General features: G+C 36.9%; 8 protein-coding genes across 10 annotated transcripts; 1 reads left to right on the forward strand and 7 right to left on the reverse strand.

The window, feature by feature from the left end:
- Positions 1–628: 628 nt before the first annotated feature.
- On the reverse strand, positions 629–3,548 carry LOC143449057 (microfibril-associated glycoprotein 4-like). The gene is made up of 6 exons (XM_076949099.1): positions 3,214–3,548; positions 2,703–2,899; positions 1,670–1,766; positions 1,493–1,589; positions 1,221–1,352; positions 629–1,059 (listed from the first exon to the last, which is right to left on the reverse strand). The coding sequence occupies exons 1-6, from the start codon at positions 3,497–3,499 to the stop codon at positions 873–875; spliced, it is 996 nt and encodes a 331-aa protein (XP_076805214.1). The 5' UTR covers positions 3,500–3,548; the 3' UTR covers positions 629–872.
- A 1,646-nt stretch (positions 3,549–5,194) lies between these two features.
- On the forward strand, positions 5,195–10,419 carry LOC143449890 (exportin-7-like; the record flags this gene model as incomplete). The annotated part of the gene is made up of 14 exons (XM_076950218.1): positions 5,195–5,251; positions 5,683–5,756; positions 5,848–5,992; positions 6,211–6,313; positions 6,517–6,610; positions 7,265–7,375; positions 7,467–7,548; positions 7,767–7,875; positions 8,153–8,367; positions 8,555–8,693; positions 9,252–9,454; positions 9,541–9,639; positions 9,953–10,089; positions 10,156–10,419. Coding segments are annotated over 14 exons (1,692 nt in total), but the record flags the coding sequence as incomplete, so codon positions are not given.
- A 4,503-nt stretch (positions 10,420–14,922) lies between these two features.
- Positions 14,923–17,519, reverse strand: LOC143449083 (fibrinogen-like protein 1). Its single transcript, XM_076949152.1, has 5 exons — positions 17,386–17,519; positions 16,564–16,646; positions 16,386–16,482; positions 16,120–16,245; positions 14,923–15,958 (listed from the first exon to the last, which is right to left on the reverse strand). Exons 1-4 carry the CDS (start codon positions 17,394–17,396, stop codon positions 16,191–16,193), a joined length of 246 nt encoding a protein of 81 aa, XP_076805267.1. The 5' UTR covers positions 17,397–17,519; the 3' UTR covers positions 14,923–15,958; positions 16,120–16,190.
- A 13,958-nt stretch (positions 17,520–31,477) lies between these two features.
- On the reverse strand, positions 31,478–34,757 carry LOC143449056 (microfibril-associated glycoprotein 4-like). The gene is made up of 6 exons (XM_076949098.1): positions 34,419–34,757; positions 33,925–34,121; positions 32,907–33,003; positions 32,730–32,826; positions 32,458–32,589; positions 31,478–32,296 (listed from the first exon to the last, which is right to left on the reverse strand). Exons 1-6 carry the CDS (start codon positions 34,702–34,704, stop codon positions 32,110–32,112), a joined length of 996 nt encoding a protein of 331 aa, XP_076805213.1. The 5' UTR covers positions 34,705–34,757; the 3' UTR covers positions 31,478–32,109.
- Positions 34,758–37,314: 2,557 nt separating this feature from the next.
- LOC143449891 (uncharacterized) lies at positions 37,315–39,243 on the reverse strand. Its single transcript, XM_076950220.1, has 5 exons — positions 39,024–39,243; positions 38,668–38,797; positions 38,128–38,404; positions 37,765–37,945; positions 37,315–37,544 (listed from the first exon to the last, which is right to left on the reverse strand). The coding sequence occupies exons 1-5, from the start codon at positions 39,223–39,225 to the stop codon at positions 37,315–37,317; spliced, it is 1,020 nt and encodes a 339-aa protein (XP_076806335.1). The 5' UTR covers positions 39,226–39,243.
- On the reverse strand, positions 39,234–41,685 carry LOC143449045 (uncharacterized). 2 transcript variants are annotated; one of them, XM_076949080.1, is made up of 2 exons: positions 40,461–41,685; positions 39,234–40,328 (listed from the first exon to the last, which is right to left on the reverse strand). In XM_076949080.1, exons 1-2 carry the CDS (start codon positions 41,672–41,674, stop codon positions 39,371–39,373), a joined length of 2,172 nt encoding a protein of 723 aa, XP_076805195.1. In that variant the 5' UTR covers positions 41,675–41,685; the 3' UTR covers positions 39,234–39,370. The 2 variants fall into 2 exon arrangements, with proteins under 2 accessions (XP_076805195.1, XP_076805196.1); XM_076949081.1 differs by having other exon boundaries at positions 40,256–40,328; positions 40,440–41,685.
- Positions 41,686–46,284: 4,599 nt separating this feature from the next.
- LOC143449063 (uncharacterized) lies at positions 46,285–50,928 on the reverse strand. 2 transcript variants are annotated; one of them, XM_076949111.1, is made up of 4 exons: positions 48,489–50,928; positions 48,231–48,324; positions 47,687–47,798; positions 46,285–47,607 (listed from the first exon to the last, which is right to left on the reverse strand). In XM_076949111.1, the coding sequence occupies exons 1-4, from the start codon at positions 48,831–48,833 to the stop codon at positions 47,598–47,600; spliced, it is 561 nt and encodes a 186-aa protein (XP_076805226.1). In that variant the 5' UTR covers positions 48,834–50,928; the 3' UTR covers positions 46,285–47,597. The 2 variants fall into 2 exon arrangements, with proteins under 2 accessions (XP_076805226.1, XP_076805225.1); XM_076949110.1 differs by having other exon boundaries at positions 46,287–48,324; positions 48,489–48,708; positions 48,836–50,928.
- Positions 50,929–54,592: 3,664 nt separating this feature from the next.
- LOC143449071 (uncharacterized) lies at positions 54,593–55,255 on the reverse strand. The gene is made up of 2 exons (XM_076949120.1): positions 54,920–55,255; positions 54,593–54,855 (listed from the first exon to the last, which is right to left on the reverse strand). Exons 1-2 carry the CDS (start codon positions 55,164–55,166, stop codon positions 54,608–54,610), a joined length of 495 nt encoding a protein of 164 aa, XP_076805235.1. The 5' UTR covers positions 55,167–55,255; the 3' UTR covers positions 54,593–54,607.
- Between the last annotated feature and the right edge of the window lie 5,927 nt (positions 55,256–61,182).

Here is a 61,182-nt window from a genome sequence, read left to right on the forward strand (position 1 = left end):
AAGACGAATAAATGGGGCATTTTTTGTGTTGAATATACGGAAAAGAATAGACTTATGCAGCACTTCTTCATTTAGCTAATCTCATTGCGTCTTTAGCTTTTGCTCATTCTTGTGGATTTAGTGCAGGTTGACTCACAACAACATTTAATATAGGCTGTTCCTTAAGATAAAATGCAACCTACGTTCAAAATTAAAAGGTACCAAAAATATCAAAATTCGCAAATATCTTAAAAACTAGAGCCAATTTGCAAAAACTAATGGCATTTTCGAGCTCAGCGCCCCTGATATACCCTAAAATCGTTCTTACCTTCCACGCCAAAATTTTTTTGTTGGCCAGTGTAATATAGCAGTTTTGTACGCGATTGACAATGTGACATGACAATTAGCGACTATGATGGCTAACGGTAAAAGAAAATCAGCTAAAATTCCCAGCCCTAGTAAAAACATGGCGAATATATTCACGTGGAAAGTATAATTGAATGACGGTGTGGTGCCAAATTTGTACTGGGTATTGTGACGTAAAAATGTCGCATGACTCAGAGTTTGTCTTCCTGCAAACTTCTTAAGGTTTGTTTTGTTATTTGTAAGTTAAATTTGTATCTTTAAGTTTTACCTGAATACGACGGCAAACTGTAAGATTTTTAATTGAAAAAATTACTCTGAGTCATGCGACATTTTTACGTCACAATGCCCGGAACAAATTTAGCAAGACAACTTTACATTAGATTATGACGTGCAGTATAACAGAATGACAAAATGAATATATTATGACGTAATACACGTGGCAACTTATAGTTACAGTTTGCTGCGTTGCCGGTCTAAATACAGTTCAATGTTTACTTGGTTGGTTAAAATCAACTCGTGGATTTCATTCAGTCGCAACGAAGTTTCATTTTAGTTTCTTTAAGAGGTTCACGCGCTCCCTTCCAAAGAACCCAAAGAATTCCATTATAACTTCCACTTGATTGACGTATCCAGACTCCATTGAGGTATGATAAGCCGCAGCCACCAAACCACCATCCCTGAGATCCTCCACGGCTAGTTGCGCAGTTCGTATAACTAATATATTAAAACATGAAAGATTAAAATTACTTTGTTGCATGTATTTATATTCTATCTTATACGTTACTGGCAGGATATAACTGAAAATTCTACTGAGGTTGTGGCATTTAATGTATATTTATTTAAACATATTTGTTCCTGAACATAAGATGACGTACCTGGAATCGTTATCTCTATCTTCTGTCGAGAAAGAGCGACCATTATGATATGCTAAACTGTCCCCTGCATTTCCGCTGTATCCGGAAACACGAAGCCGATATAAATTTTCAGCGGATTCGATCGAAAACGAGCTGCAGAAACAACAACTTGCTTTAAAAGGTTCGAATCCAGACAACTAAGCTGTAATTTACTCAACAGAGTTTTACGTTGATTAATAAATGTAAGATTTATAAAATCTTCGTTATTTATGTCACAACGATCGTGTTATGACCTATAATCGGCGTGAGCTTGGTTTCCATCGAAATCCCACAGCTCTATCTTGAGTCTGCATCTCCCTCCACGCGTCATCTCGTGGATGTTGTCGAGTCCTGTAAGTAATGAAGCACGAATAATAAGAACAAAAAACATCAAAATAAAATGCGTTTAAGTTGAACAAACTTCCTCTTACCAAGCCAAAATTCCCCATCAATCTGGCCAAAACCGTTCGCGTAGTCGTCCCATGGTCGCCCGAAATTAACACTTCCGTCAATTCTTCTTTGAAAAATCTGTTAGTAGTTTAATTTTACATTTTAGCACAAGTGTAATACGTTTAATTTATATGTTTAAATAATCTTCAGTCTATTACGTCATAATACAAGAAGTACGGCAATATTTACAATACGCAAGATATATCTTGATAAGTTAGATCTCTTATTCCAGTGGCATGTTCATATTTTTGCTAAAATTTTAAGTTAAAAAAAGTTAAAACTCATATTATAAGTAGCTGTTTGCTGCAGGTAATTTGGGTGAAATAAATCAGGTTTACGTGGCGCTCGTTGAATTTCGCTCGTTTTCACTACAAGCGACTTATGCAGTTCAATGCAATTGTATCGCATGCTGAATAAACAAAGCGAATTAGACACAACAGTAATATTGGCATGTAACTGAGTAATTATTAGCGTACAGTGATTTTTATGCATCGTGGCACGTGATCCAATGTGGGCTTATGATCCTCTCTGCACAACCGCACACAACTAACACTCCCACAGCAATCATTGTTCCATTGTTGCGGATAGTTGCATTAAACTTACAAATACACGGTTATATTAAACAGTTTTCAATCCATTTGTTTGAGTTTGTCGATAAGCGTTTTCGAATTAACCACAAGTTGGCAAACAACCTTCATTCAACGTTTTGAAAATTAAGTTTCAGAAAAGAGGAAAAAGGCAGATTTAAAAAAGCGCGAATGCGTGTGGAACCAAATTCATTGTCGTTTGTGTTTTCTTACATTCTTGCTACAATGCAAATGAATAGCATACAACGCATTGCCACCTTGAAGTTCACACAACTTGATAACTATCGCTTCAATACTACACAGTAAGTGTGTATACTTCTATACCTTATAGCTTATACCTTATACTTTTATACCTTTCAATATTACTGTAAGTTCAATATAATTAGTAATCTATTCCACATATAGCTGTGGAAAGTCTTTCACTCACCGTCCATCCATCCTCGCAGTAAACTTCAACCCCACTCGTCAAAGTGTTCCGACCCTTGCTTGCTGACGGAGAACATGACGTAATACTAGATGGTGTTGTCGTGGTAACAGTGCTGGTTGCAGTAGATGGCGTTGTCGTGGCAACTGTGGTAGTAGCCATGGTCGTGGTACTGGGAGGTGTAAGAAGCTCCTCGATTTCTGGAAACAATTTTTTGTTGTAAACAAGATTGTACTTTTCCAGCAAGGTCCAAGGCAAAACTCGGTGGTATTAAGCAATAAACAAACAATAGACAACAAGCATAGACCATAGCATATAAGTTCTTTATAAGTGGTTGCACGTAGATTGTAAAGTTTCTGTAGTTTACATCGTTTGGTTGGTTGCCAGATGCTTTTAAAATAACAAAGTCACAATAATAATCGATTAACACATGACTTTTATTGCGGAGTTCTTATGCTCGCATGAAAATTGACGATGATTAAAATAATTAGTCTATGATCAGAAATCAACTTACTTGCCAGTCTGGTGACTATGTCGGTTCCTAGCGACCCCAGAGCGCACGATTCTCCTTGCATCCCCTTCTGTCCAACTCCTCCGGGTTCTCCTTTGGCTCCTGGATCCCCCTGAGCTCCCGGAATTCCGGAGTTTCCAGATCTACCGACATCACCTTTGTCTCCTTTCTGCATGGTGGAGTTGACCACGTCATTGTTACAGTCAGTGGTAAGGACTTGACGACGTTCTTCCGAGTAGGTCATCATGACGTAACAAGCCAATGATAACAGAAGAACCGCTCCTCTCATGGTTGACTATGAAGATCTTCTGTTGAAGTTGATGATATGAAATCCCACCAAATCACTGCTCGTTTTATAACCAATTTCGCTTCTACGTTGACGTCATATAGGCTTGGAAACTTGGTACCAAAACTTCAAAATATTTTCTACGAAATATCGAAATTCCTTTCTTGACGAAAAACATGTTTTGCACAAACACAATCAAAGCTCAAATGTTTAAAAAAAGCATAAGTATTAAGAAAGCTTGTACGTCAAGAAGCGTGAGAAAGTGACGATAAACATCTAATTTATGTGCCGGAGAACATTTTAATAAGATCATTGACGTCACAAGATGCTTATTTTTGACAGAAATATTTTCAACGCAAGCGATGACGAAGAAAGATTAAATTTTTTACTTAAGGACATGAACTGCATTTGCGTCAGTAACAGAAAACATGACGCTGAATATGAGGTATGCAGTAGTACAACCAAAATTAATATTTCCCAGAACAATTTCTAAAGTGACAATTAGCATCATTTATTATTATCGGCATTTTATTATTATTTCCTCAATGTTTGAAAAGTGTCTTTGATCAAGAAAGTTTTTACTTGCATATAGGCAACATGCATATATGCAGCATCCTACGTCGAACTCACTTTGTCAATGCACTACTTTGATACAGATTCCATCATGAATTTTGTAATCCAACTGTGGTAATGTGCATGCATGACCTGATATGTATTGATCGTCGTCGACACATATTCATCTTTTTATTGGTCCGCACAAGTTAAGCCAAATACCTACATTCTGCAAGATTGAGCCAATTCACTGAACTCAAATGCCTTTTTTTGACGCAGTTGCCCAGTGCATTGTAGTTATCGTCGTATTTCTTTTCTGTTGTCATTGTATTATTTTATTGTACTGTGGGGCCTTGGTTATAAAAAAGCTCACAAATTCCGTTCAAAATCTCAGTCAACAATTAAAGTTTTAAGCATGGAGGTACATGAGTCGTTTCACAAAAGATAAGCTGTTTGCTCATGTTGTAATATTCTGTAAAGTCGTTATAAATAACTTAAAATCATAGCAATTGATGAAATCGACAGCAAGGTAAGAAAGTTCACAGCTAGAAACAGTTATGGATCGCTTCTCGGTTTGAACCGCCCATGTAATAGCAACTTTATCGAACACGCACCTTCCGATCTGGAGTTCACATAAAGTTTACACAACAACCACCTACGCATAAGAGAAATTAATTGCTTGAGGCAACGCAATTTTTCTCTGCTGATAATTCTCAGATTACCTGATGATATCATCATAGTGGTATCACTTAGTTTCCTGGTATTGTTTTATTTTTAATGTATTTTTACTTGGAGTTCCATGTTATCATTGAACCATTTAGCCATTTAGCTTTATCTTTATGTTACCGTACTTTTGTAATTCGTCAGAGCAATGTTGAAGTATATATATTTGAAAATCACGTTGTCTCCCTTTTAGCTGGCTTCTGAAAATGGCGCTTTTTTTCTTTCAAACATTTTCAAGAATATGTCATCCCGCTTTTTTTAGATCGACTTGTTCATGTTTTTTTTGGAGATTTTATCATTTTGCACCATTATTTGGCACTTTGTTGCATCGTATCCATTGTGTTACCTCGCAAAACAATTATCAATTTTTCAAAAAAACTTTATCATTAGCAACCACATCTGAACGAAGCCTTTATATAAATTTCCTCATTTGATTTTCGAAAGATTTATGCCGGTGTCCAGGTGCAAAAAACGTCAAAGGTAAAAGTTCTCAAAATATTGCAGGAACTAAGTTTAAGGTTTCACGTTATTCCGCCTTGAATAACCAATCAGATGAAAAATTACGTATTTCATGTTGTAGAACATGTGTTTTGTGCCCAAATGTTTTCACAGCATACGACACATTTACAACAACAGCATGTTGCTTTGTATTGTTGTTTACCAAATCGACATTCTACATATCATATTGTAAAAACATTAACTCCAATTTTTTCTTCCAATTAAAAAAATTCTACTAACACAGATCTCACGTTTAAAATCAAAGAAAAATCTGATATTACCTAAGTGTATTCAAATTTTAAAAAATCAGATTCTGTCAAATCAATGTCTTCTGACAAAGCTGATATAATTTAATCAATCTGTTAGCTTATTTCAAATATATTTGATCTCTATTTTTTGTTATATCTGTAAAGGTATACAAAAGGCTAGGCGAAGTGTTGAACCTTACAGATGAATCGGCCATTTTAGGTATCTTTGTTTCAAAAATGTGAGTATAAGTCGTCCTCGTATTGCCTAGCCATGCTTGTGTAATGCGTTGTCTATGCTTTTTGTATGCATTCACCAACTATCTGTTGCAGTATAACCAACTTGAAATATTGGAGCAACAATGAGCAGATTTTGACGGGAACGCTTCGTCTTCTCGGTGATTTATCAATTGGCTTCAGTTCTGTGAGAAAACTCGTGAAATTAGGAACAATTCGCTTCCTGTTGGAAAATGACCCGGTAAATCGAATACCTTGATAAAATTTGGGTTCCTTCATTTACAGCTTTGGCTTATATTTGCTTACTCACTTACAAGCCAAAGGGTAACAAAATGAAGATTGGTGCTGTTCTAAGCATGTTAATGTACTTGGGACCACTTTACTAATGGCACATATCCACACTTGCTTTGGTGACTTGTAGTGTTTATTTCAACTGAGCACAAGATTTTTAACTTGCAGAGCTCTCATTTTCCTTTCTTGAATGTCGATTCAAAAATCTCTGATCTTCGATGTCGGACAACTTTCTACACTTCCCTTGGGAGGTTGCTTCTTGTTGATTTGGGTAGGTTATGAAAATAATCATATAATCATCCATTTTTATCCAAATTTAGTCCAAAACGTGGTTAGATACTGGAAAAAGAATGGTTTAAAATGGTAACTTATCTAACTTGCATTTGTGTGGTAGATTTTGTGTTGTTTTTTCTAATTTTACAATTTCCTTTTCATATTTGCATCTAGTTTCACTCAAACATTTTCATTTTCAAGGTGAAGATGAAGAGAAACTCACTCGATTCATGGTTCCCATGACGACGACCTTTCACTCATTGCAGCAGATGTTACAAAACGCGTCGAGTAATGCGTGAGTCATCATAATGTCTACAACACTTTTCTGAATCGCACTTTCTGCAAAGAACATTACCCCATTTGTACTATCCAACTGAAAACAATCCCAAATGTGTATAATTATATACATATGAAATAAAATGTGACAAAAGGGCGTAATAAAAATTTTTTTGACAATGACCCTGGTACTTGTGCTTTTTAGCCCAAAATTATACAGACTTCTCTTTTAAGTTGTTGCGTGCTTTTAAATTTTCACCATTTGATATAATTGGAACTTTAGTTTATTGGGATAATGTTGCACCAGAAAGGTTCGGGTCTCGTCATTATCATTGCTGTCCACTTGGTGGTGTGGTGGACATCGAGGTGGCACAGTTAATATTTAAAATTGCCGTTGTAGTGATCCCAGGCGTTGATATAATGCTTGCTCTTGTCTAGAAGTCCTGGTACAGTATATATATAATATATACTCCTCCCAATTGGTGCAAGACCATATAAAATAATTTGTCAGATTGAAGATTCTACAGATAAGCGACGACTTAAGCTGTAGCTGCGAGAAATCATTGCTGAAGTGTTGTGAAGAGTTTCTCCGTCGCGAGGATAAAAATTCCAATATCATACTAACACATTTTTGTGCAGATTATTCTAAACAACCAACATTTGTTAATTCCAGGACAATGTCGTCTCACGCTGTCCGCACACTTCTTGGGGTAACAAGGGACTGTCGGGGGCTCGCTTACGCTTTCAACACGAAAAGCTCGTACATGATGCTATTTGATATCATGTGAGTGACAGCGGTATGAGATGTCTATGTGATAAGTTAATGGGATGGAATTATATTTAGTGGTTTATTTGGTTAAATTTTTTATTTCTAGATATCCGACTTTCACCGACATTCTTCAAAAATCGATTGAACTGTGGTCACATGACCCGGATGTGACAACCCCAGTTTTAAAGGTCGGTAGAAAATCCGCTGCTTAGCGCCCTCAAGTGATCTTTGCTTCGTGCAAATTTTAAAGTAAAAAATGTTTTTGTCATTGTCAAGTGCAATGCATAGCTTTCCAGTTGTGTATCCCATCGTCCATCTTTATTTGTTTTTGTTATCCCCAACTGCATGTCCAATCCCCCATCAATATATTCGTGCCAATGTGCTTGACATCTTCATCTTTAAACAGCTTTTTGCTGAGATGGTTTTGAAGCGAGGACAACGTTTGGACTTTGACGTCGCCTCCCCGAATGGAATATTGTTGTTCAAGGAAGCCAGCAAGCTTGTCTGTGGATATGGTAGGTCAAGTGTGATCATCATCTGGGAAGTTTAAAATGATTTGATTTCAGGTGTGTAAGTTTGGTATCTCGACAATTCTAAGAATTACGGTCAGGTTTCAAATTGTTAAAAATTCCGAGGGGCGAGAGTTGGAATTGATAAGTTTCTATTGCCGGGTAACCTGGCAAATTTGTGTGCCATGTAGACTTGAAGATAAATTTGTTTGCTAATTTCCAAGAATATTTCACAGATAAGTTACAGAATTCAGAGTTAATGCGACCAACTTATATCCGGCAGGTAATCGTATTCTCGCAATGGGGGAGCCACCAAAAGATCAAGTATTTTCTGACCGTTTGAAGGGGATGTCGCTTTGTTTCCGCTTGCTCAAGAACGCGCTTTGTGCCGGCTTGGTCAACTTTGGTGTTTTTCAACTCTACAACGACCCGACGTTGGAAGATGCTCTCAATGTATTTGTGAAGCTCGCGACATCAACCGACAGCTCACATTTTCTAGTAAGCGTACAACAACTGTTTTCTATAAGGTTTAATAACTTGGGTGTGTCTGTATTTATGGGTTGGGGTTAAGTTTGAGTTAAACTCTCTGCACATTCCCTGAGCTGTAATGTACATAATCAAACAAACAGGATTAAACACCTGAAAGTTTACAATGCATTGATATATTTTTACACTTCTATACCAGGACTATCCTAAGTTAAGTTCGTCGTACTACTCCCTGCTTGAAGTTGCAATGCAGGATCACATGAACTTCGTTAGTGGGCTGCCTCCATCTGTCGTATATCACTTATTGAAGACTCTCACTGATGGACTTACTGGCCTGGGTAGGCGGCCTGGTTACTTAAATGTTGATGTGTTTGTTTATTTATATGCCAGGGTTTGAAAGAGATCATGGAAACATTGTTTGAAAGATTTTGCTGTTGGTCTTAATCTTGCCGTACTTTTTGACATCTAGCTATTTCTTTTGGGTTCAGCTGGTCATTTAGCTTCGTGATCAACTTCTCCTTCACCTTCCATTATTTGTTTTTCCTTAGTTTTGAATTATGACTGGTTCGAATTTCTTGATAAAAGTTTTCTTTTAGTTATTATGGCTAACGGGATGTGACGTATTTTTGGGCAATCTGACTGAGATATCCAAAAAAATAAGTAAATGCCAGAAAGCGGTTTTTCTAAATTATGCATTTTTCACTGTCACTACTGTAGCCGGCCATTTGAAAACTTGCCAAGTATATTCCTTGTTAAGAAACACTTCCTTTGCAATCACATAACAATCACTCCATTCGCTACATCACTATAAGATAGAACTGACCCAAACCGCAGAAAGACCCATACTATAGCAGTTGATGAAGTTCGGGCTTATAAAATATGATGCTTGCTTTCAGACACTGTGATATGCACTTGCTGTTGCAATACCTTGGACCACTTGGTCACTTATCTCTTTCGCATCGGCAGCCGGTCTCCAGCGCTCTCTAACGGCGACATCACGTCTGCCGTATCCCTCAAGCGGCGACATAATGAAGTGGACCGCCAACGCGAGCAACACTTTCTTCAAATGATGATTGACAGGCCGGACATATTACAAACGGTGACGTGGCTTCAACTTTAACAGAATATTTGTCGGTTCCACAACGTTATTGTAGTTGCTAAGATAATAACTGTCTTATTTTTCAGGCGTTGTCGACCGTGCTTCACACAATTATGTTTGAAGATTGCCGGAACCAGTGGAGCATGTCCAGGCCTTTGTTGGGTCTTATCCTGCTCAACGAAGAGGTACTGGACGCGTGGTGGCGCTCTGGTGCCCATAAACCACTTGTCGAGATTGCGACTCTCGGCCAAGTCCATGAAAGTTTTCCTAAAATGGGACAAAAAAATCTAATTCGTAGCAAATTGTTGAGTTATGTTGTTGTTAGTGCAAGAACTACTAAGCCGTAGCTACATCGAGGCATTTCCTACAGTTCTGGCGCAAAACATTTTTAAATGCTTGACTACATGTAACTACGTGGTTAACCAGGAGCGTACTTGGCATGTTTGCCTCTGGGGAAATTTCCACCTTAAACTTACGAGGATAACTTCCTTCCCACAGCACATGCCAACGCTGCAGAAGACACTCTGCGAGCCCGGGGTCGAACACGGGCGGCTGAATCTCGAGTCGGTGTCGAATTGTTTTAACCAATTGATGTTTTGCGTCGATAAGAATCTTCATTCCAAGACACGTGACAGGTGCAATTTGCGTTGCTTCTTTAAGCTTGACATGATCATGTGGTTGAATACCTTCTGCTTTTTCAGATTTACGCAAAATCTTTCTATGTTTCGACGAGAGGTGAACGATATGATGAAAGCAGCAAGTTCAGGTCAAAACACTGGAGACGGACTCGATTTAACCGCAAACAGTTCAAATATGATGACATGACAAGCGCTTCTTTGACGTAATTCGCTATGCTGTAAACTGTGACTTTCCACTGTTTTGTCGTCGTTTATCGCGCATATTAACAACGTTTTCATTCGGTTAAAATTTGAGTGTGAAATAGCACAAGTGACATCTCATCGCAATTACCTGTCATTATTGAGCAATCATTTTAGCGGCTAAAAATTGTTTGATTCGTCAGTTTTCCGCTGATTTCCTTTGCAATAATCTGTGCTGAATGGGGCTTGTTCTACAGCGAGTTAAATAATGTGCCGGACAATAAACGACCGTGAAAACGCGTTCTTTTCAAATACAACGACATAATTAATGCTTTGTTTGTTGCTTTATACAACTTGCTGTGGTCCGTACAGTAGCTTAGGCTGCTTGTTTCACTTCGTCTGATGATCATGTCAGTGCAGGGCTTGAAATTCGGCGACGTTGAGGATGGATTTTCTTGGTCTTGCCGCAGAGTGGAATTTTGTTTACTTTGGAACTGTTTGAAAATAGGTTTAGTTTCATGTAAACACAATCACCCATCTCCAAGTGCAGTACTAATTACTTAAAATTAACACATCAAAAAGTGTATGCGTCTGGTTTTGGTATATTTTGCTCAGAATCATATGAAACAAAAATTAAAAAAAATAATTATGTTAAAATGTCGAACAAGGCCAATGCAGTAAGTTATATGAAAACGTTTCTTTCACCACTAAAGAATATGTTTACTTTAATTATTTTGTTTCATATTTACCGTTTATGACTTTGTGGCCACAAATGTTCACTTCTAAACTTTAATAAATGATTTTGAAACGTCATACCAGATTTAATCGTCCAGTGCTGTGCTGCGGAAGGGAACAAACACCCGAAGATTCGCTTGAATCCAAACTGAACGTTTTAAACTCTGCGTATATGTTTAAAACAAGTCAACGTCTGTCAATCAAACACTGGCGGATATGACGTTTTAACTGGTAATAAAAGAGGAGAAATTTGACCCAGATTAGATTAATGCCTTAACAAGTTAAACGTTTGATAACATAGCGATGACGTCATATTGTTATACAATGTCTTTATCAATGGCGGAAATTTTAGTGGTGGATTTTGTCTGGAAGACATTAATACTGGAAGGAAAAACTGGGCAAAGTCAACTCATAGCGCACATGTTCACTTCAAATCACTTTAAATTTTTCGGTGTTAGTTTTTTTAATTTTTTGCAGCGTTACAAAACTAATTGATCGCCTACCAGTGCAAGCGCATACAGAACAGCAGCAACTTACTTACTTCCTTGTTATTTGAATATGCTTATCGCTGGTGTATTACCAACATGTAAAAAAGTGCTATAATTATGATGATATTGCCACCACCTGCATCAGCACAATTTTTTCTTTCCACACGTTGAAGACAAATAATAAAATGAACGAAATCCATTTCCTTCTACTTTCTGGTGAATCCCCCAATGTGCTTCTTTTTTCTGTAAGCTCCTTGTCTGATCCAGACTTCCAAAATAATGTGACATCCTTTTCACTGCATGACCTTCTCCATCCTTCTCTGTTCTATGCTATTTTATGCAGTGTGCTTGCGTTTGTAACAAACACAGTAAGTAGTTTCATAGCCTCGAAGCTGAAGGCAGCGTCGATGAATCCGAGTTAAATTGTTTAAAACTTTTTTGCAGATAAACAATTCCAACTGCAGTAATATTTCTAATGACATGTTTATTAAATTTCTATGGCTTAACAGTTCCAATTCCATACTGGAACTAGAAGACAGTGCGATTTATTACAGAGATAGATTTTTCAAACGTAGATCTGTTGTCAGATAACTGGTCCTAGGCTGATTTACATAGGCCTGTTGTGAAATCAGGATATGATTGGATATGCAATACCATCATAAACATTAAAATGCATTTGTTTGCAAGCGATTTTACTTGCATAAGAATGTAACTCCACGTCAGTTGCAGTAGTAGCTTTAGGGTTAAACGAGCAAGGCAGTCGCCTCGTGCCCTCCTCCGAGAGACACCCCATGATTGAGTATACGAGTTCTAAACGAACAAACATTGAATACGAATATTATTGTTAACTATTCGCAGTTTTTCAAGACAGGAGTCATTCCTTGGTTCATGCTAATTAGCTGTATGAGCTGTAAATAGAACGTTGTGTAAATCGAAACTCTGTGTAAATTGGTTCCCCTCCTGTTATAAAATTACTTTCATGTAAGTTGATGTTTAAACGGTCACGTGATTGAAACATCATTTCAAGATGAAAACAATTGTGTTCTTTAGCAATTTTAGGCAGCGAAAAACTGAGAAGAAATGAACAAGAAAATGTTGAGCAGTTTGTTTTTTGAAAGAAAAGCAAAATTTTACGCGTTTCTACAAAATGTAAATTCAAAATTTCGGAGGATCATGTCCTCAGACTTACTAAAATAAACTGCTGCGTCTCTCCTAATTTTGTGGCCACCAAACGTAAGTGGCGCCATACTTCACCTCGCCCTCCACAAACCGAGAGATACCACTGGCTAGTTGTCACACTGGCCACAATACAACACGCAAAGATTTGGTTAACTTTTTAAAACTTTCTCGTGCATTTGCTGATGTTTAATTCTTGAAATGATAAACGTAGATAGACGTCATCTGCTCTGCTTATTTGACCATGACTAATACATTGGCTTCACAGTCAAGCGAAACAATATCATGATATATGAAAAAATAAATAAACGCTTTATACTCTATATGCAGATGAAGTAGTCTATATCTATTAACAAACTAAAGCTGCGTGGAACCACAGAAATCAACAGATTGACAAAAGTGCAACGAAAAATGCAATTCCACAAACAAATTAATAAAGTCTATCTCACGTGAATAAAAAAACACATTAAGTTATAAGATAGATTACTAGAGCAACCAAATATTCTGCTAAATCATCAAAGATTTCTTAACTTTCAATTACAAAGTTCTGTAGTACTTCAATGATATTTTGACATAAATTGAACGATCGCTTTGTGCTTTGTTTTACGACTGATGTTTTAGTTTGTTGCGTAATTTGGTTAAATGAACGCCGCCAGATAATGAACCCGGGTCGTATTAATTATAGTTTATCTTCTGTCCTGCCGTTTTATCCTCTCTGCCACCGAGCCAACTATGTCGATGGTCACTATTATAGACCTCATTAATCGCAACCTACAATAGAAACCGCGTCGTATACTCACAGATCTTTTTGTGACCATTTGGGTTGAATTCCGGGTAATTTTGTCAAAACTATACGTTTAATATGAGCAAAGATTAAGCGTTGGGGCCAACTAATTTTTCCTTTGCATCCATGATCTTTCTTTCTCGACGCTGAGTGGTTGCATTTGGGCGCTTTCTTATTGATTTCGTGGCCGTCACATGTCAATCCTTAGGACTATTATGTTCTTTTCTGCGTGTTTCTACCTGCGTTGCTGCATTTGTAACAAATGTGGCTTCAATACAATTATTCTTGTTACTATATTTAGTCTGTGTTTGAGCACTATTTTGGATTTTGGCATCGTTTGGGTTATCACTTATGCATTTGTGTTATTTGGTTTATTGATTGGTTGGTTTGTTTCTTGATTTTAGTTCTTCTCTGTACTCAAAAGGTTTTGTTTTTTGAATATAAATTTGCTTGATTTGCGTTTGTATTTGTTATCTTGGAGCTTTGCGTTATTATGATTGGTTTATTTTGTCGCCGGTAGGTGTCGTGTTTGCTTTTATTTTTATAGTATTGGGATTTAACAATGTTGAAATGTGTTCTTGTCGCATTTGTTGCGCGCACCAGGGGTGCCGCCGCTTCTCCCGCTAATTACAAAATTCCCCGTCCAGTTTCTTTCTAAAATGTTCAGAGTACATGGGGCAGTTCGTTTAGTAAGTGTTGGTGACAGGGCTTTGTCTCTATTGCTTTTACAAAGATCTTTTCTCGTCTAATTTTTGCGATAAATCGATGCATCTGTTGTGTTCAGTTTTTAAATGTAAGTTGTCACCAACACTCAAGACTACAACTCAAAACAAGTTTTAGGTAACACCTTTTGCATGCTTGCTTTATACCAGGGGTTCCCAACCGGTGGTACGCGGGAGCTTTTCAGGTGGTACGCGAGCAGCTCTCCGTTGCATGCGATATACAGTATAGTAGTATAACAATTTAATTTTGAGTTGCTAAAATATGCGAACAACACTTTTATTTCTTTCCGTACTAAATTCTCTGCACTCAGTAAGCTACTTTTATCGATCTTGCTCCCTGCTGTCATTGTTTTTAATACAATGCTGCTGTGCGAATATTGGATCAAATTAGTTGTTTTGAAAATAGTGGTACGTGTTGACAATCCGTGGTGGCTAAGTGGTACGAGAACATAAAAAGGTTGGGAACCCCTGTTTTATGCTGCATGACTTGGTGTCAATCTGTAACACAGTTTACTTTCTTGTTACGTCAGCGTTGATTGATAAACTTGGCATAAAACAAGTAGCTTATGCGCAAATAACTGAAAGAAATTTTTTGGTCCTTTAATGGTTAACTATGTCGATCCAGGTCTAGTTGTGTGGCGTCGGGTGTTGGACCGAAATATATCGGTCCCTGTATTAAGCGTGTCCTTCTATATTTGCATAATTGGGCACATATAACTCACTCGTATGTATGCTGGTCTGCTGTTTATAACAAAACATCGTTTATATCGTCTGCACGGCTTTGTATTTATCGGTTCATAAACAAATGTCTTGTAAAAACTAGGGCTGGAACAATTTGACCGGTTAATATTAGCCGCTAGCTAAGAGCTCTTAATTACTAAAGATTTTGTCCGCCATTAACCGAAAACGTACAAGTAGGAAAGAATTTGGAACAAAATTGTTGATAATTCGATAATTCAAGGAAATATGTTACTCTGTTAATCATTTTAATGCTGGAATGCCAACTTTGTGGGCTGGCATAACATAAGTTGCTAATATAACACTTTTCATCACATTTATTAATAATGTAGCAGTTTTGCGTGCGATTGACAACGTGACATGACAATTAGCGACTATGGTGGCTAACGGTAAAAGAAAATCAGCTAAAATTCCCAGCCCTAGTAAAAACATGGCGAATATATTCACGTGGAAAGTATAATTGAATGACGGTGTGGTGCCAAATTTGTACTGGGGATTGTGACGTAAAAATGTCGCATGACTCAGAGTTTGTCTTCCTACAAACTTCTTCATGTTTGTTTTGTTATTTGTAAGTTAAATTTGTATCTTTAAGTTTTACCTGAATACGACCGCAAAATCTAACATTTTAAATGAAAAACTTATTCTGAGTCATGTGACATTAGCAAGTCACAATGCCCCGAACAAATTTGGCAAGACAACCTTATATCATATTATGACATACAATATAACGGAATGACAGTATTAATACATTATGACGTAATACACGTGGCAACGTATAGTTGCAGTTTTCTGCGTTGCCGGTCTAAATACAATTCATTGTTTACTTGGTTGGTTAAAATCAACTCGTGGATTTCATTCAGTCGCAACGAAGTTTCATTTTACTTTCTTTAAGAGGTTCACGATATCCCTTCCAATGATACCAAATAATTCCATGAGAATATCCACTTGATTGACGCATCCAGACTCCATTGAGGAATGAAAAGCCGCAGCCACCAAACCACCATCCCTGAGATCCTCCATTGTAAGTTGCGCAGTTTGCATCACTAATATATTAAAATATGAAAGATTAAAATTACTTTGTTGCATCTATTTATATTCTATCTTATACGTTACTGGCAGGATATAACTGAAAATCCTACTGAGGTTGTGGCACTTAATGTTTATTAAGTTGAACATGTTTGTTCCTGAACATTAGATGACGTACATGGAATCGCTATCTTCTGTCGAGAATGGGCGACCATTGTGATATGATAAACTGTCCCCTGCATTTCCGCTCTATCCGGAAACACGAAGTCGATATAAATTGTCAGCAGATCCGATCGAAAACGAGCTGCAAAAACAACAAATTGCTTTAAAAGGTTCGAATCCAGACAACTAAGTTGTAATTTAATCATCATAGTTTTACGTTGATTAATAAATGTAAGATTTTTAACATCTTCGTTATTTATGTCACAACAATCGTTTTATGACCTATAATCGGCGTGACGTTGGTTTCCATCGAAATCCCACAGTTCTATCTTGAGTCTGCATCCTCCTCCACGCGTCATCTCGTGGATGTTGTCGAGTCCTGTAAGTAATGAAGCACGAATAATAAGAACAAAAACTATCAAAATAAAATGCGTTTAAGTTGAACAAAACTTCCTCTTACCAAGCCAAAATTCCCCATCAATCTGGCCAAAACCGTTCGCGTAGTCGTCCCATTGTCGCCCGAAATTAACACTTCCGTCAATTCTTCGTTGAAAAATTTGTTGGTAATTTGATTTTACATTTTAGCACAAGTGTAATACGTTTAATTTATATGTTTAAATAATCTTCAGTTTATTACGTCATAATACAAGAAGTACGGCAATATTTACACCTCGCTTACAATACGCAAGATATATCTCTTTAAGTTATCTCTTATTCCAGTGGCATGTTCATATTTTTGCTAAAAATTTCAAGTTATGAAAAGTTCAAACTCATATTATAAGCAGCTGTTTGCTGCAGGTGATTTGGATGAAATAAATCAGGTTTACGTGGCGCTGGTTGAATTTCGCCCGTTTTCACTGCAAGCGACTTATGCAGTTCAATGCAATTGTTTCGCATGTTGCATAAACGAAGCGAATTAGGCACAACAATAATGTTGGCATGCAACACGGCAATTATTAGCGTGCATTAATTTTTATGCATCGTAGCATGTGACTCAATGTGGGATTATGATCGTCTATACACAATCGCACACGACTAACACTCACACAGCAATCATTGTTCCATTGTTGCAGATACTTGAAAAGTGGAAAAGGCAGATTTGAAAAAGCGCGAATGCGTGTGAAAACAAATTTATTGTCTCTTGTATTTTCTTACATTCTTGCTACAATGCAAATGAATCGCACACAACGCACTGTCACCTTAAAGTCCACACAACTTGCGTAATATTAAGTTTCATAGTTTGTGGAATTCCTCTTATGAACGTGGAAAGATTTTCACTCACTGTCCATCCATCCTCGCAATAAACTTCAACACCACTTGTCAGATTTCTGGGACCGTTGTTTAATGACGTAGCACATGACGTAATACTAGATGTTGTTGTCGTGGTAACATTGGTAGTAGCCATGGTCGTTTTACTGGGAGATGTAAGAAGCTCCTCGATTTCTGGAAAGAAATGTTGACAGGAAATAAAAATATTTGACATACGTTTGCTTGTACTTGAACTTACTGGTCAGCCTGGTGACTACGTCGGTTCTTAGCGGTCCCAGGTTGCAACATGCGGTTTGGTTGTCATTCTCTTCATCTTCGTTCATTTCCCCGTCTTCAGGACCTGCGACGTCACTTTTGTCAAGATTTCGAGTCCAAGTGAACGTTGTGTCGTCATCACAGATTGTCTTCACAGATTGACGGCATCGTTGCGAGTAGGTCATCGTGACGTAACACACCAAGAGCAACAAAAGAAAAACCCCTTTCATAGTTCAGTTGAAATTTTACGCATAAATGTTTCAATTAAATAGAAGTCTTATAACAAAACTGTTGACTATGACGAAGTCATATGACAGAATCTTGTAAATTAATTGTGTTAATTGTAACGTAATAAATCAAGGCACATAAGATTTGTGCCTTCTAATTAAGCATCGAGCGTTTTCTTTTGATTCAGCCAGGAAGTCAGGTTTCAGAAGCAGGAAACTCGCTTCAACATGGTGCCACCTATTCACGAATCGCGCTAATCTTCTGTCGTTTTGCATCAGCTCGATGTGTTTTGTAAAATGTTGTGCCAGACAGATTTTCAAATTTACCAGCTTTAGATTAAATGATTCGTGATGGGTTTATGATGAATTTAGCAATTGTTTGTTTATTCGCATAAAACCGCTGCATTTCTGTTTGATTATGTTAACATCTAAAGCATTGCTGACAATCTTTACTCTAACCATTTCCAAAACAAGCACTATGGTTAGAAATGCACCTTATACTCGTGCAAATAAAAGGAACCTTAATTAACCCTATCTATCCCGCCGCACAAATCGCTCAATTACATTAAGATAGAGTAAAACAAACTATCTTATCGCGATTAAATGCAAAAGCACTTTTGACATGTAACACAATTTTCCTTTATACCATACCTAAGCTGTGATCTTACACGTTTGCATAAAGTAACATACAATCATATTGTAGCCTATTGTAAAATCGCCTAAGACGATCCATTCGTCAAACACAAACTCACCAGAAAGCTTTGTTGTGCTATTGTGTTAGTTTTAATTAAATTAAAGCCTGACAATGTTCCATTTTGCTGATGCTTCTCTACTTATGATTTCTAGAAAAACTGTTTTCTAAAACCAAACCTATTTTAAATATTTCGACCAACTTAGTGACGATTAAACGTAGCTGTGTAACAAGCTTCCTCAAAACAAATCATCTAATTGCAAGAATAAAACAATTTAATACCCGTGAGATATCTGCTGCCTTCTCATTTGCGTCGTTTCTTGTGATTCAGTCAGGAAGTCAGGTGTCTGGACCAGGAAACTCGCTGCAACATGGTGCTATTGTTATATTCACGAAACGCGATAATCTTCGGTCTTTGGAAGTCAGCTCATTAGAGTATGCACAATGAGTTGATGAAATCACAAGCTTTAGATTAAATGCACCACAATGGTTCTTACCATTATTTCAGGAAAGATCTGATTTATGGGAACGAAGCCGCTGCATATCTCTTTGACAAAATATTATTATGGCAATTAATGACTTGAGACAGGGATCTTATTTCTTAACCGAAAAGATGATAACTATACAAAAGTTAAACTGAAAGAACAACAAAAGTTAACTATATGAAAGTTTTTATAATTACCACCATAAGAGTGCTCTTTTTATGGAAGACTCCACAGAATAATATCAATTTCCACTGAAAAAAGGATAACTATAGAAAGCACAACCGTCATCGTCACATGATGGACATTGGTAAAGAGCACTGTAGCCTGATTATAGGTTAACTGAATGAAACACACGTCAGGCCAGAAAAAAAAAGTTGCCACTTACGCAAGTGTCGAAACAATATTTGACTCATTCGCCACGTCAGTAATTTCCAACAGCGGTGTAAGTTGGTATTGTTTACATAAACAGAGTTTTAAACAAAAAAGTTACAAAAGTTAAGACTAAAAAAATCATTTTGTTTTTCGTCATTGGCGCGGTGGGTACGAAGAACAGTGCTAGTTGGTAATCATGCGCTAATGCACGGGATACGTGGCAAAGCTTAAACCGTGAAGGAAATAATGATGGTGTCAACTTGCTGATGACAACTAGCACGGCCATTAAACACAGAAATACAGAAGCCAAATATTCCACATTTAAAGCCAGGTTATCCAGACTATATCAAACGAGCAGGTGATATGTTCAAGCAACAGATTGCTGATGCTTAAAAAGTCCAATGTTTTACATCAGTGGATGGGAAAATAAAACCCACCGTAAAAGAAACCACATCCCGAGCGAGAGCCCGAATTCTTATTGCCATATATGGTAATAATGTTGGGCGTTGGTGTCGAGATCTAGCTTGTACAGCACAATTGCACACCGATGACGAACTCTGAATAGATGTGATGGCGTTGCTGCTCGCTGCTTAATGGATTCTTTGTCAGGCACATCGACAATGATGCATCAGAATCTTGATGTAGCAGGATCATCTTTAAATCAAATGATCGGATCTGCAAACTACGATCTAGATCTATGCACTACGACCTATGCACTACAACTACGATCTATGATCAAGCTGGATGCTTACTGCCTTGTGATTAAACTTTGACAACTACAATTTAGTGGTAAATGAAGAGCAGCTTGTGTAGATAAACAATTAATTTCAAATCGTTTAGGTCTTTAGGATAATACAGGATAATAATCGTTTAGGATAATACACAAAATGAAATTAAACGGTAGGCTTATAAGCAGGGTTGCCATCAGTGTCAACTCAAAAATAAGGACGACTAGAAAATCAACGATGAATACCACCTTAAACAGTGTACAATAAGAGAAAGCAACCAATGTTCCTAAAAAAAAAAAAAAAAAACAAGACACTATCTGCATGTTCATAATTTTAGTATCTCTTTGGTACAAAATGGTATCGTAAGGTGACAAAATGCCCAAAATAAGGACAAAAGTGCCCACATCCGCCCTAAAAATAAGGACGAAAGTGAAAATAAGGACATTTCTTAGAAATAAGGACAAACATATTTTCTAAGACACGGACCTTTAAAATAAGGACAAATCTTATAAATAAGGACGGTATGGCAACCCTGCTTATAAGCCATATCATAAAGACGGTATACAAATAATATTCATATAGCTTGCATATAAAAGTATTTAACCTTTGTCACTAGATGGCAGGAGTGCATTCCTGTGTATGTTCCAACATCAGAAGATTGAAATACTGTCTCCGATTCCACTGCAACCATGGTCTGCTGCTTCTTTCATGTTTTCAACAGTAAGACAGAATTCGGGTCCGTGCAGACTGGTCGGTTTCACTTGCTGTCCACTTTTTGGGCGAAAGTTTGAAAATTTTCTGAAAATTCAATTGAAGACCATTAAGAAGGAGTTGATATATAGTTCAGAAATAGGGGTGTGCACTTTGGATGAATGAAGGTATTTCTATTGACTCTGTTACTACTGAATTACTTGGATCATCATCTCTGATGTCATAAACTAATTATCTGAGGCGCCAATGAAGTATTTGTTGTAGGGAGGGGAAGGCCTCTGTGAAGAAAGTCATTTTAAAATGTTAAAATTTAAGTTTTTAAACCTTTTCTGTAAGTGTTTTTTTCTGTAAGTCTAAGAAAGACAACCAGTGTAACACACATTGGACATGCTAGTTTTTATCTGCTTAGATTTATTACCTTGGCAAACATCAGGACGACTTTTGGGGTTGAAATCCCTACATTGAGTGACAATGCTTTTCAGTGTTATAAAGATGTACAGATCTTCAGGATTGCTTTCCAACGATGCTTCTATGTTTTATAGATAACTCTCTTCAGGTTTTTGTCCTTTCTATTTGATCGATTGAAGGATCGAATCAAATGGATCTCCGTGAAATACCGGATGTCTGGTGATGATTTCGTATCCAATCATCCCAAGACTGAAAATAGATGCATTTGTTATATTATATATGTTGCAATGACTGCACAACAACATAAATTTGCAGTTTGAACCGTCGTACAATGTGAATATACTTGGCAGTTACATTATTCATTATGACAAACTTTGCATGCATTAAGTTACATTAATTATTATCTTCCCTGTTCTCTAGAAATAAAGCTGCATTTTATATATATATTTGTGCTTAAAAATCAGGCAGCAACTAATCTTTGAATGGCCCAAGGTGATTATTACTGAAAACATATTCTTTACCCAGAGAAACTTGCAAGTTACTTATAATAGCACAATTTCCACATCAATCACTACAAATTCCTATGATTCATAGTTTCTTAAAAAACAATTTTCCCACCGGAATTTTTATGTTTATTCATAATTGGCATAATCTACTACATACACTAGGGGTTGGCAACCTTTTAAACCCGAGAGCCACTTTGGTTGTTAAATTTTTACTGACGAGCCAAGTCATAAGAAATTATGACGTCATAAATAGTTTATGTCGTTTAATTGTTCCATATCTGCATTCCTCAATCGAAAAATATCATTAAATTTGGATAATTAACAACTTGTCATCAATGCTGGCCTAAGTAAGGAAAAGAAAAAGATAGAAACGTTCATAAACAGTACTCTTGGTAGCCTTTACGATTTTTTTGAAATTTTACGATTCGACTAGAAGAGCCACAAAAAACATGCCGGAGAGCCGCAGTTTGCCCACGTCTGACATACACTAACAGCACAGTATCCATTTTACACATCCAGACAGTAACATCTGACATGAACTTCAAGTGCAACAGAAAAACAAGTTTGTACGGCTCAAAGCAATTTTAATCAAAACTGGATTGTCACAAGCATTTTGTCATAACAGTTTATGCAGAGCGGTGCAAAAAAAATTTTGGGCAAGTACCGGTAAAGCATGCAAAGAAATATATTAATTTTGAAATTGTCGGCAACTTTTGTAGCACTTTCTGCCATATTTGAACATCGGATTTGGTCGTTCATTGTCTCTCAGTTTAACAATCAATAAAAGTGAATTTTGCTTTAATCTGTATTAATTTATTTGCAATAACAGGTCGCATATATCAGCACTTCTTTCCAATTCTCTTTGAAGTGCTATTATAGGCAATCTCTAGTGTATGTCTACTCTTTAGTTTAGGAATTATTTCCACAGAAACACAGCTATGAAAACACTTATTGCAATATTTTAAATAGCAAGAGCTAGTAAGTACGTGAGGAATCAAAGCAAACTAACCTCAACTGTATACATCCATTTCTGCAGTTCTTTTGAGTAATTTGATACTTCGAGAACTCTGGAGCAGTGTAGTAAGGAGTGTATTGTGTATTTATTACACCATCTACTGATACTGAGCCAAATCTGATGTTAACGGGATATTTTGAGGCTTCAGGTTTCAATGAACAAATGATTTTGTTTCATCGTAGCAATGCAGATATGACAATGCATTTGCAATTTCATAAACAAAACGCATCCTTGGCACCCTGGGTATTTCTGTCACATGTTTAGACATCAACAGATCCTTAAGGTTGCCGCTATCCAGTATCCACACACTTCATGATGATGCCAATGCAGTTGGCCCATTTCGTAGTTTCAACAATTTGTACGATGTTGTTGTGATGTAAGCGATAAAGAACATCGATCTCTCGTTGAATCCTAAACATAAACTCACACAATGAACACTCATACCATGTTAATGAAGTGGTCATATTGGAACTCATGGTAGGAGAGGGAATACAAAATATTTTCAAAAAAATTGCGATTGCTCCGGGGGGAAATGCTAAAATATGTTTAAATGTCCGGAATTTCACCCCATTCGTCTACTTTCTGCCCATTGAAGTGGTCCAGAGTACGGGAATTTCTTCCCATTGTAATGGTTGAAAGTATGCCTTTTTTACCCTAGAGTAAGATATATGCCTTTGGAATGGGGAGAATTTTACTTCGGCACAAGTATGGTTTGTGAACCCCATCCATCTATTTTTTCCACCCATTAAAATGGACCTGATTTCAGCAACGGGGTTTCCCACAAACCACATTTCTGCCGAAGTAAACATCTCCCCATTCCAATTGGACATTTCTTACTCTAGACTAGAGTAAGAAAGGCATACTTCCTGCCATTGAATGGGAAAATATTACCGCATTTTCACCCATTTCAATGGGCGGAGAGCAGAGGAATCGGGTGGGAACTTTTTAATAATTTCATTGTTATGTCATAAACGACAATACAGCGCTCTATTTGGGATACAATCATACATGGATGAGTGGAGCTAGGCTAGTAGCTCAAGGCCTTATATCTTGGTCGATATTGCAAAATTTAGAACATGAGTGAACAGAACAAAGAGTGTCCGGATTTTAGGCCAAGAAAATATGGTAACCCTACTCTATGACATAAACTGATTTTGTGTAAGGGCTAGCCAACTTATGTCGATTATTCTCTAAATAACAGTTGTTGTATAAAATACTTGTAAAATCAGAATCCAGTACTCTCTTCTGCCTTGTAGGCAAAATATAATGTTTAAACTAAAAACTAAATATTGTGTTTAGAATAGAAACAGAAAGAGAAAGATTTTCAATTGAACAAAAAGACTCATTTACACCCTGGTAAAGAAGCCTTAACCATGAAAAATGGAGTTTCAAGATCGCTTGCTGCAAGACCCAACCGGGCATTAAATATGTTCATCTCTTCCTTGCACTTACATCACTGTCGATGCATGCATCTTTAAACAAACTGATCAAACCATCTGGCTAGGTATGAGTGACGTAGCTAACCATCTTCTACTTCCGCTCATAACCGACTTGTGTAAAGGATTCTTACCGTGTACACAGGCCACCTTAACATGATTCTTGTGCCATGGATGGAGTTCTCATTAGTGGGGCTTTTATTCTTCCATCCAAACCTCAAATTCAAATTAAATTAACAAAAATCTCATATTAAATTAAATTAAATCTCAAATTAACAAAATGTAAATTAAATTAAGTAAATTTCCCCAGCATTTGTTCAAACCTGCCAAAAACCTTACCTGTCAAAAATGTATAATTACATATGTATTAAATTAATTGATATACAAAAATGTCACTAATTTATTAAATTTGAATTATTACCAGATGACTGATGTTAAAATAAAGCATTATGTCGCGGGATTATTTTTATGCATCTGTTTTGTAGACACCACATTATACACCGTCTTTTCTTTGCATTGTGTTGTTTTTATGCATGTTCACTGTCTGCAGTATTTTACTTGTTTATGTTCTTTTACATGTTCTTGTACACCTATTTTTATCAAATTTCTTGTGACGTCTGACGTAGTTACCCCAAAGGCCTAATTAGTATCGTGTTTTACGTTCCACGTTGATTCCTTCATTGCGTGGAATTTGTTTGGTGTAGTACTGTGCTCGGCTGGGCGACGGTTGTCGGCAGTTACGTTTTGGTTTTAGAGTAAGGTGGATGTTTTTATGAAAGAAAATGCCATTAAACGTTAACAAGGCAAAACCGGCTGAGTGACTAGCCGTTAAGGCGGGAAGATTCCTGGCTAAGGAAAATTTTGGTTACAATTATACCCTTAGTTTCCAATTATCTGAACGAGCCAATTTGACTGGCATCTTTTACTTTAATAGTGACAATCACACATGCGTTCAGAAACCTTGTTATGGTAATATGATTCACAGCTTACAGTTTAATTGAATCATCCAATCAATCAATAATTCTGTTTATCATAAGTAATATGTTACAAAAAACTTTATACTTATTCCATGTATTGCATAGACCTGTCACATGGTATAATGTATTTAAGATTAAACTGAACTTACCTTGCCCACAAAATTCGCAAAATAAACGTTTTGAAGAGAGTACTTTTGCACAGTTTGTGCAATACATTGTGCAGATCATTAAATATTCTAATGTACTGGAATCTGACAATTTGTCAACAAGTGAAACTGACTATGAGCACTTTTTTATGTAAGTAAACTGACGATTATACGATATACCATTAGACGATGAGCCATGAGACCATGAGCACTTTTTTATATAAGTAAACTGACGATTATACGATATACCATTATAGACGATATACCATTGTGTCGTTACTAAAGTGTATAAATGTTTCTCAAATCTCTAGTGTATTTCATGACATTTTTATGTGAATTTCATATACCGGTAACAAGTTATTTGTATATAGTGTTGAAATTGTCATCATTATTCTTGGATGCGACCAGTAATCTCAAGTTGCACCAACAAAAATGAAACAATTATGAAAAATAATGACCAAAATATAATAGTTTCAATGTTTTAGGGAACTTTCAAGCATGCTGGGCTTTTTGTTGCTGTTTTAAAGTAACAGGCTCAATTTTCTGCTTCTTTTGAAACCAAAATCAGCCCAAAAGCTTGACTGGAAGTAAATTTATTGCAGATTTGTCAATTTGTATGGCGGCCATCTTGAATTTTTCATATAAAGTCCGGGCTCCATCCGGAATTTGAACAAAATCAAAAAAATTTTTTTGCACGTTCCTAGGTATGTCCATAGGCACCTTTTAAACTCCAGTTCTGTTGTTTTACTTGAAAAAAGTCAAAGTCACCCCAGTATAGCCCACTGCTATTTTAAGGATGTTTGCTGATGTCACATTTACAAGAATATTTAACAAAACATGTTCAAAAAACTTGATAAAAATACCCAATCGTGTCGAAGAGTTATAAGAAGAAGCTGGGAAAGGGAAGCTGAGCACACAGCTATTTTGGAGAATTGGTGACAGAAATTACACAACTGCACTTAAAAAAAGTGACAATCATATATTATGTGGGTATAGTTGTAGTATATATGTGCACAACCACATGATGCTTTTGTAAAATGAAACCCAACTACTCAAACTATGTCGTCAACTGCAAGGTTGTATACTACACCCTTATTAATTTGGGAAGGCTACAATATCTTTAACTTTTCGTTGAAACGTATCTATAGCGTTTGGTCCTGTTCCAGGTAACTTTTTATAATGTTCCACCCAGCTTTGGCCTATATACCTAATAGTAATCAAGACAAAAGCCTTCAACATTTTCTTTGCAAGTTTGTTAGCATACTGAACTTGCAAAAGATCTTACAATGTTTAACGTGTAGCCTACACCTAAGCTTGTTAAGGCTTGCAAAAGCTTACTATCTCTCACTATTTGTGGCTGTGACCGGTAACCTTATTCCTTTACCGAAGACCTCATCAACTACGCCTACCATACGGTAAGCACACATTTTCCAATGTTGCGATGAGATTCTGAAATATTGTGCGATGAATTTATATTTGTTGCGGTAGTGGAAGTTTCACAACGAAATATATTTCGACCTCGCAAAATATTTGGAAGTCGCAATATTTTTTCAAGGCACAAAATAATTTCAACGCACAAAATAATTTTAGAGGAGACAAAATATATATTGTGAGTTTCTAAAAGATTTTGCTGAGAAAAATATATATTTTGTGGTGATCATAAATATTTTGCGCTAACGTGAAATATTTTTGTGGTGATCATAAATATTTTGCGGAATCCAAATTATAATTGTTGTGGCCTTTACAGGCTACCGTAGAGTTCTCATTAGTGGGGCTTTTATTCTTCCATCCAAACCATAGACACCTTAAATAGCGAATAAATATAATATATATATTTATATATAAATATTGAAATAAATCTATTTAAGGTGTTTATGATCCAAACACATAGGTCAGTTACATCTTGACAGTGAAACAACGCTAATGTCCTGCCAAACTATCAGCGTAACTTCTGTTTTATATTAAACGTTTTTAAATTATGGGTTTTGAAGTTTAGGTTTGGTTGCCGTGCTGTCGCTAATGAGTCTGTTGTATTCTCTTATTGGTCTGTAATACACGTTTTTGCTCTCAAGGCCTTGTCACATTTTCCCATCAAATTTTTGGAAATTATTGCCATTAACTGCTAATATGTTTGCCACCACCTGCGTCAGCACAAGTTTTTCTTTCCCCACGTTGAAGTCAAATAATAAAATGAATGAAATCTACTTCATTCTACTTTCTGGTGAATCCCCTATAATGTGCTTCTTTTTTTCTGTAAGCTCCTTGCCTGATCCAGGCTTCCGAAATAATGTGACATCCTTTTCACTGCATGACCTTTTCCATCCTTCTCTGTTCTTAGCTATTTTATGCAGTGTTCTTGCGTTTTGTAACAAACACAGTAAGTAGTTTCATAGCCTCGAAGCTAATCGCAGCGTCGATGAATCCAAGTTGAATTGTTTAAAACTTTTTTGCAGATAAACAATTCCAACTGCAGTAACATTTCTAATGACATGTTTAATAAATTTCTATGGCATAACAGTTCCAATTCCATACTGGAACTAGAAGACAGTGCGATTTATTGCAGAGATAGATTTTTCAATCGTAGATCTGTTTTCAGATAACTGGTCCTGGGCTGACTTAAATAGGCCTGTTGTGAATTTAGGATATGATTGGATTTGCAATACAATGCAATATCTGTTGTCAGATAACTGGTTGTCGGCTGATTAATATAAGCTTGTTGGGAATTCAGGATATGATTATTTCACGAGAATATCTTTACGCACTTGTTTTAAGAAGCACTGCATTTTAATGTTATATGATCCAATTGTTAAGGCACTAGTTTGGGTTGTAGTTTGTTGTTGTGTAGTAATGTTTTACCGTTGTGGCACTTGTGACCGTTATCGTTTTTAGGAAATTGTAGTTCTATATACACGCCCACGTACCCCTCTTGTTCCCTACAGTTCTTCCCCAAAGCTTGTCCGCTACCCGCGAATTCTTTTTCCTCGTTGATTGAGATGGAAATAAATGTACGACTGTTTGGTGACCACTTGTGTAAATGTGACAACTGACAACTGTTGACAACTGTTTGGTGACCACTTTGGTGAATGTATAAATGGTACGATAGTTGGTGCAGTCTACGTTTTAACTTTGTAGTGAAAAGATGGATGTTTTTACCTAAGATATGCGATTAAAAGTTAAGAAAGCAAAAAGAGCTAAGTGACTAGCCGTAAAGCGGGAAGGTTCCTGGTAGGGAAAAAGTTTGGTTGCAATTGGATATGCAATAACATCATAAATATTAAAACGCATTTGTTTGCAAGCAATTTTACTTGCATAAGAATGTAAATCCACGTCAGTTGCAGTAGTAGCTTTAGGGTTAAACGAGCAAGGCAGTCGCCTCGGGCCCTCCTCCGAGAGACACTCCATGTTTGAGTATACGCGCTCTAAACAAACAAACAAACGTTGAATACGAATATTATTGTTAACTATTCGCAGTTTTTCAGGACAGGAGTCATTCATTGGTTCATGCTAATTAGTTGTATAAACTGTATATAAAACGTTGTGTAAATCGAAACTCTGTGTAAATTGGTCCCCTCCTGTTATAAAATTACTTTCATGTAAGTTGATGTTTAAACGGTCACGTGATTTAAAACATCATGTCAAGATGAAAACATTTGTGTTCCTTAGCAATTTTAGGCCGGGAAAAACTGAGAAGAAATGAACAAGAATATGTTGAGCAATTTGTTTTTTGAAAGAAAAGCAAAATTTTACGCGTTCTACAACATGTAAATTCAAAATTTCGGAGGATCATGTCCTCAGACTTACTAAAATAAATTGCTGCGTCTCTCCTAATTTTGTGGCCACCAAACGTAAGTGGCGCCATACTTCACCTCGCCCTCCACAAACCGAGAGATACCACTGGTCAGTTGCTTTGTTCATTTAACCTTAATTTGGGCAAAAAGGTTTTTTACCCCCTCACTGTTATTGTCTCGTGAAAGCAAAATACAACATGCAAAGACTTTGTAAATTTTTTAAAACTTCCTCGTGCATTTGCTGATGTTTTATTCTTGAAATGATAAACGTAGATATACGTCATTTGCTCTGCTTATTTGACCATGACTAATACATTGGCTTCACGAAAGCAAAGGTTTTGCTTCCAAGCTCACATTTTCATTCTTTACTTATGGGTAGGCTTATACCATTCAACAGACACTCCAACTGTCAGTATATCTGACATCTTACTTTATTCTTGCGAAGAACTATAATTGCCACTGTACATCGCAATAAATAATAATATGAGTTTGTATTAAAATTTTTCAGTACTGTGCATTTTCTGTTGTTTTTGATAAGATATTGCGTATGAATGACCTCAACGCTGATTGACGTTAATCGGCTTGTGAACAAGTAGATTACTTTAAAAGAACATTTAAAGCCGATATCTTTTAACAAACTAAAGATGCGTGGAACCACAGAAATCAACAGACTGACAAAAGTGCAACGAAAAATGAAATTCCACAAACAAAGTAATAAAGTCTATCTTACATGAATAAAAAAACATTAAGTTATCTAATAAATTACTGGAGCAACTAAATATTCTGCTAAATCATCAAACATTTCTTAACTTTTAATTGCAATGTTCTGCAGTACTTCAATGATATTTTGACATAAATTAAACGATCGCTTGTCGCTTTATTTTCCGACTGATGTTTTAGTTTGTTGCGTAATTTGGTTAAATGAACGCCGCCAGACAATGAACCCGGGTCACATTATAGTTTATCCTCTGAGCTGGCGTTTTATCCTCTCTGCTACCGAGCCCAACTATGTCGATGGTCACTATATTATAGACTTCATTAATCGCAACCTATAATAGAAGCCGCGTCATATACTCACAGATCGTTTTGTGACCTTTTTTTGCATTTGGGCGTTATCTTAATGATTTCGTGGTCATATCATGTCAGTCTTTAGGACTATTTTGTTATTTTCCGCGTGCTGTTACCTGCGTTTCTGCATGTGTAACAAATGTGACTTTACCTATATTTACTCTTGTTACTATATTTAGTCTGTGTTTGAGCACTAGTTTGGATTTTGGCACCGTTTGGGACTTAGGTTATCATTTGCGCATTTGTGTTATTTGGTTTATTGGTTGGTTGGTTTGTTTGTTTGTTTTAATTCTTCTCTGTACTTAAAAGGGTTTCTTTAGTTATATAATTTTCTTTTTTGCGTTTGTATTTGTTGTCTTGGAGCTTTGCATTAATATGATTGGTTAATTTTGCCGCGTGTAGGTGTCGTGTTTGCTTTAATTTTTACAGTATTGAGGTTTAACAATGTTGAAATGTGTTCTTGTCGCAATTGTTGCGCGCATCAGTGGTACCGCCGCTTCTCCCGCTAATTACAAAATTCCCCGTCCAGTTTTTCCCTAAAATGTTCAGAGTACATGGAGTAGTTCGGTTAGTGAGTATTTGTGACAGGGCGTTGTCTCTACTCAATGCTTTTACAGTGATTTTTTTCTGCTTATTTTAACGTTAAGTCGATGCCTCTGTTGTGTGAAGTTTTTAAATATAAGTTCTCACCAACACTCAGGTGTAACTCTTTCACTGGGGTTCGTCGTGAAAAGAGCTACTGACCTGTTAGATATCTGCGTTTTACGTAACAGATGTTTTTTGCGTGCTTGCTTTATGCTGTGTGACTTGCTTTCAAACTGTAACACAGTTTACGTTCTTGTGACGTCAGCGTTGGTTGATGAACTTGGCATAAAACAAGCAGCTTATGCGCAAATAACTAAAACAAATTTCTTGGTCCTTTGATGGTTAACTATGTCGATTTAGGTCTAGTTGTAAGGCGTCGGGTGTTGGACCGAAATATATCGGTCCCTGTATTAAGCGAGTCCTTCAATATTTGCATAGTTGGGTTCATATAACTCACTCGTATGTATGCTGGTCTGCTGTTTATTACAAAACATCGTTTATATTGTGTGCACGGCTTTGTATTTATCGGTTTATAAACCAATGTCTTGTAAAAACTAGGGCTGGAACAATTTGGCCGGTTAATATTAGCCGCTAGCGACTAAGAGCTCTTGGCGACTAAAGATTTTGTCCGCCATTAACCGACAGCGTACAAGTACGAAAGAATTGGGAACAAAATTGTTGATAATTGATTAATTTAAGGAAATGTGTTACTCTGTTAATCATTTTATTGCTGGAATACCAACTTTGTGGGCTAGCATAATATAAGTTGCTTATATAACACTTTTCATCACATTTATTAATAATGTAGCAGTTTTGCATGCGATTGACAACGTGACATGACAATTAGCGACTATGGTGGCTAACGGTAAAAGAAAATCAGCTAAATTCCCAGCCCTAGTAAAAACATGGCGAATATTTACAAGTGGAGCGTATAACTATAAATGAATGACGGCGTGGTGCCAAGTTTGTACCGGGCATTGTGACGTAAAAATGTCGCATATGACTCAGAGTTTGTCTTCCTACAAACTTTTGAAGGTTTGTTTCGTTATTTGTAAGTTAAATTTGTATCTTTAAGTTTTACCTGAATACGACGGCAATCTCTAAGATTTTAAATGAAAAACTTACTCTGAGTCATGCGTCATTAACACGTCACAATGCCCGGAACAAATTTGGCAAGACAACCTTATATCATATTATGACGTACAATACAACGGAATGATAGAATTAATACATTATGACGTAATACACGTGGCAACGTATAGTTACAGTTTGCGGCGTTGCCGGTCTATATACAGTTCAATGTTTACGTGGTTGGTTAAAATCAACTCGTGGATTTCATTCAGTCGCAACGAAGTTTCATTTTACTTTCTTTAAGAGGTTCACGCAGTCCCTTCCAATCACCCCAAATAATTCCATGCTGATATCCACTTGATTGACGCATCCAGACTCCATTGAGGAATGAATAGCCGCAGCTACGGAACCACCATCCCTGAGATCCTCCACGGTTAGTTGCGCAGTTTACACGTCTAATATATTAAAATATGAAAGATTAAAATCACTTTGTTGCATCTATTTATATTCTATCTTATACGTTACTGGCAGGATATAACTGAAAATCCTACTGAGGTTGTGGCACTTAATGTTTATTGAGTTGAACATATTTGTTCCTGAACATAAGATGACGTACTGGGAATCGTTGTTGCTATCTTCTGTCGAGAATGGACGACCATTGTGATATGATAAACTGTCCCCTGCATTTCCGCTGTATCCGGAAACACGAAGTCGATATAAATTTTCAGCGGATTCGATCGAAAACGAGCTGCAAAAACAACAACTTGCTTTAAAAGATTCGGATCCAGACAACTAAGTTGTAATTTACTCAACAAAGTTTTACGTTGATTAATAAATGTAAGATTTTTAACATCTTCGTTATTTATGTCACAACAATCGTCTTATGACCTATAATCTGCGTGACGTTGGTTTCCATCGAAATCCCACAGCTCTATCTTGAGTCTGCATCCTCCTCCACGCGTCATCTTGTGGATGTTGTCGAGTCCTGTAAGTAATGAAGCACGAATAATAAGAACGAAAAACATCAAAATAAAATGCGTTTAAGTTGAACTAACTTCTTCTTACCAAGCCAAAATTCTCCATCAATCTGGCCAAAACCGTTCGCGTAGTCGTCCCATCGTCGCCCGAAACTAACACTTCCGTCAATTCTTCTTTGAAAAATCTGTTAGTAATTTGATTTTACATTTTAGCACAAGTGTAATACGTTTAATTTATACGTTTAAATAATCTTCAGTTTATTACGTCATAATACAAGAAGTACGGCAATATTTACGCTTCGCTTACAATACGCAAGATATATCTTGTCAAGTTGGATCTCTTATTGCAGTGGCATGTTCATATGTTTGCTAAAAATTTGAAGTTAAGAAAAGTATAAACTCATATTATAGGTAGCTGTTTGCTGCAGGTGATTTGGGTGAAATAAATCAGGTTTACGTGGCGCTGGTTGAATTTCGCCCGTTTTCACTGCAAGCGACTTATGCAGATCAATGCAATTGTATCGCATGCTGCATAAACGAAGCGAATTAGACGCAACAGTAATGTTGGCATGCAACACAGTAATTACTAGCGTACAGTGATTTTTATGCATCGTGGCATGTGACTCAATGTGGGCTTATGATCGTCTATACACAACCGCACACGACTAACACTCCCACAGCAACCATTGTTCCATTGTTGCGGATAGTTGCATTAAACTTACAAATACACGGTTATATTAAACAGTTTTCAACCCAATTGTTTGAGTTTGTCGGTAAGCGTTTTCGAATCAACCTCAAGTTGGCAAACAACCTTCATTCAACGTTTTGGGAATTAAGTTTCAGAAAAGTGGAAAAAGCACATTTAAAAAAGCGCGAATGCGTGTGGAAACAAATTCATTGTCGTTTGTGTTTTCTTACTTTCTTGCTACAATGCAAATGAATAGTACACAACGCATTGCCGCCTTGAAATCCACACAACTTGATAACTATAGCTTCAATACTACACAGTAAGTGTTTACTTTTATGTATACGGTTATACCTTTCAATACTACTGTAAGTTCAATATAATTTGTAATCTAATCCACTTTGGAAAATCTTTCACTCACCGTCCATCCATCCTCGCAGTAAACTTCAACACCACTCGTCAAAGTGTGGGCACCGTTGCTTGATGACGGAGAACATGACGTAATACTAGATGTTGTTGTCGTGGTAACAGTGCTGGTTGCAGTAGATGGCGTTGTCGTGGCAACTGTGGTAGTAGCCATGGTCGTGGTACTGGGAGGTGTAAGAAGCTCCTCGATTTCTGGAAACAATTTTTTGTTGTAAACAAGATTGAACTTTTCCAGCAAGGTTCCAGGCAATACTTGCTCGTAATTAGCAATAAACATACAATTAAACAAGACAACAAGCATAGACCATAGCGTATGAGATCTGTATAAGTGGTTGCGCGTAGATTGTAAAGTTTCTGTAGTTTACATCTTTTGGTTTGCCAGATGCTTTTAAAATAAAAAAGTCATCAATTTTACTACGAAGTTTGTTATGCTCTCAGGAGAAATGACGATGATTAAAGTAATTAGTCTATGATCTGAAATCAACTTACTTGCCAGTCTGGTGACTATGTCGGTCCCTAGCGACCCCAAAGCGCACGATTCTCCTTGTATCCCCTTCTGACCAACTCCTCCGGGTTCTCCTTTGGCTCCTGGATCCCCCTGAGCTCCGGGAATTCCGGATTTTCCGGGTCTACCAATATCACCTTTGTCTCCTTTCTGCATGCTTGAATTGACGACGTCATCATCACAGACAGTGGTAAGGACTTGACGACATTGTTGCGAGTAGGTCATGATGACGAAACAAGCCAAGGATAACAGAAGAGTCACTCCTCTCATGGTTGACTATGAAGATCTTCCGTTGAAGTTGATCATATGAAATCCTACCAAATCGCTGCTCGTTATATAGCCAACTTCGCTTGTACATTGACGTCATATAGGCTTGGAAATATGATACCAAATCTTCAAAATGTTTTCTACGAAATATCGAAATTCCTTTCTTGACGAAAAACATGTTTTGAACAAACACAATCAAATCTCAGATGTTTAAAAGAAGCGTAAGTATTAAGAAAGCTTGTACGTCAAGAAGCGTGAGAAAGTGACGATAAACATGTAGTTTCTGTGCTGGAGAACATTTTAATAAGATCATTGACGTCACAAGAAGCTTGTTTTTGACAGAAATATTTTCACCGCAAGCGATGACGACAAAAGATTAAAATTTTTACTTAAGGACATGAACCGCATTTGCGTCAGTAACAGAACAATTGACGCTGAATATGAGGTATGCAGTAGTTCAACCCAAATTAACCTTTCCCAGAACATTTTCTAAAGTGACAATTAGCATGATTTATTATTATGGGTATTTTATTATCATTTCCTCAATGTTTCAAAAGTGTTTTAATTTGATCAACAAAGGTTTTACTTTCATATAATGTATAGGCAACATGGATATATGCAGCATCCTACGTCGAACTCACTCTCTTAATGCACTACTTTGACACAGATTCTTTCATTACTTTTTGTAGTTCAACTGTGGTAATGTGCATGCATGACCTGATATATATTGATGGTCGTCGACTCATATTAATCTCTTTATTGGTCCGTACAAGTTATACCAAATGTCGGCAAGATTGAACTAATTCACTGAACTCAAAAGTCATTGTTTTTGGCGCAGTAGCTCAATGCATTGTAATTATCGTCGCATTTCTTTTCTGTTGTCATTGCATTATTTCATTGTACTCTGGGGCCTGGGTTATAAAAACGCTCACAAATTCAGTGCAAAATCACGGTCAACATTCAAAGTGTTTTAAGCATGGAGGTAATTGAGTCAAAGATAAGCTTTCATCGCATTTTATTATATTCTATAGTTGTGTTATAAAGAGCTAAATATCACAGCAATTGATGGAACCGACACCAGGTGAGAAAGTTTAACAGCTAGAAACTGTTATTGATCGTTTATCGGTTTATCCTTTCAGGTAATAGCAACTTTATCAAACACGCACCTTCTGATCTGGAGTTCACATAAAGTTTACACAACAACCAACTACGCATAAGAGAATTTAATTGCTTGAGACAACGCATTTTTTCTCTGCTGATAATTCTAAGGTTACCTGATGGCATCATCATCGTAGCATCAGTTGATTTCCTGGTTTTGGTTTACTTTCAATGATTTTTTCTCGGAGTTTCATGTTATCATTGAACCATTTAGCCATTTAGCTTTATCTTTATGTTACCGTAATTTTGTAATTCGTCAGAGCAATGTTGAACTTTTTAGATCGACTTGTTCATGTTTTATTTTTAGATTTTAGCATTTTGCGCCATTGTTTAGCAAATTGGTCGCATCGTATCCATTGTGTTACCTCGCAAAACAATTATCAATTTTTCAAAAAAACTTTATCATTTGCAACCACTTCTGAATGAAGCCTTTATATACAATTGACCATTTTATTTTCACATATTTATTTCAACATTTCACTGGCGCAGGACAAAAGTATGTTCGAAACTAATCATTTTAACAAAATCATGTTTTTATTGCAGTTGTTGTGCTTTTAACAAGCTTGTGGTAAAGGATTAAAACTTTGCGACTATAAATGTTATTGTATTAAACTTTTTTAGGATGTTGTTAAGTTTTTATTTAATTGTTTTGATTATCCGACAGTTTTAGGATTTTTTACAGGCGACATTATTTTCGAAGCTAAATCGTGGCTACCTACCAACCAAGGCCATGTTAATCGCAGACAATATTTTCCTAGAAACTCTTTTCTTGACGACAAACATGTTTGTTACAAACACAACCAAAGCTCAAGCGTTTAAACAAAGCGTAATTATTAAGAAAACTGTTACGTAAAGAAACGTGAGAAAGTGACGATAAACATCTAATTTCTGCGTCGGAGAATATTTTAATAAGACGATTGACGTCACAAGATGCTTATTTTTGACAAAAATATTTCCGCCGCAAGCGATGACGAAAAAGGATTAACTTTTTCACTTTACCGCATAAACCGCATTTGTGTCAGTAACAGAACACATGACGCTGCATCCCAGTCAGAAATTTATCTTTGGCCTTACTATGTGATATCTACCGCACATGTTAAGAACAAAGTTGGCCCAAGGTACGTCCGCCATTCAACAGCTAGAGATATATGTTAGAAAGAGGTCAGGAAATTTGACAATGGGCAATGCTTGGGCCAAGTATGGCGACCGATCATAAGCCTTATATAACCATGCAAGAGCCTGAGAAAATTTATCTTATATTTTTCTCTGGGCCTAGTCTTTACCTGACATAAAACCCTTTCATGCAGTAACATTACTATAATAGCTACGATCATTTGCGACTTAATACAACGTATACGTTTTAAATGGCATTTATTGAAAGTTGAAAATAGCAAGAACGCAGAAAATTAGAAAAAGAAACGAAGATAAAATACAAAGTAAAATAGGAGTTCTTAATTATAGGTAAGTGTCTTCATCTTGCCCACTGCTGCAAGACTCCTCCTCAGACAAAACGTGAGACTCTAATGCGGCTCTTTTGGTCGGTAGGACATTGTCAAAGCTGCAGTCTACTGCAACCCTCTTTGTCCTCCCACCATCCCAATCTCCGACTCCACTAAATACAAACTTTGCCGCCGTGGCAATATCAGCATGTAGTGCTTTGCAGTGGGATGTGTAGTGTATTGTGTCTTGAAATAAAAATGCAAATATCAGTACAAGTCATAACGTTTGCTAATAAATATGTACTGTATACTATACATACATACAAACAAGCATAATTAAAAACAAAACATTTCCAACAGGCCACTCCATGTTAATACAAGTTTGGAATAATTATTCAGTTGTTAGAAAACTTGTCTACCAACTAAATATCACAATATTAATTGAAATTTGTAGTTAAAGCCTTACCAAGAAAAACATTATATAACTTGTGATCTTTGAAGGCATTCTTTATTTTCATTCTTTTTTGACCCAGGCCGCTCCACAAAAATTGTGAAGCTAACGATTTTGTCATAAAAACTCTGACAAAATTCCTGAGTGTTGCACGTAAGGACTGTACGTCGACTTTTCTTGCAATTAATTCAATACCCTACAAAAAGAAAATGCATTAGCAAATCTAACAAACAATGTGCGCAGATATGAGTTACATTGATTATTTGTTTGGCATACCTTTTTAAACAACTTTATCTTAAAATTTGATTTAACGTAAGCTTGTTTTAGCACTTGATCGTAATGTTATATAATTTCTCCAAAAGTGTCAGTAAAGCTTACATGTAGATCCTGCAGAGACTTGTCCAATTCTTCCATTGTTTCCGATCTTTTAGGAAGAACTGGGGCCTGGTAAGTCGACTGGTGACCACACTGTGATAAGCCAGGTTTGTCTAAAATCGATTTGATAGCATGCAACTGCTGGCTTATTACATCCAATCTAGATGCAACGTCTTTTGAATGAGCCTGCAGCAATTCTGTTGTGGAACTATTAGGATTTGCAGCACCGCAGTTCACAGCCACAGTCTTTTGCATTGTCTTTCCTGGTCTTATGAATACACTGCAATAAATAATGTGTACCCAATATCATACAACAACGAAAAGGCTGTTACATCATTTATAACATCACATAGTAAGTTTACAGGAACTTCTTACGGAAAATTAGACAGTTTTTTCATCTGCTGGTGGTTTTAAACATTGACATTACGTTTAACATGGACTAAAAAATTAAACATTTTCAAATACCTACAACAAACAGAAAACACACACCAACCAAGAATGAATGCCATGCAGCAATTTAACAGTAAATGGAAGAGTATTTACCTTTCATCATCAGTTCGTACAAGACTTGATCTTGCATTTTCGTTATACTGTTCATCTGGCTCACTGGACAGCTCACTGGTTGAGCACTGCTGCGTAGTATATGCTAATCGGCAGCACTTTTCATACAAACCTAATAAAAATAATGAAACAGGTAAGTCTCGTTAATCTAAATGAGTTTACACAAAAAGGTTGGCTTTGGGTAAAATGATATTTCTGTGATGTTTTGTTTCTCCTGTTAGCGAGTTACATGCTACAAGATTACAAAACCTCACAAAAATGTCTCAGTAATGCCAAATAAACAATATTTGTATTACCTGCTTATAGTCATACACAACAATTAATACTTATGTACTCACTTGACTGACACAATACATTGCAGTTAAATAACTTCCAATTTTTTTGTGGGGGGAATTCTTGTTTTCTCATAATCGCAATGTCCACAGACGAATTTGTAGGCCATTTGCATAACTTGCCTTCATCACATTTCCAACTTCGTGGCACCACATCATTTGTACCACCTTTAAACTTTACACACACAAATCTCTTAAATTTTTTCATGATCTGCAACAAAGTAACGTTATCACTGTACCAACTTTAGTGAAAGGGCAACCAGTCAAACCATTACATAAATTTGTCTGTTACAAAGTTTTTATACATCAAAAGTACTGTACAAGCGCAGTGCACCAGAACACAAATGTTGAAATTATACAGAATGAATGACTTCACACGCAACAAATTTGCTTTTAAAAGGCAATAAAATGCATTTCTTGATTGAAGAAGTAACCTTGATAGCCTCATAGCGCTTACTAATTTCGCTTACCTCATATATTCCAACTAATTTCGAAGAAACAGGATTCGTAAAAAAAGCATTCGTATTTTTGTACCTTTTAACAATAAAGTACATCCCACCCTCACATTGTATAATATTGAAAACTCTGTAAACGGTAGAAGAGATACTAATTATGGAATCAGCAATGGAATTACGCTTTATAGAGCAGTTGCTATGGGGTAGTTGAACATTACAAAAATGCAACAGACATGACCTTTCAAACTGAGGAGTAATTACACCTGTTTCTACACATGGAGTTAATTCACAAGTAATGTTGCTACGTAAGCATTTTGATGTAAACAAACAATTTTCATTATCATGAAAAGCATGTTTTGCAACTTGTTGCGGTGGTTTGAAACCAGATCTTACACAGTTTTTAAGCACTCCTAAATAACTTTCAAATGGAAAACTATTCACATTTTCAAGAGACCCATACAACACATAATCATCAACGAGGTGTAGCAAACTATGAACATTATAAGATACAAAACTTTTCCCATATAACGTTGCAGATTCGCTTACAAATTCACGCAAAAGATTTGAACAAACTTGCAAGTGTTGAGGACTAGTGTTTTGATATAACAGAAAACGCATCGCAACAGTCAACTTTAAAAAGTGAAAGTATCTTGATTGCGATAAAACGTTCTCATCATGTAGCATAACACAACCCACGTATAACATAAACAACCTATATTCCGAAGCTTTCCAATATGGCAAATCAGAAACAGGTCGCAATTTCCTATTAAACTCCATAGCAATGAAAGGCTTCATCTGAACCACTTTCATGCTAATTCTTGCAATAGCATCAGAAGAAAGTTTAGCTTTACGTTGTCTGCAAATTAATTAATGCAAACGATTATTTACTGATTTTAAAGTTTCTCAAGTATTATCTGTAAATAAATTTAAACCAAAAATTTATAGCTTAGGCCTATACAGTACTCACAATAACATGCAGCTTGTTTACCTTCGCACACCTTTCCACCAAGTCATAAGCCTCTTTGTGACACCAAGGCAGGAGAGGTGCATATAATCCAGCACAAAATGCGAAACCATATCTACTCCAAAATCAGTTAATGCTGAATGCCCTTTGTGATGTTCTGGATCACTTTGCAGCACAAAATCAACATCACTTCGTCGTATACAATTAGTATTTACAAAACAAACCCGGCCTTCAATGTATTCTCCATGGACAGTGCATCGTTCACAGCTATTATAGCCAGTGTGAGATTTTCTAGCTTTCAACGATGATCTTGCTGGTGCATCACAGACAAATATACCACGATTGGCTAAATGATAAGACAATCCTTTGGTAGTTACTGGGGTGTTTTCAAGGAACCTTAAGTCATCCATCAAAGCTTTTAAAAATACATCTGCCGAAGGCATTTCACGATTAGGTGATTGCTCGGAACAATAAATGCCTGCACACAAGGGTCTCATTGGTACTTTATGAAGAGAAATTAAAATAGGATACAACTTGTAATTCGGAGAAGATTTAAATAATGGTAAACCATCAATATTTATAATGAGATGATAAACTGTTTGATGGTTGACATTTGAAGACAAGATATCTTGAAGACCCTTTTTCCAGTTAGAAAGATGCACATAGCTTCGTCCAGCCATTGTTTCATATTGCAACCGTGGTGGTGGTAATAAAGTTTTATATGAGCACGGTAAACTATTATTTACAGTGCGTAACTGGTGAAGAAGCCTGGTGACTGCAGCATTTGGCACATTTTTCTCCAATATTACCCAATTAATAATTGCTTGACGCATAGTTACATTTTCGGAAATCTGCGCTAAAGGAGAGTCAACTTTTTCATTTGGGTGAAAGCTTGTAGTTTCAATGAAATCACAACCTTCGTTACTAGTGTCAGTTGAAATTGAGCTACAGCTAGCAGACTCGTCACTTGAAGAGGTTAAGTCATTTACGCTGCTATCTGCAGAAGTTGAAACACAACTGACAGACTCATCACATGAAGAACTCGTTTCATTCTCAACAAAATTAGGAATGCAACCGACAGATTTATTACTTAAAGATGAAGACATGCTATTTTCTAGATTTGGTTCATTTTGACATTGTTTATCTTTTTCGCAAATCTTTCGTCGTTTCCACTTTTGCTGTCTTGACAACTCTTCATAGCGTTTATAACATATTCGAGAAGATCGTTTCTTAGGCATAATTATCTCAAGCTTAGTTACTGAAAAAGGAATAAACATAAGCTGTATTCTGTAAGACTGCTGATTGATGACGCTAACTAATACTGGCAAACAAGTCACGGCTTATCAGATCTAAGGACAGGAATTCAAGACAAAGAAAAGGAATTCCCATGAGGCTAGATTTCGTACAAAAAAGCGCGGAATAAATCAATGCCACGCGATTGGTCAAGGGGAAAGACCTCATTGGTAGAACTATGGGTAGAGTGATGACGTAGAAATACTCTCTCGGCGTAAATAGAGCAACTATAAAGGTTTGCGATTTGGTCGCCATGTTGAAAATGAATATTGTGTTCGAGCTGTTGAAAGCGTGGCAGTGAGTTAGGTTTTATAACTACAAATGATTCCAAAAGTAACAATTTTTGCGTTTTTACAGAAAATTTTGAAAATGTACATTCCATCTTATAATAATAATTTATAATTAAGTGAACCGGTTAATTATTCTACTTGCGCCTTGCATTTTATCGCTACTTATTGTAATATCGCACTACCACAATTATCATTACAATACAGTGCCTACTGTGTGATCATTATCACATTATACAATTTTCACACCTACAATGTTGGTAATCAATAATCATCTATAGTCCCAATACAATTAATTGTTTCCAATTACCTGGTAAGCCTACAGTGACATGCAGAAATAAGGTCTTTCAAGTTTGGTGAAAGGATACGTAAATAACAATACAATATTTTTGATAAAACGTACATAAAACATTTCGATTTTTATACCAACATTATGCAAGAAATTCTTACTTGAGGCAAGGTTTGGAAAGGTACCATGAACCATCGGTGGGCTGTTTATGATAAACTAGGATATATGTAAGATTATGTACCTTTTTCTTACGAACAAACATAATACACACATAATCTGTTATAATCAGACATAAGTGATCAAATGGCCATACATAATCTGGTATAATTTCCGACTGGGATATGAGGTATGCAGTAGTTCAACCCAAATTAAACTTTTCCCAGAACATTTTATAAAGTGACAATTAACATGATTTCTTATTATCGGCATTTTATTATTATTTCCTCAATGTTTGAAAAGTGTCTTTGATCAAGAAATTTTTTACTTGCATATAGGCAACATGGATATATGCAGTATCTTACGTCGAACTCACTCTGTCAATGCACTATTTTGACACAGATTCCATCATGAATTTTGTAGTCCAACTGTGGTAATGTGCATGCATGAGCTGATAAGTATTGATCGTCGTCGGCCCATATTCATCTCTTTATTGGTCCGCACAAGTTATGCCAAATGTCTGCAAGATTGAGCCAATTCCCTGAAGTCAACTCAAAAGTCATTGTTTTTGGCGCAGTAACTCAATACATTGTAATTAAGGATTTGCCGCGAGGAAGTTTATTCGGGCTCGTGCGAACCCAAATATCATGAAGGTCGACACGAACGAATCCCGAATCTATTCGTATTAGTACCAAACAATAGAATTTCATCCAAAATTTGTCAAGTCTTGCTTGTAAAATGACATAATCGATAAACAAATCGCTTTCTTTCAAAAACTAGTGTTTAAAAAACGATTGAAAAAGCAAAATCGTTTGGAAAACGACGTTCATTGTAAGTATTGCTGATTCTAGTTTAGCTCTGTCGGGAAACTACACCAACGTTTTTAACTAAATTCAGTAAATTTATAAGTAATATTGTATTCGGGTTCGCCATTTTTGGTATTCGTGTTCGTCCGAATCTTCCATAAAGGTGATATTCGGCGAATCTATTTGGGTTTGGGTTCATATCGGCCCATCCCTAATTGTTATTATCGTCGCATTTCTTTTCTGTTGTCATTGTATTATTTTATTGTACTCTGGGGCCTGGGTTATAAAAACGCTCACAAGTGCAAAATCACAGTGCAAAATCACAATCAACAATGAACGTTTTTAAGCATGGAGGTACGTGAGTTGTCTCACCAAAGATAAGCTTTTAGCTCATGTTGTTATATTCTGTAAAGTCGTTATAAAGAGCTTAATGTCATAGCCATTGATGGAACCGACAGCCAGGTAAGCAAGTTTAACAGCTAGAAACAGTTATAGATCGCTTCTCGGTTTGAACCGGCCATGTAATAGCAACTTTATCGAACAAGCATCTTCCAATCTGGAGATCACAAAAAGTTTACACAACAACCACCTACGCATAAGAGAAATTAATTGCTTGAGGCAACGCATTTTTTCTCCGCTGATATTTCTCAGATTACCTGATGATATCATCATCGTGGTATCACTTGATTTCCTGGTATTGTTTTACTTTTAATGTATTTTTTCTCGGAGTTCCATGTTATCATTGAACCATTTAGCCATTTAGCTTTATCTTTTTGTTACCATACGTTTTACATACTTTACTTTCGTCAGAGCAATGTTGAACTATATATATTTCAAAATCCTCCCGTTTAGCTGGATTCTGAAAGTGTCGCCTCTTTTCTTTCAGTAATTTCCCAGAACAGGTCATCCCACTTTTATTTGAACGAGCTTTTAATCTTTTATTTGGAGACACAAAATTTTGCGCCATTGTTTAGCACTTTGTTGCATCCATTGTCCATTGTGCTACCTCGCACAACAATTAACAATTAATCGCCTTAAACTCTATCACTTGCAACCACATCTGAATGAAGCCTTTATATACAATCGACCATTTGATTTTCACATTTTTATTCGAACATTTCACTGGTTCAGGAGAAAAGTATGTTTGAAACTAATCATTTTATTTAAACCATGTTTTTATTGCAGTTTTTTTGCTTTTATCAAGCTTGTGGTAAAGTATTAGAAATTGCGACTATAGATGTTATTGTACTAAACTATTTTAGGATATTTTTAAGCTTTTATTTAACTGTTTTGATTATCTGACAGTTTTAAGAATTTTTACAGGCGACATTATTTTCGAAGCCAGATCGTGGCTACCTACCTACCAAGGCCATGTTAATCGCAGGCGTTTGGGCGGTTACCTAAGTTCAGTTCATGTAGATTTGTGGAGACTTACTTGCTACTATATCAGCATTGATCACGACTACTTGCCTGAGGGTGTTATTATAAATATCACATGACTTGGACGACCGCATGCTCAGTGATTAAGGACTGAAATCATCAAAATATACCGCATGTCATTTTATTGTTGTTTGTACGATAAATACGTTTAATATAAGTTATTTTTATTTTCGAAATTTCGCGATTTTTTAAAAGCAAACGTTTGTTTGTTTGCCAGTCACTTTTTGTGTGTTGTCGGCCTGTACTTGGAACCCTACTAGCTTTAATTAAAGCAAAACTACCGTTTTATATTTGGCATAATTTTGAGACTTCTTAAACCTTTCTTTTATCGTTCATATAGTTCCGATGGTCAAAAGTATATAAGGTTTACTTATTTTGCTGGTGCTATAATAATTAAAGGTTTTGTAAGGTTTTAGGGACGCAGCATATTTCTACTCATTTTACCATAAATCTTCCAAACACGATTGCAAACTAATCATCAATTTTCACTTTGTTCCTTTGAATTAGTTTTCGCTGCAGGTTTTCATTTTAAAGCTAAGTCTTTTCTATTCTTTAAATTGAAGTTCAGCGGAATTATTCGGTCTTTCATATTGATGGTTATTTGCCTGAACCATCTCAGCATCGTGGTTTATGAGACTGGCAGCGGCGAAGAGGAAATAAATCATTACGAGTGCAAAGATTACATCGGAGACGGTGGCAACATTATTGCTCCTTTTCTTGACGACTCTGCCACTGGCATCGTTATTTGTTTTTCCCAATGTTTGTGTTTATGAGACTGGCAGCGGTGAAGCAGAACCACCCGATGCGATGACAAGCTTTGATGGTGGTTTCCCTGAACCGATCTCAGCATCGTCTGTTTCCATTGCGATGGCCAGCTTTGCCTTGATGACAAATATTACATCATTGGAAATTTAAAACACTGGACGTGAAAGATGTAGGACTTCGATAGCTACATTGAGGTGCATCAGCAATGAACAACAAGCTTTCAAAGACACTGTACCGGGTTCAGCAGTAAGTGCCAGGTGCGAAAGTTTGGCGAAATCTGTCAGGCCTACCTGCATCTGGCCAGTCCGGAAAGGGAAATGACGCATCCTTTCCAATCTTTGTCGAGTGTCATCCTGCCCGGAGTAATGTCCAACAGTTCATAACGTATTGTATCTGAAGGTTCCGTTCACACGGTAGGAATGAAAACCGATCTCGTAGTCGACGTTCAAGTGTCATCGCCTATCTGCTTAAAATTTTTCGAAGCGCAAAATTATCAAAGTCATCTTTTGTTGTCATCTTTTTCCCAATTAACGATTTTTGCTCTTATTTAAAACCATGCTTGTATGCACGTTCGTGTGCAGGAAGTGTGATTACAAATGTGGTAAAATAAGAAGCAGGATATAGTTTGGCATTCTTAAGGTTAACTTTATATTTTTCGACACGAGCTTGAACGTGTGATTAGAAATGTGGTAAAGTGTGAGCAAAATTAGACACTCATTGTTTTTAAACCTAAGTCCGAAACCGACCAGAAGAGCCAGGTCTGGCTTACATCATCATTGTTAATCATATACAGGCCAGTAAGTCCATGAACACTTGTATTTATAGTTTTATAAATAAACAATAAGCAGATTTCTACTGTACATAGCATGAGGAGTTAACATTCAATCAATCATTTTATTTTTCGTCATTGGCGTGGTGGGGACGAACAAACAGTGCAAGATATTAACATGCGCTAATGCACGGAAAAAGTGACAAAGCCTAGAAGGTTTAAAATTTGCTTAAAAAATTAAAGGAAAATAATCATGGTGTCAACTTGCTGATGACAACTAGCATGGCCACGAAACACAGAAATACAGCAGCTAAAAGTTCCACCTAGCCAGGTTATCCAGATTAAAGCAGACGAGCAGGCGATATTTTCAAGCAACAGATTGCTAATCTTTTATAGGTCCAATGCTGTACATCAGTGGATGGGAAAATAAAACACACCGTAAAAGAAACCTCATCCCAGACGAAAGCCCGGTTTCTTGTGGCCATATATATTGTAACAATATTGGGCGTTGGTGTCGACACCTAGATTGTACAGCACAATTGCACACTGATGATGACCTCTGTATAGATGTGATGACGTTGCTACTCGCTACATGATGAAATCTTCTTTGTCAGGCACATCGACAACTATGAATCAGAAAGAGAAGTTATGACGTTGTCGTGATAGGTGGTGGTGTTGTGGAAAATCTTTTTATCTGAAACCGATGGATCGAAAGGTGTTTCAGGATCATTTTTCAATCAAATGACCAGATCTGTAAACTCCGATCTGGACCAAAAACCTATCCGTAATTATTACACGAAATTTATCTTATAGTCTATTTTAATTTCAGATTTTTTATCATATAGCAATCAGTCTCAAAGTGCAAAATAATCATGCACATGCTGGATGCTTACTGATTTGTGGTTAAACTTTGACAACTTCAATTTAGTAATAGATGGAGAGGCAGCTTGTGCAAATAAACAGCTACTTTCAAATCGTTGAAGAAATCACATAGAATAATATGGTAAGCTTATAGGCGATATATAAATACACTAACTTGCACGTAATTGATCCTTTGTTAGTCGGAGGCCGGGATGAATTCCTGAGTGTGTTCCATCTTCAGAAGATTGGAATGCTCTGTCTCCGATTTTAGGCTACTGCAGCCATGGTATGCTGCTTCCTTCATGTTCAAGACAATAAGACAGAATTTTGTTGGTTTCACTTGACTCGCTGTCTATTTCTTGGGCGAAGGGTTGAAAACCTTTCTGAGAATTCAACTGAAGATCATTTAGTAGGAGTGTAACGAAGATTTTCCTTGGCCAGGAAACGTCCCGATTTTAGGGCTAGTCGATTAGCCGATTTATGCTCTCCTATCTTTTATGCAATCCTTTAATAAAAACAAACGTCTTTCTTGTACTAAAACCAAATGTAGACTGAATCAACTCTTGGTCACCAAACCATCGTACCATCCATCATCATTAATCAACGAGAAAAAGGAAAACGGATATATGACATGCTTCGGGGAAGATTTGTAGGGAACAAAGAAAAACGTGTATGTGCATCTACAACTACAATTTCCTAAAAAAGATAAAAAGGGCCAAAACGGTAAACTATTACTACACAATAACAAACTACAACGCAAACTAGTGCCTTAAAAATTTGGATTGTGAATTGAATGAAGGTCCAAGAACCAAATCTCAATTAATCAAAAATCAGTTTTTCTTTTGGCAATTCGTAAAAAAGTGTTTCCTTCATACTTAAACGCATTTATTGGAATAGGCAACCGAAATATTTGTTCAATTTGAGTTTACATCGCGAAACCAAGCTTACACGAGTCGCCATGAAATAAACCACATCATGCCAATTTGACACTTTCAAATAAAAATAAAACTTATGAGATCTGTGGTGGCCTACTTGCTTGAAACCCGGTATTTAAATATAAGGGGTCGTTATCCTATTTAAAGAGATAGGGCATGAAATTTTCAATGCAGAAAACACTAAATCAACAACCTGTTATAGGCAGTAGTGGCTTTTGGGTGAAGCGACCGAGGTGTTCGCCTCTGGTCCCCATTCTACAGCCTCCCTGTTTGTGTATACACGTGCTCTAAAACAATAAGCGTTTGTTACGATAAATGTAAATTAAAAGCCAGGTTCATTATCACTATAACGGCGGGTCGTGTCACCACGAAGATTAAAATGGATTTGATAGAAACATTAGAAATAGTATAACGATAAAAACTAACAGTTAAATGGAACAAGTCAACATACACTCAGGCTCGGGCCCCGGCCACACAACTGTCCTAAAACAATCAACCGACAGCACGAATAACTATATCCAGATCGCTCTCCTCCTTCTCTGTCAGTCTCTCCAAACCAATCAGCAATCTGACTCTTAGAAAGGTAGCGACAGTTGACGCCAAGACGGGAAGTATTAAAAATGTGTGTGGTGCAAAACAAACTCTTCTTAAATACACAATTTTGCCGAAGGCTGAAACACATGTAAAAAAACATAAACCTAAAAACGCAATAAATTTTGTTAAAAGAACAAACAAACAGAAACGAGCTAGCAGCATCGAAAACACAATAAATCATCACAGTCGAACTTTTCGTCATGCCTTCGCTAATGCTCCAAATAGCGCGTTTCAATCCCCACGACTTGCAATAAGGCACTCTTGGGTCTTACTCGACGTCCGCGTAGAGCTGTGTCTGCTTTCGCATACGCTGTGATCGCTGAGACAGCGATGCCTGTCAATTCGCTTCTACCGGGCTTGGGTCGATTGCGAAGCTCTCAATATGGTCGCATAGTCTTTTTTGCTCACCGCCTGATTGAAGAGTTTCCGTTTCTTCATCTCTCGAAACCGTCGGTGAAGGTCTTGGTTCGCTCATTGCAGTGGCATTGTCACCAAATTTCACGTTTGTTATATCTTTGTATATTAACCATGCTGACAGGCGTGTTAATGTAGCACTGTACTTTGATATCTTTTTAGGTTTATAGTTAGATGTATTCTACGATGTGTTTTTAAATGTGTATTAAGATGTATTCTGCCGGTATTGTTGCCGCCATTCTTGCACACAATGTGTGACTGCGTGTTTAGTATAAGTAATTCATCAATATGTTACTTGTGACTCTTTTTATTGTTTTTTATATGTTTTTTGCATACGTACACGGTTTACGTCTTTACCCACAACTGAATCAACTCTTGGTCACCAAACCATCGTACCATCCACCATCATTAATCAACGTGAAAAAGGATTCGCGGGTAGCGTGACATTCTTCGAGAAGAGTTGTAGGGAACAAAGAAAAACGTGTACGTTTGTTTATAACTACAATTTCCTAAAAACGATAAAAAGGGTCACAAGTGCCACAACGGTAAAATATTACTAAACAACAACAAACTACACCGCAAACTAGTGCCTTAAAAATTGGATTATACAACATTAAAATGCAGTGCTTCTTAAAACAAGTGCGTAAAGATATTCTCGTTACATCTCCTACTTTCCCGCTGTCATTTCCCGCACTCGGGAAAACTAATTTCTCTAACTCACATATTCCGAACGATTGCGTTTTCTTTTTAATCATCAGGCGTGCCGTTATTGACTCTCACCGCTACATAAGCGTGGCACTCCTCAGTCAGTATTGTATAGATTTTGCAGTTGTATAATGCTATCAATAAGCAACCTAAGGCTGGCAACAGTCCGAAGAAATGATCCAGTTTGATCTCTTTCTTTTATTGATCAGTGAGCCAGTATTTATCTCTGAAACGCTTTTGACCAGCCACCACCTGTCTGCCGGCGCCGTACCCTGAATGGTGCAAATCATATTTTGCGGCAAAGAATCCTTCCTTCTTTTCGCCGTGAACTGGGCGTCACCCTGTGAGGTCACTTGACACCGGGCACTTTTATTGAAATTTCTGATTCTCCTTTGTGCCCCGGCAATTTCGTTTTCAACCAGAGTGATCACTTCTTTCTGACTGCTTTGTTCCAGTCGTGGATGTGCGTTGAACATCAATTCATCCCGCGAATATTCCTTTATGCAAACATCAAATGCAATGGCCTGTCTGCTGGCAGCGAAGAAATTCCTGCCTATTACCAAATTTGCGGATAAAGCTTCTGACGATTTGTGGCTCTTCAGGCCACGTAGCAATGCCAAGTAAAGTATTTCGTTCTTTATGGTGTCTTGGTTTTCTCCCCTGTAGGCCATGTTGCCCAGCTTCTTTAAGGCATTGACAAATGAGCGTGTTGACTCGTTCGGTCCTTGTACCTTCTCAAACAAGTTGTTCTTCAGCTTGTTTATTACAACATTGGATTTTCGAATTTCTAAAATTCTTTTTATCAGTTCACCGTATGGCAGATCAAACAGCAAAGCATCTCTCCCTCGTACGTCCCAGCTTAAATCTTCATCGAAGCTGTTAATTAGTAGATGCTTCTTCAAAGCAGAATTTGCTTCAATAGTCATACAATAAGAGTCGAAACGTTTGAGAAAACTTTGGAAATCCTCTTTGGACTTATACTTAGATGGAGGAATAACGAAATAGATAACAATCGTCAAATTCCAACAAGTTAGACGATTAATTTCAGTGGCTGCGGAATCCAGGCGCATTCGCCAATTGTAACCAAGATTTTCCTTAGCCGGGAAAGTTCTCGCTTTTACGGCTAGTCGATTAGTCGGTTTCTGCTTTTCTAACTTTTATTAGCATTTCTTTGATAAAAAAAAACCATCTACTTCCATCAAAAAACCTTCTATTAAATCACAATGTAGACTGACCCAACACTTCCCCAGCCGAGCGCAAGACCACACAAACACAGATTCCACCGTTGCCAAGCACTGAGAAAATAAACGCGGGGCGCTAAATAGAAATTAGGCCTTAGAGGTAGCGATGTAAGACGTCACAGACTAAAAATATGTGTACAAATGAATAGGTAAAATACGTCAGCACGTGAGCAAACATTAGAAAACTAGACGAGCATGCATACGAATGAGACAATGCACAACGCGAATAAAAACAGAAGTTGACTCACACATTGAACTAAATTAACCTACAAGAGTGGTGCGAACAAACCGTGTACAATGTGAACAATTGACTCCCTGATTGGGTAATTAAAATGCAGTTTATCTTTTGCGTGCTTGCTTTATGCTGTGTGACTTGCTTTCAAACTGTAACACAGTTTACGTTCTTGTGACGTCAGCGTTGATTGATGAACTTAGCATAAAACAAGTAATTTATGCGCAAATAACTAAAACAAATTTTTTGGTCTTTTAATGGTTAACTATGTCGACCCAGGTCTAGTTGTATGGCGTCGGGTGTTGGACCTAAATATATCGGTCCCTGTATTAAGCGAGTCCTTCAATATTTGCATAGTTGGGTTCATATAACTCACTCGTATTTATGCTGGTCTGCTGTTTATTACAAAACATCGTTTATATCGTCTGCATGGCTTTGTATTTATCGGTTCATAAACAAATGTCTTGTAAAATCTAGGGCTGGAACAATTTGGCCGGCAAATATTAGCCGCTAGTGACAAAGAGCTCTTGGCGACTAAAGATTTTGTCCGCCATTAACCGAAAGCGTACAAGTAGGAAAGAATTGGGAACAAAATTGTTGATAATTCATTAATTCAAGGAAATGTGTTACACTGTTAATCATTTTAATGATTGAATAACAACTTTGTGGGCTAGCATAACATAAGTTGCTAATATTACACTTTTCATCACATTTATCAATAATATAGCAGTTTTGCATGCGATTGACAATGTGACATGACAATTAGCGACTATGGTGGCTAACGGTAAAAGAAAATCAGCTAAATTCCCAGCCCTAGTAAAAACATGGCGAATATTTACACGTGGATCGTATAATTGAATGACGGTGTGGTGCCAAATTTTTACCGGGTATTGTGACGTAAAAATATCGCATGACTCAGAGTTTGTCTTCCTACAAATTTTCAAGGTTTGTTTTGTTATTTATAACTTAAATTTGTATCTTTAAGTTTTACCTGAATATGACTGCAATCTCTAACATTTTAAATGAAAAACTTACTCTGAGTCATTCGACATTTTACGTCACAATGCCCCGAACAAATTTGGCAAGACAACCTTATATCATATAATGACGTACAATATAACGGAATGACAGAATGTATATGTTATGACTTATGACGTAATACACGTGGCAGCTTATAGTTACAGTTTGCTGCGTTGCCGGTCTAAATACAGTTCAATGTTTACTTGGTTGGTTAAAATCAACTCGTGGATTTCATTCAGTCGCAACGAAGTTTCATTTTAGTTTCTTTAAGAGGTTCATTAGTTCCCTTCCACTCCTGCCAAATAATTCCATGCCAACTTCCACTTGATTGACGCATCCAGACTCCATTGAGGAATGAATAGCCGCAGTTATTAAACCACCATCCCTGAGATCCTCCAAAGTCAGTTGCGCAGTTCCAAGAACTAATATATTAAAATATGAAAGATTAAAATTACTTTGTTGCATCTATTTATATTCTATCTTATACGTTACTGGCAGGATATAACTGAAAATCCTACTGAGGTTGAGGCACTTAATGTATATTAAGTTGAACATACAGTCGGATCCGCTTAATTCGGACACTTTGGTTCCGCTCACTTTTGGCCGAATTAAGCGGAGAAACGGCTTTGTCCGAATTAAGCGGAACATCAATTGTTCGTTTCATGGTCACGCGTAAAGGCAAAAAACGCATTTAAAATACTATAGTGTTGCGTAATAAATGAATTGCAGCTGCGCTATACTGCAGTAACTGGCACTGATCGCATAAAACGTCTTGGTTTACTTTAGTGAGCAATTTCAATTTTCGTGCTAAACTTTTCTGTACAATATTGTCCTACAAGACTATGAAGCTGGCACGGCGTTATATGAGTTCATTGTCGATTGTTACTGCATGGATCGTCATTGTTTCATCATAATCACTCATAATGCAACTGCATCTTGTGTTAAAACGAACAAAGTACTGTTTATTGTGTCATAACCTAACGATAGGAATTGCGAGCCTGTGTCCGAATTAAGCGGAGAATTGTCCGAATTAACAGGATTTTTTACGTTCAATTTTTACTTTTGTTCCGTTCCTGAGCATTTTGGCCGAAAAAAGCGGTTGTCCGGGTTATCCGGTGTCCGAATTAAGCCGATTCGACTGTATTTGTTCCTGAACATAAGATGACGTACTCGGAATCGTTATCGCTATCTTCCGTCGAGAATGGGTGACCATTGCTATTTGTCAAACTGTCCTATGCATTTCCGCTGTATCCGGAAACACGAAGCCGATATAAATTTTCAGCAGATTCGATCGAAAACGAGCTGCAAAAACAACAACTTGCTTTAAAAGGTTCGAATCCAGACAACTAAGTGGTAATTTACTCATCAAAGTTTTACGTTGATTAAAAAATGTAAGATTTTTTAAATCTTCCTTATTCATGTCACAACAATCGTCTTGTGACCTATAATCGGCGTGACGTTGGTTTCCATGGAAATCCCACAGCTCTATCTTGAGTCTGCATCCCCCTCCACGCGTCATCTCGTGGATGTTGTCGAGTCCTGTAAGTAATGAAGCACGAATAATTAATAGAACAAAAAACATCAAAATAAAATGCGTTTAAGTTGAACTAACTTCCTCTTACCAAGCCAAAATTCCCCATCAATCTGACCAAAACCGTTCGCGTAGTCGTCCCATCGTCGCTCGAAACTAACACTTCCGTCAATTCTTCTTTGAAAAATCTGTTAGTAATTTGAGTTTACATTTTAGCACAAGTGTAATACGTTTAATTTATATGTTTAAATAACCTTCAATCAATTACGTCATAATACAAGAAGTACGGCAATATTTACACTTCGCTTACAATACGCAAAATATATCTTGTTAAGTTGGATCTCTTATTCCAGTGGCATGTTCATATTTTTGCTAATAATTTCAAGTTAAGAGAAGTCTAAAGTCATATTATAGGTAGCTGTTTTCTGCATGTGATTTGGGTGAAATAAATCTGGTTTTCGTGGCGCTGGTTGACTTTCGCTCGTTTTCACTGCGAACGACTTACGCAGTTCAATGCAATTGTTTCGCATGCTGCATAAACGAAGTGAGTTAGGCACAACAGTAATGTTGGCATGCAACACAGTAATTATTAGCGTACAGTGATTTTTATGCATCGTAGCATGTGACTCAATGTAGGCTTATGATCGGCTCTGCACAACCGCACACGACTAACACTCCCACAGCAATCATTGTTCCACTGTTGCAGATACTTGAAAAGTGGAAAAAGCAGATTTAAAAAAGCGCGAATGTGTGTGAAAACAAATTTATTGTCTCTTGTATTTTCTTACATTCTTGCTACAATGCAAATGAATTGCACACAACGCAACGCACTGTCACCTTAAAGTCCACACAGCTTGCGTAATATTACGTTTCCTAGTTTGTGGAGTTCCTCTTATGAACGTGGAAAGATTTTCACTCATCGTCCATCCATCCTCGCAATAAACTTCAACACCACTTGTCAGATTTCTGGTACCGTTGTTTAATGACATAGAACATGACGTAATACTAGATGTTGTTGTCGTGGTAACAGTGGTAGTAGCCATGGTCGTGGTACTGGGAGATGTAAGAAGCTCCTCGATTTCTGGAAAGAAATGTTGACAGGAAATAAAAATATTTGACATACGTTTGCTTGTACTTGAACTTACTGGTCAGCCTCGTGACTATGTCGGTTCTAAGCGGTCCCAGGTTGCAACATGCGGTTTGGTTGTCATTCTCTTCATCTTCGTTCATTTCCCCATCTTCAGGACATGCGACGTCACTTTTGTCAAGATTTCGAGTCCAAGTGAACGTTGTGTCGTCATCACAGATTGTCATCACAGATTGACGGCATCGTTGCGAGTAGGTCATCGTGACGTAATACACCAAGAGCAACAAAAGAAAAACCCCTTTCATAGTTCAGTTGAAATTTTTCTCATAAATGTTTCAATTTAAATAGAAGTCTTATAACAAAACTGTCGACTATGACGAAGTCATATGACAGAATCTTGTAAATTAATTGTGTTAATTGTAACGAAATAAATCAAGGCACATAAGATTTGTGCCTTCTAATTAAGCATCGCGCGTTTTTTTTTGATTCAGCCAGGAAGTCAGGTTTCAGAAGCAGGAAACTCGCTTCAACATGGTGCCACCTATTCACGAATCGCGCTAATCTTCTGTCGTTTTGCATCAGCTCGATGTGTTTTGTAAAATGTTGTGCCAGACAGATTTTCAAATTTACCAGCTTTAGATTGAATGAATCGTGATGGTTTTATGATGAATTTAGCAATTGTTTGTTTATTTGCATAAAACCGCTGCATATCTGTTTGATTATGTTGACATCTAAAGCATTGCTGACAATCTTTACTCTAACCATTTCCAAAACAAGCACTATGGTTAGAAATGCATCCTATACACATGCAAATAAAAGGAACCTTAATTAACCCTATCTATCCCGCCGCACAAATCGCTCAATTACATCAAGATAGAGTAAAACAAACTATCTTATCGCGATTAAATGCAAAAGCACTTTTGACTCTTAACGCAATTTTCATTTATACCATAAGCTGTGATCTTACACGTTTACATAAAGTAACATACAATCATATTGTAGCCTATTGTAAAATCGCCTAAGACGATCCATTCGTCAAACACAAACTCACTGGAATACTTTGTTGTGCTAATGTGTTTGTTTTAATTAAATTAAAGCCTGACAATGTTCCATTTTGCTGATGCTTCTCTACCATTGATTTCTAGAAAAACTGTTTTCTAAAACCAAAAGTATTTTAAATATTTCGACCAACTTAGTGACGATTAAACGTAGCTGTGTAACAAGCTTCCTCAAAACAAATCATCTAATTGCAAGAATAAAACAATTTAATACCCATGAGATATCTGCTGCCTTCTCATTTGCGTCGTTTCTTGTGATTCAGTCAGGAAGTCAGGTGTCTGGACCAGGAAACTCGCTGCAACATGGTGCTATTGTTATATTCACGAAACGCGATAATCTTCGGTCTTTGGGAGTCAGCTCATTAGAGTATGCACAATGAGTTGATGAAATCACAAGCTTTAGATTAAACGCACCACAATGGTTCTTAGGATGATTTCAGGAAATGTCTGATTTATGGGAACGAAGCCGCTGCATATCTCTTCGACAAAATATTATTATGGCAATTAATGACTTGAGACAGGGATCTTATTTCTTAACCGAAAAGATGATAACTATACAAAAGTTAAACTAAAAGAACAAAAAAAGTTAACTATATGAAAGTATATTTATAGATAACTATATTTATAGAAGACTCCACAGTATAATATAAATTTCCACTGAAAAAAGGATAACTATAGAAAGCACAACCGTCATCGTCACATGATGGACATTGGTAAAGAGCACTGTAGCCTGATTATAGGTTAACTGAATGAAACAGACGTCATGCCAGAAAAAAAAAGTTGCCACTTACGCAAGTGTCGAAACAATATTTGACTGATTCGCCACGTCAGTAATTTCCAACAGCGGTGTAAGTGGGTATTCTTTACATAAACAGAGTTTTAAACAAAAAAGTTACAAAAGTTAAGACTAAAAAAATCATTTTGTTTTTCGTCATTGGCGCGGTGGGTACGAAAAACAGTGCTAGTTGCTAATCATGCGCTAATGCACGGGATACGTGGCAAAGCTTAAACCGTGAAGGAAATAATGGTGGTGTCAACTTGCTGATGACAACTAGCATGGCCACTAAACACAGAAATACAGAAGCCAAATGGACCACTGGGTCACTTATCTCTTTCGCATCGGCAGCCGGGCTCTAGCGCTCTCTAACGGCGACATCACGTCTGCCGTATCCCTCAAGCGGCGACATAAGGAAGTTGACCGCCAACGCGAACAACACTTTCTTCAAATGATGATTGACAGGCCGGACATATTACAAACGGTGACGTGGCTTCAACTTTAACAGAATATTTGTCGGTTCCAGAACGTTATTGTAGTTGTTAAAATAATAACTGTCTTATGTTTCAGGCGTTGTCAACCGTGCTTCACACAATTATGTTTGAAGATTGCCGGAATCAGTGGAGCATGTCCAGGCCTTTGTTGGGTCTTATCCTGCTCAACGAAGAGGTACTGGACGCGTGGTGGCGCTCTGGTGCCCACAAATCACTTGTCGAGATTGCAACTCTCGGCCAAGTCCATGAAAGTTTTCCTAAAATGGGACAAAAAAATCTAATTCGTAGCAAATTGTTAAGCTATGTTGTTATTAGTGCAAGAACTATTAAGCCGTAGCTACATCGAGGCATTTCCTGCAGTTTTGGCGCAAAAAATGTTTAAATGCTAGACTACATTTAACTACGTAGTTAACCAGGAACGTACTTGACATGTTTGCCTCTGGTGAAATTTCCACCTTAAACTTACGAGGATAACTTCCTTTCCACAGCACATGCCGACACTGCAGAAGACACTTTGCGAGCCCGGGGTCGAACACGGGCAACTGAACCTGGAGTCGATCTCGAATTGTTTTAACCAATTGATGTTTTGCGTCGATAAGAATCTTCATTCCAAGACACGTGATAGATGCAATTTGTGTTGTTTCTTTAAGCTTGACATGAGCATGTGGTTGCATTTGCTGGTAGAATAATTGTGGGTTTAACCTGGTTTTTCAGATTTACGCAAAATCTTTCCATGTTTCGACGAGATGTGAACGATATAATCAAAGCAGCAAGTTCAGGTCAAAACACTGGAGCCGGACTCGATTTAACCGCGAACAGTTCAAATATGATGACGTGACAAGCGCTTCTGTGACGTAATTCGCTATGCAGTAAACTGTGACTTTCCACTGTTTTGTCGTCGTTTATCGCGCATATTAACAACGCTTTCATTGGGTTAAAATTTGAGTTTGAAATATCACAAGTGACATCTCGCCACAATTACCTGTCATTATTGAGCAATCATTTTCGCGGCTAAAAATAGTTTGATTCGTCAGTTTTCCGCCGATTTCCTTTGCAATAATCTGTGCTGAATGGTGCTTGTTCTACAGTGAGTTAAATAATGTGCTGGACAACAAACGACCGTGAAAACGCGTTTCTTTTCAAATACAACGACATAATTAATGCTTTGTTTGTTGCTTTATACAACTTGCTGTGGTCCGTACAGTAGCTTAGACTGCTTGTTTCACTTCGTCTGATGTTCACGTGAGTGCAGGGCTTGAAATTCGGCGACGTTTTGCACGAATTGTCTTGGTCTTGTCGCAGAGTGGAAATTTGTTTACTTTGGAACTGCTTGAAAAGAGGTTAAGTTTCATGAAAACACAATCACCCATCTCCAAGTGCAGTACTAATTACTTAAAACTGTCACATCAAAAAGTATATGCGCCTGGTTTTGGTTTATTTTGCTCATAATCATTTGAAACAAAAATTTAAAAAAATAATTATGTTAAAATGTCGAACAAGGCGAATGCAGTAAGTTATGAAAACGTTTATTTCACAACTAAAGAATGTGCTTACTTTAATTATCTCGTTTTAGAATTACCGTTTATGGCCACAAATGTTCACTTCATAACTTTAATAAATGATTTTGAAACGTCATGGCACCTTCTGCCATGACAGATTTAATCGTCCAGTGCTGTGCTGCGGAAGGGAACGAAATACCCGAAGATTCTTGAATTCAAACTGAACGTTTTAAACTCTTCGTGAATGTTTAAAACAAGTCAACGTCTGTCAATCCAACACTGGTGGATATGACGTTTTAACTGGTAATAAAAGAGGATAAATTTGAACCAGATTAGATTAATGCCTTAACAAGTTAAACGTTTGATAACATAGCAATGACGTCATATTGTTAAGCAATGTGTTTATCAATGGCGGAAATTTTAGTGGTGGAATTAGTTTGGAAGACATTAATACTGGAAGGAAAAAGTGGGCAAAGTCAACTCATAGGGCACATGTTCACTTCAAATCACTTTAAAATTATTCGATGTTGGTTTATTTTGATTTTTTAATTTTTTGCAACGTTACAAAACTTATTGATCGCGCACCAGTGCAAGCGCATACAGAACAGCAGCAACTTACTTACATCCTTGTTATTTGAATATGCTTATCGCTGGTGTATTAACAACATGTAAAAAAGTTCTATAATTATGATGATATTGCCACCACCTGCGTCAGCACAATTTTTTCTTTCCCCACATTGAAGATAAATAATAAAATGAATGAATGAAATCCATTTCCTTCTACTTTCTGGTAAATCCCCCAATGTGCTTCTTTTTTCTGTAAGCTCCTTGCCTGATCCAGACTTCCGAAGTAATGTGACATCCTTTTCACTGCATGACCTTCTCCATCCTTCTCTGTTCTTAGCTATTTTATGCAGTGTTCTTGCGTTTTGTAACAAATACAGTAAGTAGTTTCATAGCCTCGAAGCTGAAGGCAGCGTCGATGAATCCAAAATAAATTTTTGAAAACTTTTTTGCAGATAAACAATTCCAACTGCTGTAACATTTCCAATGACATGTTTATTAAATTTCTATGGCATAACAGTTCCAGTTCCATACTAGAAGAAAATTAGAAGACAGTGTGATTTATTACAGAGATAGATTTTACAATCGTGGATCTGTTGTCAGATAGCTGGTTCTAGGCTGATTTATATAGGCCTGTTGTGAATTCAGGATATGATTGGATATGCAATACCATCATAAACATTAAAACGCATTTGTTTGCAAGAGATTTTACTTGCATAAGAATGTAACTCCATGTCAGTTGCAGTAGTAGCTTTAGGGTTAGGCGAGCAAGGCGGCCGCCTCGGGCCCTCCTCCGAGAGACACCCCATGTTTTAGTACGCGCTCTAAACGAACAAACGTTGAATACGAATATTATTGTTAACTATTTGCAGTTTTTCAGGACAGGAATCATTCATTAGTTCATGCTAATTAGTTGTATGAACTGTAAATAGGAAGTTGTGTGAATCGAAATTCTGTGTATATTTGTCCCCTCCTGTTATAAAATTACTTTCATATAAGTTGATGCTTAAACGGTCACGTGATTTAAGAAATCATGCCAAGACGAAAACAGTTGTGTTCTCTGCTGGTATTAGCGTTCCATATCAATAAAGAAATGAAGGGATAATTTAAGATCTGGAGCGCCATAGAGCAATTTTAGGAAGCAAACAACTGAGAAGAAATACACAAAAAAATGTTGAGCAGTTTTTTTTTTGAAAGAAAAGCAAAATTTTACGCGTTCTACAACATGTAAATTCAAAATTTCGAAGGATCATGTCCTCAGACTTACTAAAATAAATTGCAGCGTTTCTCCTAATTTTGAAGCTCCCAAACGTAAGTGGCGCCATACTTCATCTCGCCCTCCACAAACCGAGAGATACCACTGGCCAGTTGCTTTGTTCATTTAACCTTAATTTGGGCAAAAAGGTTTTTAACCCCTCACTGTTATTGTCTCGTGAAAGCAAAATACATCACGCAAAGACTTTGTAAATTTTTTAAAACTTCCTCGTGAATTTGCTGATGTTTTATTCTTGAAATAATAAACGTAGATTTATTTCGGGTGGTTTTGTCAAAACTATACGTTTAATATGAGCAAAGGTTAAGCGTTAAAGCCATTTAATTTTTCCTTCGCATCCATGATCTTTCTACCTCGATGCTGAGTGGTTGCATTTGGGCGCCATCTTATTGATTTCGTGGCTGTCACATGTCAGTCCTTAGGACTATCATGTTCTTTTCTGCGTGTTTCTACCTGCGTTGCTGTATGTGTAACAAATGTGGCTTTAACTATATTTATTCTTGTTACGATATTTAGTCTGTGTTTGAGCACTAGTTTGGATTTTGGCACCGTTTGGGACTTAGGTTATCATTTGCGCATTTGTGTTATTTGGTTTATTGATTGGTTTGTTTGTTTGTTTGTTTGTTTGTTTGTTTGTTTATTTGTTTGTTTTGATTCT

Source organism: Clavelina lepadiformis, chromosome 3 (genome assembly GCF_947623445.1).
Source record: "Clavelina lepadiformis chromosome 3, kaClaLepa1.1, whole genome shotgun sequence".
NCBI lineage: Eukaryota > Metazoa > Chordata > Ascidiacea > Aplousobranchia > Clavelinidae > Clavelina > Clavelina lepadiformis.

Bases quoted from the DNA above. Each gene is read 5' to 3' on its own strand.
- LOC143449057 (XM_076949099.1), bottom strand. From the start codon at position 3,499: ATGAGAGGAGCGGTTCTTCTGTTATCATTGGCTTGTTACGTCATGATG. The intron at 2,900-3,213 runs GTAAGTTGATTT...AATTGTTTCCAG, and splicing joins CATAGTCACCAGACTGGCAA to AAATCGAGGAGCTTCTTACA. The intron at 1,060-1,220 runs GTACGTCATCTT...TTAATATATTAG, and splicing joins GATAGAGATAACGATTCCAG to TTATACGAACTGCGCAACTA.
- LOC143449891 (XM_076950220.1), bottom strand. From the start codon at position 39,225: ATGAAAAAATTTAAGAGATTTGTGTGTGTAAAGTTTAAAGGTGGTACA. The intron at 38,405-38,667 runs GTAAATACTCTT...TATTTATTGCAG, and splicing joins GTACGAACTGATGATGAAAG to TGTATTCATAAGACCAGGAA. The intron at 37,946-38,127 runs GTAAGCTTTACT...TTCTTTTTGTAG, and splicing joins AGTCTCTGCAGGATCTACAT to GGTATTGAATTAATTGCAAG.
- LOC143449071 (XM_076949120.1), bottom strand. From the start codon at position 55,166: ATGAAAGGGGTTTTTCTTTTGTTGCTCTTGGTGTATTACGTCACGATG. The intron at 54,856-54,919 runs GTAAGTTCAAGT...ATTTCTTTCCAG, and splicing joins CATAGTCACGAGGCTGACCA to AAATCGAGGAGCTTCTTACA.
- LOC143449083 (XM_076949152.1), bottom strand. The intron at 16,483-16,563 runs GTAAGAGGAAGT...CATTACTTACAG, and splicing joins TGATGGGGAATTTTGGCTTG to GACTCGACAACATCCACGAG. The intron at 16,246-16,385 runs GTCATAAAACGA...TTGTTTTTGCAG, and splicing joins CAACGTCACGCCGATTATAG to CTCGTTTTCGATCGGATCTG.
- LOC143449045 (XM_076949080.1), bottom strand. From the start codon at position 41,674: ATGCCTAAGAAACGATCTTCTCGAATATGTTATAAACGCTATGAAGAG. The intron at 40,329-40,460 runs GTAAACAAGCTG...ATTAATTTGCAG, and splicing joins TGGTGGAAAGGTGTGCGAAG to ACAACGTAAAGCTAAACTTT.
- LOC143449056 (XM_076949098.1), bottom strand. From the start codon at position 34,704: ATGAGAGGAGTGACTCTTCTGTTATCCTTGGCTTGTTTCGTCATCATG. The intron at 34,122-34,418 runs GTAAGTTGATTT...AATTGTTTCCAG, and splicing joins CATAGTCACCAGACTGGCAA to AAATCGAGGAGCTTCTTACA. The intron at 32,590-32,729 runs GTCATAAGACGA...TTGTTTTTGCAG, and splicing joins CAACGTCACGCAGATTATAG to CTCGTTTTCGATCGAATCCG.
- LOC143449063 (XM_076949110.1), bottom strand. From the start codon at position 50,820: ATGCGCCTGGATTCCGCAGCCACTGAAATTAATCGTCTAACTTGTTGG.